The sequence below is a fragment of the Stenella coeruleoalba genome, assembly GCF_951394435.1.
Source record: "Stenella coeruleoalba genome assembly, chromosome: 8".
NCBI classification, from domain to species: Eukaryota; Metazoa; Chordata; class Mammalia; order Artiodactyla; family Delphinidae; genus Stenella; species Stenella coeruleoalba.
The window spans coordinates 29,929,638-30,001,726 of record NC_137154.1 but is presented as its reverse complement, the minus strand read 5'-3'; the positions used below and the strand labels follow the sequence as shown (position 1 = coordinate 30,001,726).

At 43.3% G+C, this 72,089-nt stretch overlaps 2 long non-coding RNA genes across 2 annotated transcripts; both read right to left on the bottom strand.

The window, feature by feature from the left end:
• Positions 1-32,709: 32,709 nt before the first annotated feature.
• On the bottom strand, positions 32,710-38,008 carry LOC307190510. The gene is made up of 3 exons (XR_013829479.1): positions 37,950-38,008; positions 34,173-34,285; positions 32,710-32,864 (listed from the first exon to the last, which is right to left on the bottom strand). It is a non-coding gene; the product is annotated as an uncharacterized lncRNA (long non-coding RNA).
• Positions 38,004-64,867, bottom strand: LOC307190509. Its single transcript, XR_013829478.1, has 4 exons — positions 64,546-64,867; positions 57,146-57,321; positions 53,517-53,749; positions 38,004-38,063 (listed from the first exon to the last, which is right to left on the bottom strand). It is a non-coding gene; the product is annotated as an uncharacterized lncRNA (long non-coding RNA).
• Positions 64,868-72,089: the final 7,222 nt, after the last annotated feature.

Below are 72,089 nucleotides of genomic sequence, written 5' to 3'. Positions count from 1 at the left end.
TAGCCTCAAGCCACTAACAAGTTACAAGCTCCTAGACAAAGGCCTGCCTTGGTTCTGGGAATTGTGATAATGAGGCTGCAGAGGGCCTTTGGGCTAAGCCAGCTGCTAAGGACACAGGCCCTGCCCAGCTCCAACATCGCGTGGACTGGAAACAGGGATGTGGAAGCTCATTAGGGAGAAATGGTTTTAAAAAATAGCATCATCATCTCTAATCAGGCAGTGGGCTAGGGGTCAGATCCTTCTTAACAGGATGTGGGCTGGGAGGGCAGGGCTGGGGCAGACATGATAGGGTGCGGAGGGGCAGCTGCAGTCAGCTGCCCAGAGTGACCCTTCTGGTCACCCTCGCCCACCTCCGAGGGCACTGTGCTTGAAGGTCTTAATTAGGCCCCTCTACAGTGCAACTGGGTCCTTGGGAAGCACTGCCAGCCAGTCCCCGCAGCCTTACAGGAAAACGCAGATGTGCTCGGGCCTGGGCCTTGGTAGGGAAAGGCGAGGCTGGCCTGGCCCGGGGTGAGCGGTACAGAGAAGGCCAGCTCACCCACAAAAGCCTGGCCCTGCCAGCAGCTCTGGGCTTGCTCTTCCGGGACTTCTGACGGGAGTGCTGAGAATGGATGAGAGGAAGGCCCAGACTTCCTCCCCACGCAGACACCGCTTATTGGAAGGATGTTGGCACCAACCGCACTGCCGGCTGTCCCCCGCTTCCCCTCAGCTCAATTAAGGCAGTAAGCGGCACTTCCTAATTGCTGCTCCTGCATCATCTCCCGCCCACCCCCCTCCTCTCCTGAGCCGCTGAAGTGAAGTACAGGACACCAGCCTGTCCTCTGGGGCTGGCCTGAGAAGAGAAGGAAAGTGGCCTGAGCTGGTAGGGAAAAGCCTCGCAGAAATAGTTCTGTAGCTGGAACCCACCCGACAGGGCTCAGATCCAAATGTGAGGCCACTCTCCAGCACCCAGGGTGACACTCGGTCCAGCATTTGGATTTATCTCTACCTGGCCTTGCTTTTCTATTGCTAGTTTCTCTAAACTTGATTCTCATTTTATAGGTATGTTATTTCATTATAGGTGTCATTGTCTGTGGTAAACCTTCTCAGATCTTTGTGGAATGACCTGAGGTATAAATATAAAAAACGAAATTGCCGTTATTTGTGTGACAGTAAAAACAAGTGGGTAATGTGATGGTGAGGGACTGGTGGGAGTGTGTAGGGCAGCTTTAAAAGAGGGATTGTTGATGCTATCAAACCCAACTTAGATGATGCCCTCTGAGGAGCAACTCCTGAAGTTAGATGGTTAATTCCTGTTGAGGAGCTCAGGGAGCCTGGGGGAGCCTGGGAGACTCTTCAGAGCTCTCAGATTAAGACTTTTTAACTTGCTGTACTTCTTTTTTTTTTTTTTTTTTGTGGTACACGGGCCTGTCACCGCTGTGGCCTCTCCTGTTGCGGAGCACAGGCTCCGGACGTGCAGGCTCAGCGGCCATGGCTCACGGGCCTAGCCGCTCCGTGGCATGTGGGATCTTCCCGGACCGGGGCACGAACCCGTGTCCCCTGCATCGGCAGGCAGACTCTCAACCACTGCGCCACCAGGGAAGCCCTTGCTGTGCTTCTTGATCCTCCTTTCCTTCCTTCCCTCCCTCCCTCCCTCCCTCCCTTCCTTCCTTCCTTTCTTTCTTTTTGCCTATTGAGCATTCGAGTTCAAGGTTCTGTATCAGATGATAACATAAAGATAAATCAGATGTGACTCCTCATCAGAAACTTGGAGCTATGTTCTAATAAGGAAAATCAGGTATCTTTACATAGAACCATCATATAGGGTAGACAGTGAGGTGTGTCTCTAAACAGACACAGTCAAAGCACTAGGGACTATTCCCATATCACCCACCATGTTTACTGCCCAGGGATGATATTCAGGTATTCATTACACCTTTAAGCCTGCCCCTCTTGGATAGGTTGACAGTCGTGGATCTCAAGACTCTTTGTCTCAAGGCAAATACATATTTGAAGCTCTTGAGGCCAAAGATCTGTTTAACTCACCTCTGGAGAAGGCCTGAGAAAGCGCCCAGTTGATGCAGACACCCTTAATTGGTGATTAAGCTGGCAGCGTGGGTCTGTCTGTGAGAGGCTGACAGAGTATGGGGTTGTTATGAAATCAAAGTCCAGACCATAATAATGGACTCCAGACCGAATAATGCTTTCTCCCAACTCAACTTTGAAATCTCTCTCAATTAGGCATAACTTATTCATCTTCTTAAGCTAATTCATTAACTCTTTCCAAGCCCACATCCTGGAAATTCAGCCTGATTGCCAGGCCCTCAGAGGACTGCTCAGGCAGCCTGGGAAGTGGTCAGTGGTTCTGCGTGGTGTCAGACAATGAGGCCAGTGGTATGAACAAGGTTAGGGGGCGGAAGGGCTCTGAGACTCCTTCAACCACTTGGACCATAAAAAACATAATATGAACCACAAGCACGAGCCACTATATGATTTAAAATTGCACAGTAGTGGACTTATTTTCAAAAATAAAAGGATTTTGAAAAGTAAAAGCAAACAGGTAAAATTCAATTTAATAATATGTTTCATTTAATTCATTAAATATAAATATCCCTTCAACATGTAATTAATGGAAAAATGGAAATAGTTTCTCTTTTCTTGTGTGCTGGGTCTTCACAATTTGGCACAGAGTTTTCCTTTACAGCTTAGACACATTTTATTTGCTTAAAAGCCACACATGGCTAGTACAGTACAGTACAAATTTGGACAGCTGGGAGACTCCTGTGACCACCAAAGCCCACTGGCAAGAAATACCTACATTAATTTTTATCTTCATCCTATACGTATACTACATATACACATCACTTTTCCTTCCAAAACATAGTTTATCCATGTAACAAATCAGGAGGTATATATTTTATCCTCAGAGAAATGAGGATGAGATGAACAGAAGCTCAGAGAAATGTAGTAATTTGCCTTACAAATTACCATGACAGGTAGCAAGTCATAGAGCTGGAACTTGACTCTTCTACGTCTGTTTGATTCTAAATCCTACCAAGGTAGCATTTCCCGAGGTGCTCTAAGCTCCACAAGACAGGTTTGGGGTCAAAGATGTTTGAGGAGAGTTCTTGGGTATTGACAGCATCAATTAGCATGTGAGAGGCTCTGTGAAGTCCTCTGATTAAAGGAAACTGCCTACCTTTGTTTAACAAAAAAGTTCCCAAATATGGAACATGGAACTGCTTTTTTTCATGCAACATCTACTAACATTCTAAGGAACCAGTGTTTCACATAACGTGCTTTGGAAAATGCACTGTGCCAGTGGAATTCTGCTTATTGAAATAAGACTCCCAGCCAAGTAAGAGGTCACCTCACAAGTAATGACAGGGTTTTTGAATGTCAGCCTCAGGTATGACAAAGGAAGCACCATCTGGTGACTTCAGTTTAGCAATAATAGTGTTCCTGTTTAGCCCCTTCAACTTCAGATTAAAATCACGGAGTGTGACCCACAAGGAACATCTTAGGCAGCCAGAATCCACATAATACAAGAGCTCAAACAACCAATTCTTTCCCCACCTCACACAGTGATGATTTATGCTCATCATGTTCATTGGGTCCCTTTAAGACCTTAGAACAACTTCAGAACCAAAACAGAGAGACTCATACTCATACAGTACAGTTTTAGCATAAAGTAAAAGTGATTCCATTTCCATATTTTTGGAAAATCACTAGTTTGTGAATAGGAAAATTGGTACTTAGGTGTACTACACATGGTCTGAAGACGTCACAACAACTCAGTGGAAGTAGGAGCTATCATCATCATCGTCGTTGCCATTTTAAACTGAGGAAACCAAGACACAGAGAGGTTAAGCAACACGCCAGAGGTCACTCAGCTAGAAAGCAGCAGAACTGTGCTTTCAGGGAGTCTGGCACCTTGCTATATGTTTAACCATCACCATTTAATCCTGAATCGATGAATCCTCCAGAACAACCCGTTTTAGAACCCAATTGGGCAAATGGGATAGTTAAGCATGTGTGCATATGTGCAGAGAAACAGAGAAAGAAAGAGACACAACAAAAGCAGGCAAATTAGAAATATTAGAGACTGGGAGAGAAGTTGTGACGGATCCTTGCAGTCACATAGTACTTTATTCAGAGCTTTTATATACATGATCTCATTTGATCCTCATAGTAATTGATTTGAGTTAGATCCTAGTGCTGCTAACAAAGTGGCCGAGTGGGAGGGGAGCTCTGGGCATCTGAGGGCAGTCAGTTCACACCCTTTTCTACCACTGCTTGAGGGAATTAGCCACAAGTTCCCTCCAGCCTCCTCTCCTTGCCTTAAATCTTCTAGGCACATTTTACGATGATGACTTTGTGTCCATGCCCCTAGTGTCTACCACAGCCCCTCCTTCAAATTTTGAGTCCAGATGCCACCCGGGCTTCACTCTACGTTTCTAAGGCCCCAACGAGACTGACCAACACAGTGTGGCAAGGAGCCAGCATTCTTATTTCCTGAGGTTGGATGGCTGGGAGGCCTCCGGGTGTCTGGGCCCATTTCCCGGCACACAGCTGCCGTGGCCGAGCCTGTATAAATGTTTCAGCGTTAGACTGGAAAACCGCTTGAGGGACCACGTGGAGGATGGAAACACTCTCCTTGTGTCAATGTCAAGAAAGAAGGAAGCAAACCAAGGCCTACAGGGGAGGCTGGTTGGATACCTGTCTGGCAGGTGCCCTGGAGAACGCCAACCCAGGTAACAGCTGAAAACTCCAAACCCCTCCGGTTCTCAGCTGCCCTCAGACAGCCCGAAGGACTGGCTGGGGATCAGTGTAGGAAATTCACACTGGGGACAGGGCGGTTTTGGGGCGGGTTGTTGTTAGTATTCCTCGACTCAGCCTATTCCTTCTGCCGGAGGGTCACATGGAGAAGTGGTTCCCTTGAGGGACCTGGGCATCATCCTGGCAAAGCTTGGGCCTCTCTTTGTTTCCCCTGCTGCTTCCTTCCAGATGTAAGAAGCAGGGGCCTGTTTTATATTTCTGTTGAATAAATTAGTTACACCTTTTGGGTTTTCTCACACAGGCCAGCACATCAAAACATGCCTTCGAGTTCTGGAGAATGTCCCAGGGGTCCCAGACCCTCTGGAAAAACACTCATTTGGACAGCTGCAGGACCAAGAACTTGCCTTTGAAGCCCCTCAGTTAGAGAAAACTTGCCAAAAGGGATGGGGAGGGAATCTATGGTGAACTTAGTCCTGGGATCAAAACAGATTCTTTTATTAGATGCTAATGATGATGATGTTAATAGCTACCATTTATTGAGTATAGCTTGCCAGGCACTTAACACATTCATTCATTCATTCAATAAAGATGGCTTCTCATTATCTTATTTAATTCTCACAATAACCCTTTATGAGCTAAGTATTATTTTCTCCAGTAGAGCACTTATGAAATGTGTCTAGTTTTCCTCAGCTGGTTTTGATAGTGGAGGTGAGACTTGATGTACGGATTTTTTTTCTGATTCTAAAGCTCATATTCTTAACTATTCATTCATTCATCCATTCATTCATTTATTAAACAAATATTTATTTTGTGCTCACTATGGGCTAGGCATTCTTCTAGGGATGTAGGAGTGAACAAAACAGATACAGCTTTCATTTTAATAGAGAGACAGACAAAACCCAGTAAATTAGTGAAATTACAGTATGTTAGATGTTGATGTGTAGGAAGAAACGATGCAGATGTTAGATGTTAAGTTCGGGCAGAAAATTTAAGCAAGGTAAGGAGTATAGGGAATACTGGAGTGGAGAGAGGAGAATTTATTATTTTATATTGGGTGGTAGGGAGTATCAGTCACATAAGGAGACACCTTAACAAAGATCTAATTGAAGGGAGGGAGCCACTTACACGAGGAGAGCTCCAGTTGGGGGAATCTGTGCAAAGGCCCTGCAGTGAGAATATGCTTTGCACTGGAGGAACAGCAAAGAAACCGGTGTAGCTAGAGTGAGATAAAATAGAAGGAAATCAGGTCAGAGAGGAAGTGGAAATCAAGTAGGGTCTTGTAAGCCGTTGTGTGGGGTGAGTGAAATGAGAAGTCAAAGGAAGGTTTTGAGCAGAGGAATGACTCGAGCTGACATGTTCTAAAGCCTGCTGTGTGTGGGTTAGTGTCCATACATATGATTAGTTCTGTCTAATGGGGCCCAGGAGAAAAGATACTCCCATACCGACAGGTACATCTAGCACCCAGATGTTGGCTTCTAAATGCCTTTTTCCCAACGGAAGAAACCAGGGCTCCTTAGAGAAGTTGTTATTTTCACGATTAGGGCAGGAAAAATGCAAGATGGGATGTCTTCTGGTGAGAAATAAAGGGAGTGCCTGAAGAAAGACTGGGGGCATGTTGAAAGAGGACAGGACTCAACTTGAAGGTCAAATCTAGGGCAATTTGAACAGCAGAACAAATACTAGTAGAGTTAGATTAAATCCATAGGATAAAATAAAAATAATATAAACACATACTCGAATAAATTTAGTGTGGGGGAGAAGGGATAGAAGTAGTCAAATTAATAAGTGTAGAAGGAATGAAGGAAACACAAAATCACCATTAGAATTCCACAGTAATACTTTTTGCAGGCAAGTTCCACCAACAAATGCTAAAATGGGAGGGTGAAAATTTGAACAGAATAGAATATTAGCACAGTTGTAAAGTATCTCCTCCAAAATATCGACCAGTTACAAAGGAAACCACGGTAACTTTGTAGTGGAGAAACCCAGTACGGGGCACTTTGAAATCAGGCAGTTAAGGCTAACGTCACTAACAAGGTGCTGACATTATGGAGCCTGAGGATGAGGCATGGAGAAGAACACACCATCACTTCTGGGGTGTGCTTGCTGCAAATGCGTAATCTCAACCTTGTCATGAGAACACACCAGACAAACCCAAGCTGACAGGCATTCCACAGAACGACTGACCAGCACTCATCCAAAGATCGTTAAGGTCAAGGAAAAACAGAAATTGTCACAGATGGGAGGAGACTAAGAAATAACAACTTTAAGCAATGTGGATCCTGGACTACATCTGGAAAGGGGAAAAATTTTTTTAAAACGGGGGCGGGGGGGAAATGGTGAAATTTGAATACAAACCGTAGTTAATAGTGTTAACATCCTGGTTTTGTCATTGTATGTTAGTCGTCAACATTAGGGGACGTTGGGTAAAGGATATACGTGAACTCTCTGCACTAGTTTTGGAATTCTTCTGAAAGTCACTATTTCAAAATAAAATTTTTTTAAAAAACTATAGAAGTTAACCAGACATTGTGCTGAATATGTACACATATAGAATCATTATGTCGTATGTCTAAAACTAACATATGTTATATATCAGTTTTATCTCAATTTAAAAAAACTAGATAAAAGACCATGAAAAACCTTAGACTAGATGTTGCTGGATTGAGAATATACTGTATGGGGGCAAGGACACAAGTCAAAAGACTAGCTGGAGGGCTGCAATGGAAATAATCCTGGTGAGAATAACAGTGGTTTGGACTCGGAGGGAGCCGGCAAGGTGGTATTTGCAGTCTGGAAACTTTTGACAGTAGAGCTGACAATATTTGCTGGTAGAATGATTTTAGCAGGAGAAAAAAGGAATTCAGGATGACTTTAAGGTGTTTGATCCAAGCAAATGAACTTCCAACAGCATACATTTTTTAAGTGTTTTATGTATATTATTTCAATTAATCCTCAAAAATATGAATTAAATATTCTAATCGTGCCATTTTTAAAAATACCTTTATTGGAGTATAATTGCTTTCCTATGTTGTTAGTCATCCCATTTTAATAGTAACAAAACGACTAATATTTTCCAAGTATTATATATACACTGGCACTTCGCATGTCATATCTCGTCTCATCCTCACTTGTGTCATTATTCCTATTTAATATAGGAGCAAATGGAGACCCAGGAGGCTACGTAGCTTTCCCACAGTCACCCAGCTGGTTAGTAATGGAGTTAGGCTTCTCCCGCATTGAGCCTCATTCTGGTGGCCACATACCGCACTGTCACAGCACTCCACTGCCTCATTTTATAATCGAGGAAACGGAAATTTAGCAGGTGGCATAATCTGCCAGAATTCATGCAGTTTGAATGTGGCAAAGCCAGAATTCGACCCCAGCTCTGATTTCAAAGCGCAAGCCTCAGGCTCCGCTGTTGGATCCTGTACGTCTGAGTGTGGATGGCATTAGAGATGGAGCTCCCTGGCACAGCCTGCAAAGGGCTGGCTGGGGGCTGCTGGTGGCAAGAGGCCACTAAGGCTATATCTGTGACTATGGGTACCATCTCCAGGCCAGAGATTCAGGTGGCTTCCTTGCCCCTGGGTCTCCCGCCAGCCAGGACTGTTCTATGCCCTGAGCGATGAGGGGGAGATGTCATCACAGGCTGGGGCAGCACTGAAGTTCCATATGCTGGAACCACATGTGCCCAAGAATCCTGCTATGCCCATCAGCCTCCTTGGTCAGCCGCCAGTTGGAAAGGATGGATAAATCATGCACTCATTTTAATGGGCCAAAAGGTCCCTGCCTTCCCTTTCTACTCGTTCAAAGGCCTGCCCTTCCTACCCCTGCCCCTAAATCATGGGGAAATATTGCTAGTGCCTGAAAAACAGATATGAAAACTTGTCAGAAGAAGAGAATATGTCCAAATAATCAGTCCTGAGTGTCTTGGGTAATAAATTAACCCTGAGTACTAAGAGAAGGTGATTGTGATTTTTGTTTTCTGTTTCTTTATATATTTTTCTTTTTTTCCCATTTTTTATAATGATCATGCAAATTTGAATATTTAAATGATTGATACTTTGATAATTATTTAAAAGAAAAATCTAAGTGTGGACTCTGATTTAAGGTTCCTTACATTTGAATACTAGGTCCACTACTTACTAGTTGTGGAATTGTGAGCAAGTTAACTAGTGAAGTCAAAGTTTTCCTATCTGTGAAAAGAGGTTAATACGAGATCCTATCACGGAGTTTTTACAAGGATTAAATGAGATAATATATGCAATTAATTTAGTAATAACTTCTAGCTATATTATTATTACAAATATTAACTTTTCAATTTTACTGGGGTTTCTTTCCTCCATGATATCTCCTGTCCCTTGTCCCCATCTGAGTGCTAAACTCACCTTTTTGGCAAACAGAAAGACTCCTGGGAAAATAGGGAGCCCCTCCAATGGATGGTTTGAGAGAGTGTTGATGGAGGGAGATTCCTCTGAAAAAAGTAGCCATTTCACTATTATGAGTCTTAGCAAGGCAGTGAAACAAAGGCTGATGGTTTTCATTATTCCCATTCTCCAGGGAGCACGTCCGCAGTGTCTCCAGTAAATTGGACTTTCAAAGGTAAATGTAAATTCCAGTGTTAATTTATTTAAAGTAAATAATTCAGAGAGTCATATGGCAGCAAACCTCATTCTGTGGCACTATATTAATGTCTTCCTTAAATACAGCTCGCCCTTTCTAAAAGCTGTTTTATGGGTCCAGGAAATCTGTCTATTACAAAGAAGTGCTTATTGTAAAGGATGTTTTAGTCTTCGGGTTCAATTAGGGAGAGAGCCAGGGTCAATGGGAGCCCTGTGTGTGAAACGGCCTTAATAGCCGAGATGTAGTAGGGAAGTGGGAAGCTCGCTAAGGCACCTGGGTTTATACCCGGCAGGAAGGGATGTGAAGAAAGAGAAATGAAGGGCTTGATTCAAATTTCCCCAGCCTTCAAGGAGCCCAGTGACAGCGACTGACCAATCCATTGTAGTGGAAAGAAGGCAAGTTCAGTGTGGGAGGTTCTAGGCCCTGGTGTCTTCTCAGGCACAGTTAATCTCTCCAGGTCTGGATTTCCTTCTCTTTACACTGGGGAGAGGAATGTCTCCCCAAGGAGCTGCTTGTTATCAGTATCAAATAAAAGAACTGTGAAACAGTTTGAAAGATTCAAAGAGTCATAGAAATACAAAGCATTATATTGATGGTTATGAATTACTATTTTTTTTGAATTACTATTTTTATTATCATGAGATCTCAGTTGCACAGGATTGAGTTACTGTTACTCCTCAATTCTTGACATATTATCATCACCATTTTCTTTATGCTCTTTGATCCTGGTTCTTCACCCTTATTCCCTGCCACCCCGCACCCCCCAGAACCGCTCTTATGTGTTTGATACGTTCTTTAGAAAATACACACCACTCATTCATACACATACGGATGATTTCTGTGCATGGACTTGTAATTTACGTAAAAATGGCATTGTTTGGTAGATCTCATTTTGTTTCTTTTATCACCCATCTCTGTGCTTTTAAGAATCGTCTGTGCTGCTACCTATACATCTAGTTATTCCCTTAGAATTGCCACCTAGTATATCAGGATAAGCTTATCCCACCTTCAACTATGAAGCCTCCCAGTGAAGGCCTTCACACCGCCTCTGACTTGTGGCCACTGCAAAGAACAGCAATGACTACTCTTGTGCATTGCTGTCTATGGTCATGTTTGAGAATCTATTTGGAATAGATATTCAGGAGCAGAACCAGGCAAAAGACAAGAACAGGCAATTTCCAGAAGAGAAAACCCAAAGGACTAGCAAGCCTTTGAAGTTTTGTTCAAATGTATTAGTAATCAGAAAAATGGGAATCAAAACCAATGAGTTATCACTTTACACATTTTAGACTCACAGTGATTAGAAAGCTGGATAGTGCCAAGTATGGGTGGAGATGAGGGATACAGGCCCTCGTCCACGGCTGGTGGGGAGGGATGCGGAGCGATTACCTGGCACAGTGGTTCTGGAGAACCATCTGGCAGTATTTAGCTAAATTCAGACATGCATAGTTTTCTGATAGGTATTGTTTTTATTATTGCATTAAAAATCATTATTAAACACCTACTTTTCTCATTAAAAAATAATTATTCAATACCTACTATCTTAGCTCTACCTAGCTCTATCGGGTGCTAGAGCTCAGATGTGGTCCTTGCCCTCATGGAACTTAAGATACACCTGGAAATGTTTGGTCATCTCTGTACCACCAGGACCTAGCAGGGTGCCTGGCTAACTCTAGCTCAGTAAATGTCTGCTGAAGAAATGAACAAGGAGAAGCAGATATTAACCCCACCACTGCTTTCTAATCTTACCATAAGTTGACCAACTCTCAGCCTCTAACACTGTCCCCCAGGCAAGGATGGTACTTTTTGTTCTGCAACCTATCCTTGGCCTCCAGGACAAGCCTTAAACTCCCCTCTCCTACCCCTTGCCCATCCCCCCCCCAAAGTTCTTTGTAACTAACATTAATTATCTTCCAAGCACTTGGCTAAGTCCCTTTACTGCCTAATATGCATTCAGTGATGTAAGTACTATTACTATCCTCATTTTACAGATGAGGAAACTGAAGCTCAGAGCAGTGATGGAACTTGTCTGAGATCACACAGCTGCTGAGAGGCAGGCTGAGCTCCACCCAAGATCATTTTTGCTCCATGGTCTGAGTCCTCTCTATGACGTCAGTTGGGTAGGGTATACGGTTAGTTTGGGCTGCTATAACAAAACATCACAGACTACACAGCTTATAAACAACAGAAGTCTATTTCTCACCATTCTAGAGCCTGGAAGTCCAAGATCAGAGTTCCAGCATGGTCAGGTGAGGGCCCTCTGGGGACCACAGGTTTCTCACATGTGTCCTCACCTGGGGGGAGGGGCAGGGAGCTCTCCCAGGTTTCTTTTATAAGGGCATTAACCTAATAACCTCCCCCAAATCAGCCTATCACCTCCCCAAATCCCACCTCCTAATACTATTCCATTGGGCATTAGGACTTCAACCTAGGAATTTGGGGGACACAACTATTCGGACTGTAGCACGGAGCATTTACCTTTACCGTCTTACCTAGTGCCTTAACACATGCACGTTATGTTCAGGCAGATACCTGCTGAACAAAAAGGGCATTTTTATAACTGTCTGTTAAGGCATTGGTTTTCACCTCACGGTCTGAATAATCACCAACAGCAGCTCCCCGCCCTCACCCTCCAATGGCACAGTTTTAAGCAGCAGAAGTGCTCATTAGAATGGAACCCCAAAGCTTTGCCTTAGCTCCTCCCAGGAGTCTCAGGCAGTCTGCTCCCAAATGGTTCTGTTCAGGGTTGAAAAGATTTATAGCATCCTCTAGCTGCTGACGATCTTTCCCTATCGATCCTGCTTCCGGAGCTCTGCTCAGGGGACAGGGAGTGACCGAAATGCTAAATTTTTACCAAGCTCACTGCAAAGTCAGCCAGACAGCCCAGGCCTCCTTTGGGACCTGGGGCTGAAGGCGGAGGGATAACCACTGAGTCACACAAACTTCCTCTTGAGCCACAGTGGCCAAAACGTCCCCTCCCTTCAGTCAGTGCCCCGACAGCCACTTTCCAGGGTTCATCCAAGGTCTTTGCTTGCAGGTTTCAGTCTTCCCTTTCTCCACAGACGTTTACTCCACCAAGGCCCCACTACACCTTCATACCCCTGCACTCTAGCCCCTTTCACTCTGCTGAACTAGACCGCTCTTTGAGGGCAGGGACTGTACAGCCGGCTGGCCACAGCACTGAGAACAGAGTCAGCTGGGGGAAATGTTGAATGAAGGTGGGGGGAGAGAGAGGGAAAGACTGGGGGTTTGGGGTTAGCAGATGCAAATCATTACATTTAGAATGGATAAACAACAAGGCCTTACTGTATAGCACAGGGAACTCTATCCAATCTCCCAGGATAAACCATAATGGAAAAGAATATGAAAAAGAATGGATATATGTGTATAACTGAGTCACATTGCTGTAGAGCAGAAATCAGCACAACACTGTAAATCAGCTATACTTCAATGACAAAAATAAAATTAAAAAAAAAAAGAATGTCACACACACTGGTCAATTTTCACAGCAGGAACTGAGAATATGAGAAGCCAGTAGTACCATGGATGAGTTACAGATGCCAAATTTCAGTTCTCGGATTTTGGAGGGCAGGAGCATCGTTTGTTTCATGTTTAGATGAAAGAGATCTTATCTATGGGACAAAATCTGGGTCAGGGATGGCAAAGTATCTGTCTATATATCACCCCTTTTAACTGTCACATCTATGACAGACACCATTAATTGTTCAAGGTGTCCTATTTCACTGAATAACCAGGCAGGCTTTCCTAATTATGAGAGGTGAGACCCCTATGCCATCCCTCGGCTAGGAACAGTGCACCATATTGTGCTTTGCACCACAGATGCTACAAAGGTGTGGTTTCTCACAGTCTGATTGGAAAGAAAATGCATTCACATATAAAAAGAGTAAATAACACTATAATGTTCTATGATAATTTATTCATTCATTTAACAAAAATGTATGGAGCACCTGTTATATATATATGCCAGGTACCATATGAAATACTGGAGATATACGAGGATGAATAAGGTGTGAGTTCCTGCTTTCAAGGAGTTTGTAGTCCAATGGAGGACACGGAAACATTGCATTTAATATACAATGTGGTAAGCTGGTTTGGTATAGAAAATGTAGGGTGCTATGGGAACCCACAGGAATGGCCTTGGGAAGTCTAACATGGAACCAGAGAAAGTGTACTGTATTAGTTTCTTGACGCTACTGTAACAAATTACCACTAATTGTTGGCTTAAAACAACAGAAATCTATTCTTTCATAGTTCTGGTGGCCGAAAGTCCAAAATGAGGGCCATACGCCCTCCAGAGTCTCTAGGGGAGGGTCCGTTCCTCGCCTCTTCCAGCTTCCGGTGGCTGCCAGCCTTCCTTGGCGTGTGGCTGTATCACTCCAGTCTTCAAGGCCATGATCTTCAACTCTCTCTCTCTCTGCTCTATTTTCCCATCTTCCACTGTCTCCCTCTTACAAGGATACATGTGATTGCGTCTCAAAATTCTTAATTTAATCACATGTGTAGTCTTCTTTTTGTTATATAAAGTAACCATCATAAATTCTGGGAGTTAAGATGGGGATATCTCTGCGGGGGCAGGGAGCATTTTTCAGCCTCCCACAGGTACCCAGCATTTGTACTGCACCTGGAACATTACAGACACTCTATATGAGTGAAGTTGCATGAGTATGAGTATGTAGAGAATGGTATACTCTTGTCCAGAGAGTACCTGAGATAAGAATCTAGGAAAGGATCACAAGCTGGGGAAGGAAGCGGGAAGACCAAAAGTTGGAGAAATTGATTCAGTTGGACACCAAGTAGAGCAGACAGGAGGTAAGGGGTGAGGCTTCGGACAGTGGGGAGCAACAGTGAAATACTGAGAAGGAAAGTCAAGGCTAGTTTAGGATTAACCTCTTAAAACAGAAAGTTCACCAACAGCCCATTTTAGGGGTGCCTTTGGCCCCTTTGCTGGGCTAGGACAATGATGAAGAGAGTGGTAAGGGTGCTGAGATGTTGATGGGCTCATGGTTTCTGTCTGTTTCCGGTGCTTGCGGTGCCCTCCCCCCACTGCCTTTTTGCCAACTCCTACTCCCCTTTCTGGTCTCAGCCATGTGTCTGTTCTGACTCTGGCTCTCTTCTCACTGACCTTTTCCCACAGAGCCCAGGGCAGCCAGTTGGAGAGGAGAGCGGTTACAGTAGAGCGCAGTGGGTAAGAGCGAGGATGGTAGAACGGAGCTCCAGGGGGCAGGGAGGGCAGAGATTTTTGTGTCTTTTGTTCACTGCAGTATCCTAGTGCCTAAAACAGTGCCTGGCACCCAGTAGACACTCAATAAATATTTGTTAAAAGAATGAATGAATGGAGCCAGATGTGGCGTTCTAGTCATGGTTCTACAACTTACCAGCTGTAAGTGAGTAAATTGTTTAACCTCTCTGTGCCTCAGTGTCCTTATCTATAAAATCATGATGCTAGTATCTGCCTCCTGAGGTTGTTCTGGAGAGCGGAAGGGTTGATACGGGCAAAACATTTAGAACTGTGCTGGGTGCGGACATGTTTTTCAAATCCACACTCAGAGGTTTCCACAAAGTTGGATATATATTTAATTTCAAAGTACATTCTAACCTATTTAAAAAACTGAAAATTTCAAAGGATGTACTTTCAAAAGTATCCTGTATCAACATCAACACACAGCAAAACACCAATATTCCACTTGCCTTTCTCTCATTGACTTTAAAAAGTCAGTAAAATCATCTAATCTAAATTTTTAATATAAAGATATACTAGCAAAATAGTATCTGTCCACTCTGTTGGGATTCTGAGGAAAGATTCCACTTGAACCCAGGGTACATATTCTGGGGCTGATACTGGTGACCACTCTTGCCTAACTCTGTTTCATACAATGATAGGATTTGATTTCATCTGTGTCCAAACATAGGCAAAGAAGACAGTCAAGTTTGCCTTATTTGAAGGGATGGCCTTGTTCCAGCGTGAAGGAAGAGAGAACGCTGAGATTTGTTAAAATCACCAGTGTCTTTGGCCTCAGCTCCCACTGTGGCTATAAACGGTGAGGCACCAATCTGGTGTCCGTCTTTCTCTCTACTCACACAGTGGAAAGGGAGTTGTACCAGAAATGGCAAATTGATAGGATGTTCTTTCAAAATACCGGTCCCCTCAAGTTGTTTTAATTTATACATTTATCTCAGAAATGAGAATTAATAACATACCATGTCTAGGGTATCGTGCCGGGTGCTGAGGTTGTAGAGGTGATGAAAGCAACAAGATCCTGCCAGGATTGAGCATAGAGCTCTCAGTAAAGAAGAAACTCCAACAGTAAGACGAAGTGTGGATCCTATGGTCAAGGAAGTACTCCCCCATGACATCTGGAGTCACTCACTTAGGTGGAGAAGAGACTTCCCCGGACCTTCAGAGGAAGAGAGACTGAAGCTGAGATCTGAAGAGTAAGTAGGAAGACTTGGTTTAGTAAAAAGAGAATGCCGGAGGTCAGGTACAGAACAATATTCCAGCAGAGAGAAGGACGTTCATGAAGGCATAGCGGCTAGAGAGAGCACACCATGCTCGCAGAACTGAAAGAAATTTAATATGGCTAGACCATAGAGCTAGGACCTTCACTGTCACAGCCCTTATTTTTCAAACATGTTCACTGGAATATCACTCAATCTATTTCTTGGCCTTTAATTTCTTTTAAAATTTCAGTTCCCTTTTTTGATGGTTGCCTGCCCCATTACAATATCCACTTTTCCAGATGGTCACCACCTTTTGCCATATGTCCAATGTACTTTCACCTTTTTTATTTTCTCCAGCATCCCTGACTCTGCTTTCCTCTCTTGGCATAAATGACACCTTCCTGTCTGGTGGCTGCCCCCCCAAGCTCTTCTCATCTGCCTTTCTTGGGACTCAGATTTCACACCCACAGACAGCAATCCTCAAAGGGAGACAGACCCAGCATAATAAACACTCCAGCTTGGCAAAATGAAGTAAAGTCTTTGATCCCTCTCGGGTCGCCCCTTGGAATGAAATGAACTCTTTGAAACTTGGCACACCTAGAAATGACAAGACAGCATGAGAAGAGTTACAAGGTTAAGGACGAGAAGAGTTATAAGGTTAAGGACAAGATGGTGCCGCATGTAGGTTATTTTGTTAGAGGATGGATTTGAGGAGATTTTTCAAAAACTTAGCTTAGGTTTAGGCTGTCAAAATTAGCATCAGAAACTAGATGATAATTCAAGCTGAAAGATCTTCCCCCACTCTCCTGGCTCTATACATCAGGGTGGCAATCCCACACCATTACACATTCTGCCCCTAAGAACTTTCCAGAATGTATTCCAGATGCCATACAAGTCAATATTCAGATTCATTTCGCACAGTCCACAAACACAGACTATCTGCCTTCTAGAATTACACCTAGAAACGTACCAGCCTTGCCACTAAAGGTTAGGCAACAGGGGCAAACAACAGCACCATCTGAGCACCAACTCACCAATCCTGAAGCCATGCGATTCAAGCCACAAGGGAAGGGAATCCGAAAATGCCCAGTTTACTTTGTAATCAGGCCTACCAGGCAGGGATGGTTACGGGGTGCTCTGGGACCTGGAAGCGAGCTCCCAAATAACTCAATCCACCCTGTTTTCTCACTAACTCAGCGACATGTACTGGAGATCAGTTAAAGTATGTGCTCATTAAATATGCTCCAGATGAAGACCATAACCGGCCTCCAACAGGAAGTGTTGTTACCCTGCATTCAGTTCTAGCACTTTGAGTTGCCAGTAGGTGGCAGAAATTCAAAAAAATTTTATAATTCTGCTTTCTTTGAAAGTAAGGTCGAAGTGTGTTGAAACCAACCTTCGATAGTCATGCCACATCTGTATGAGATTAGAAGCGGTGAAAGAAATGTTTGAGAAGGTGATGGATAACCAACTTGGATTTACCACATTTTTAAATCATTTGGGCAATTTCCCTGGAGGGTGTGAAAAAAACCTGCGGTACAAAGCATTTGATCCATTGTGTTATTTTTATGACTCTTCATAAGGAATTGCTCTGTATTGCATAGCCAACTCTGGTCTTGCATCTTTTTAATGTCTGTCCACACTCACCACCCATGAATTTTGAAATATTGTAGTTCAAACTTTTCCAAAGAGGATGAAGTTGGCAGCTTCTCATGAACAGTCAGTCACTCTTTTCTTAGTCTACAGTGAATAGTCTGATAGAGGTGGGTTCTTTTTTAACCCCTAAAAATAGCTTTAAAAAAGAAAACACATATGCATTTTCAGTATGCATTCAGTAGGCAGAGTTATGTAGAAATAAGAACCAGAAATGTGAAGGAATAAAATTTCAAGCCATGGAGAGGAAAAATACCTGACATAAATATTTCAAATTAAGATCTGCAAGATAGGATTTATAGGCTTTCAAGCGGGACCATATGAAAGCAACAGGAAACACAAAACATATGAAACATGATGAAAAGTTTTCTTTCTTGAAGAACCTAGGAGAAAAACCAAGCTCCAAAATGCTTTGTTTTTTGAAAGACCAATCAAGCAACACCCAGAAGCCTCTTAGAGGTTTTGGAAGTTTAACGTTTGGGGTCCTGCCAGTAACTTTGAAATTTTTCAGGAGAGACTGCCATAGAAATACAAAGAATTAAGGATGACTTCCTGGTGAAACCAAGGAATCAACTCACCATTCCAAAAAAATACATATTTTTTCCATATTTTTTTTGGTTAGCTGTTTTCCTCCCTCCTGATACACAGAGAGGCAAGAAGCAACCTAATTTCACTTCAAACGGATATTGAATTTCCCTCCATCAGCTATGATGCAATCCTCTCTAAGCCAGCTTCTCCACTTGGTGGTTCTATCCCTGGGTGATCTGCCAATAACCGCACCAGTTTGTCACTATGGTTGTACTTTAGGTTTGGAAGCAAAGAACCGGGTGAGTAGAGACCCATCTCAGATTGCCCCGTGCTGCTATTACTTATACCTTAGGCTAGTGGTTTTCAAAATGTGGTCCCCTGATCTCCAGAAGCAGCATCACTTGAGAAGCTGGTTGAAATACAAAGTCTTGGACCCCCTCTTTAGACCTACTGAACCAGAAACTCCAAAGGTGGAACCCAATCACCAGAAGCCCTCCAGGTGCTTCTGATTCACACGCAAGTTTAAATCTTCAACAGAGCAGAGGCTCTCTGTATTCAAGAATTAGGGTCTTCTCCTGGGGACTATGAAGTGCACCCCTGAGTACCAAGCGTGGGGACAAGGAAGGCAGACCTTGGAACCTCTTTGGTCATTCTCAGTATAAGAAAGGGATTTCTTTTGTTTGGGGAGTGGAGTTATTTTTCCACAAACTGATTTTACTTCTGAAAATCAGTATGGTGTAGCATAAGAGAATGGTCTCTGACTCTACCACTTTTTAGCTGTGTAACTTTGAGCAAATTACTTAATTTATCTGTGCCTCAATTTCCACATCTGTAAAGTACAGGTAATACCAGTTTTACTTTTCTTGGATTGCAAGCATTAAATGAGGCAGTGCATGAAAAGCGTGAAAAACAGTGCCTGATGTGTGACAACCATACAATGTGTTAGGTGTTAGCATTTTCATGGTCCTTCAAAATCAAACTCACACACACACACAAAGAAATGCTATTATTAAAACATTAAACAAGTTTCTGATATTGTAAAAAAAAAAAAATCAAACTCACTTGTCACACTGAGTCAAGGACTTTCTGCCTCCACTATCCTGGGTTGGTTAGTCCTTTTTCTGTGCTATGACTATATTTTGTCCTTAGCATTTACACATTAGCCTTGGTCATGTATCACCCACCTTAATGGAAGAGGAGTGGCTCTCCAACTGAAAATCAGGGTGTTATTCCTAGAAGAAAGGGAAGAGATTTCAGGTAGGGAAAAACAACGAATGTCTATAATAGGTATTATACTCAGTCTTTGCAAGTCCTTGCTTATTCTGCAAAACCAAATTAAACTAACAAACAGTCGTGGAGCCCAATACATGTAGCTATAAGTAGACATACAGTCACATCACAAGTTTTTGCTACGTGACTATCCAATTGTTACCTATATATTGCTCAAAAGTGACCCATGTGGTATGTTTTATTTCTTTTCTTGTATGACAGGTGTCAGAAAAATTATGAACGACTTTAGAATTGGCCAAACAAGATTAGTGGATCTAGTTCATTCATCCAGGTTGTCTTTGCCTTTCATGGTCTTTGACCTATTTTATAATTCTATACACTGCAGAAAACTAATAATGATGCATGTTACTTTTAAAAAATATCTTTATTGGAGTATAATTGCTTAACAATGTTTTGTTAGTTGCTGCTGTATAACCTAGTGAATCAGCTATACGTATACATATATACCCGTATCCCCTCCCTCTTGCGTCTCCCTCCCAACTTCCCTATCCCACCCCTCTACGTGGACACAAAGCACTGAGCTGATCTCCCTGTGCTATGAGGTTGCTTCCCACTAGCTATTTTACGTTTGGTAGTGTATATATGTGCATGCCACTCTCTCACTTCGTCTCAGCTTACCTTTCCCCCTCCCAGTGACCTCAAGTCAATTCTCTACGCCTGCGTCTTTATTCCTGTCCAGCCCCTAGGTTCTTCAGAACCATTTTTTTTTAAATTCCATATATATGTGTTAGCATACAGTATTTTTCTTTCTCTTTCTGATTTACTTCACTCTGTATGACAGACTCTAGGCCCATCCACCTCACTACAAAATAACTCAATTTCATTTCTTTTTGTGGCTGAGTAATATTCCATTGTATATATGTGCCACATCTTCTTATCCATTCATCTGTCGATGGACACTTAGGTTGCTTCCAAGTCCTGGCTATTGTAAATAGTGCTGCAGTGAACATTGTGGTACATGAGTCTTTTTGAATTATGGTTTTCTCAGGGTATATGCCCAGTGGTGGGATTGCTGGGTCATATGGTAGTTCTAGTTTTAGTTTTTTAAGGAACCCCCATACTGTTCTCCATAGTGGCAGTATCAATTTACATTCCCACCAACAGTGCAAGAGGGTTCCCTTTTCTCCACACCCTCTCCAGCATTTATTGTTTCTAGATTTTCTGATGATGGCCATTGTGACTGGTGTGAGATGATATCTCATTGTAGTTTTGATTTGCATTTCTCTAATGATTAGTGATGTTGAGCATTCTTTCAAGAGGGTTCCCTTTTCTCCACATCCTCTCCAGCATTCATTGTTTGTAGATTTCGCCCCCATGTCATTGTTATCCATAGAAATGCAAATAATTGTGTATGGTGGGGTGCTGTGGCAGGCAGATTCTAAGATAACCTTCCAGTGACCCAGGCCCTAGGATAATCTCCTCCCCTGGAGTGTGGGCAGAACATGTGAATGAGATATCATTCCTGTGATTATGTTATGTTATATGGCAAAGGGGAGATTATTCGAGTGGAACTAAAATAATCACATGAGTCCTAATTTCACTGGCTCTTTAAAGTAGAGGGTTTTCTCCAGCTGGTGGCAGAATGGGAAGTCAGAGAGATTCAAAGCACCAGAAGGATTTGATGTGCAGTTGCTGGCTTTGAAGAGGAAGGGGGCCAACTGCAAGAACCAGAGAAGGGTTTCTAGTTGTCGACAGCAATCCCAGTTGACAGCCAGCAAGGAAATGGCATCTTCAGTTCTGTAGCCACATGGAACTGAATCCAGCCAGTAATCTAAATGAGCCTGGAAGCAGATTCTTCCTTAGAGCCTCCAGATAAGAGCCCAACCCAGCGGACAACTTGATCTTGGCTTTTTAAGACTCTAAACAGAGAACTCAGCTGAGCCCACCAGACTTCTCACCTACAGAGCTGCGTGAGATGGTAAATGTGTGGTTTTTTCTTCTTCTTTTTTTAACACCTTTATTGGAGTATAATTGCTTTACAATGGTGTTTCTGCTTTACAACAAAATGAATAAGTTATATATATATATACATATGTTCCCATATCTCTTCCCTCTTGCATCTCCCTCCCTCCCACCCTCCCTATCCCACCCCTCCAGGCAGTCACAAAGCACCGAGCTGATCTCCCTGTGCTATGCGGCTGCTTCCCACTAGTGATCTACCTTACGTTTGGTAGTGTATATATGTCCATGCCCCTCTCTCGCTTTGTCAAAGCTTACCCTTCCCCCTCCCCATATCCTCAAGTCCATTCCCTAGTAGGTCTGTGTCTTTATTCCTGTTTTACCCCTAGGTTCTTCATGACATTTTTTTCCTTAAATTCCATAGATATGTGTTAGCATATGGTATTTGTCTCTCTCTTTCTGACTTACTTCACTCTGTATGACAGACTCTAGGTCTATCCACCTCATTACAAATAGCTCAATTTCGTTTCTTTTTATGGCTGAGTAATATTCCATTGTATATATGTGCCAGATCTTCTTTATCCACTCATCCAATGATGGACACCTAGGTTGTTTCCATCTCTGGGATATTGTAAATAGAGCTGCAATGAACATTTTGGTACATGACTCTTTTTGAATTACGGTTTTCTCAGGGTATATGCCCAGTAGTGGGATTGCTGGGTCATATGGTAGTTCTATTTGTAGTTTTTTAAGGAACCTCCATACTGTTCTCCACAGTGGCTGTATCAATTTACATTCCCACCAACAGTGCAAGAGGGTTCCCTTTTCTCCACACCCTCTCCAGCATTTATTGTTTCTAGATTTTTTGATGATGGCCATTGTGACTGGTGTGAGATGATACCTCATTGTAGTTTTGATTTGCATTTCTCTAATGATTACTGATGTTGAGCATTCTTTCATGTGTTTGTTGGCAGTCTGTATATCTTCTTTGGAGAAATGTCTATTTAGGTCTTCTGCCCATTTTTGGATTGGGTTGTTTGTTTTTTGGTTATTAAGCTGCATGAGCTGCCTATAAATTTTGGAGATTAATCCTTTGTCAGTTGCTTCATTTGCAAATATTTTCTCCCATTCTGAGGGTTGTCTTTTGGTCTTGTTTATGGTTCCCTTTGCTGTGCGAAAGCTTTGAAGTTTCATTAGGTCCCATTTGTTTATTTTTGTTTCCATTTCTCTAGGAGGTGGGTCAAAAAGAATCTTGCTGTGATTTATGTCATAGAGTGTTCTATGTTTTCCTCTAAGAGTTTGATAGTTTCTGGCCTTACATTTAGGTCTTTAATCCATTTTGAGCTTATTTTTGTGTATGGTGTTAGGGAGTGATCTAATCTCATACTTTTACATGTACCTGTCCAGTTTTCCCAGCACCACTTATTGAAGAGGCTGTCCTTTCTCCACTGTACATTCCTGCCTCCTTTATCAAAGATAAGGTGACCATATGTGCATGGGTTTATCTCTGGGCTTTCTATCCTGTTCCATTGATCTATCTTTCTGTTTTTGTGCCAGTACCATACTGTCTTGATTACTGTAGCTTTGTAGTATAGTCTGAAGTCAGGGAGCCTGATTCCTCCAGCTCCGTTTTTCGTTCTCAAGATTGCTTTGGCTATTCAGGGTCTTTTGTGTTTCCATACAAATTGTGAAATTTTTTGTTCTAGTTCTGTGAAAAATGCCAGTAGTAGTTTGATAGGGATTGCATTGAATCTGTAGATTGCTTTGGGTAGTAGAGTCATTTTCACAATGTTGATTCTTCCAATCCAGGAACATGGTATATCTCTCCATCTATTTGTATCATCTTTAATTTCTTTCGTCAGTGTCTTATAATTTTCTGCATACAGGTCTTTTGTCTCCTTAGGTAGGTTTATTCCTAGATATTTCGTTCTTTTTGTTGCAATGGTAAATGAGAGTGTTTTCTTGATTTCACTTTCAGATTTTTCATCGTAAGTGTACAGGAATGCCAGACATTTCTGTGCATTAATTTTGTATCCTGCTACTTTACCAAATTCATTAATTAGCTCTAGTAGTTTTCTGGTAGCATCTTTAGGATTCTCTATGTATAGTATCATGTCATCTGCAAACAGTGACAGCTTTACTTCTTCTTTTCCGATTTGGATTCCTTTTATTTCCTTTTCTTCTCTGATTGCTGTGGCTAAAACTTCCAAAACTATGTTGAATAACAGTGGTGAGAGTGGGCAACCTTGTCTTGTTCCTGATCTTAGTGGAAATGCTTTCAGTTTTTCACCATTGAGGACGATGTTGGCTTTGGGTTTGTCATATATGGCCTTTATTATGTTGAGGAAAGTTCCCTCTATGCCTACTTTCTGCAGGGTTTTTAACATAAATGGGTGTTGAATTTTGTTGAAAGCATTCTCTGTATCTATTGAGATGATCATATGTTTTTTTCTCCTTCAATTTGTTTATATGGTGTATCACATTGATTGATTTGCATATATTGAAGAATCCTTGCATTCCTGGAATAAGCCCCACTTGATCATGGTGTATGATCTGTTTAATGTGCTGTTGGATTCTGTTTGCTAGTATTTTGTTGAGGATTTTTGCATCTATGTTCATCAGTGATATTGGCCTGTAGTTTTCTTTCTTTGTGACATCCTTATCTGATTTTGGTATCAGGGCGACGGTGGCCTCGTAGAATGACTTTGGGAGTGTTCCTCCCTTTGCTATATTTTGGAAGAGTTTGAGAAGCATAGGTATTAGCTCTTCTCTAAATGTTTGAAAGAATTCGCCTGTGAAGCCATCTGGTCCTGGGCTTTTGTTTGTTGGAAGATTTTTAATCACAGTTTCAATTTCAGTGCTTGTGATTGGTCTGTTCATATTTTCTATTTCTTCCTGATTCAATCTTGGCACGTTGTGCATTTCTAAGAATTTGTCCATTTCTTCCAGGTTGTCCATTTTATTGGCATAGAGTTGCTTGTAGTAATCTCTCATGATCTTTTGTATTTCTGCAGCGTCAGTTGTTACTTCTTTTTCTTTTCTAATTCTATTGATTTGAGTCTTCTCCCTTTTTTTTTTAACATCTTTATTGGGGTATAATTGTTTTACAATGGTGTGTTAGTTTCTGCTTTATAACAAAGTGAATCAGTTATACATATACATATGTTCCCATATCTCTTCCCTCTTGCGTCTCCGAGTCTTCTCCCTTTTTTTCTTGATGAGTCTGGCTAATGGTTTATCAATTTTGTTTTTCTTCTCAAAGAACCAGCTTTTAGTTTTATTGATCTTTGCTATTGTTTCCTTCATTTCTTTTTCATTTATTTCTGATCTGATTTTTATGATTTCTTTCCTTCTGCTAACTTTGGGGTTTTTTTGTTCTTCTTTCTCTAATTGCTTTAGGTGTAAGGTTAAGTTGTTTATTCGAGATGTTTCCTGTTTCTTAAGGTAGGACTGTATTGCTATAAACTTCCCTCTTAGAACTGCTCTTGCTGCATCCCATAGATTTTGGGTTGTCGTGTCTCCATTGTCATTTGTTTCTGGGTATTTTTAAATTTCCTCTTTGATTTCTTCAGTGGTCACCTCGATATTAAGTAGTGTATTGTTTAGCCTCCATGTGTTTGTAGTTTTTACAGATCTTTTCCTGTAATTAATATCTAGTCTCATAGCATTGTGGTTGGAAAAAATACTTGATACAATTTCAGTTTTCTTAAATTTACCAAGGCTTGATTTGTGACCCAAGATATGATCTATCCTGGAGAATGTTCCATGAGCACTAGAGAAAAATGTGTATTCTGTTCTTTTTGGATGGAATGTCCTATAAATATCAATTAAGTCCATTTGTTTAATGTATCATTTAAAGCTTGTGTTTCCTTATTTATTTTCATTTTGGATGATCTGTCCATTGGTGAATGTGGGGTGTTAAAGTCCCCTACTATGAATGTGTTACTGTCGATTTCCCCTTTTATGGCTGTTAGTATCTGCCTTATGTATTGAGGTGCTCCTATGTTGGGTGTATAAATATTTACAATTGTTATATCTTCTTCTTGGATCGATCCCTTGATCATTATGTAGTGTCCTTCTTTTTCTCTTCTAATAGTCTTTATTTTAAAGTCTATTTTGTCTGATATGAGAATTGCTACTCCAGCTTTCTTTTGGTTTCCATTTGCATGAAATATCTTTTTCCATCCCCTTACTTTCAGTCTGTATGTGTCTCTAGGTCTGAAGTGGGCCTCTTGTAGACAGCAAATATATGGGTCTTGTTTTTGTATCCAGTCAGCCAGTCTATGTCTTTTGGTGGGAGCATTTAGTCCATTTACATTTAAGGTAATTATCGATATGTATGTTCCTATTCCCATTTTCTTAATTGTTTTGGGCTTGTTAGTGTAGGTCTTTTCCTTCTCTTGTGTTTCTTGCTTAGAGAAGTTCCTTTAGCAGTTGTTGTAGAGCTGGTTTGGTGGTGCTGAACTCTCTCAGCTTTTGCTTGTCTGGAAAGGTTTTAATTTCTCCATCAAATCCAAATGAGATCCTTGCTGGGTAGAGTAATCTTGGTTGCAGGTTTTTCTCCTTCATCACTTTAAATATGTCCTGCCAGTCCCTTCTGGCTTGCAGGGTTTCTGCTGAAAGATCAGCTGTTAACCTTATGGGGATTCCCTTGTGTGTTATTTGTTGTTTTTCCCTTGCTGCTTTTAATATGTTTTCTTTGTATTTAATTTTTGACAGTTTGACTAATATGTGTCTTGGCGTATTTCTCCTTGGATTTATCCTGTATGGGACTCTCTGTGCTTCCTGGACTTGATTAACTATTTCCTTTCCCATATTAGGGAAGTTTTCATCTATAATCTCTTCAAATATTTTCTCATTCCCTTTCTTTTTCTCTTCTTTTTCTGGAACCCCTATAATTCAAATGTTGGTGTGTTTAATGTTGTCCCAGAGGTTTCTGAGACTGTCCTCAGTTCTTTTCATTCTTTATTTATTTTGCTCTGCAGTAGTTATTTCCACTATTTTATCTTCCAGGTCACTTCTCCGTTCTTCTGTCTCAGTTATTCTGCTATTGATCCCATCTAGAGTCCTTTTCATTTCATTTATTGTGTTGTTCATCATTGTTCGTTTCATCTTTAGTTCTTCTAGGTCCTTGTTAAATGTTTCTTGCATTTTGTCTATTCTATTTCCAAGATTTTGGATCATCTTTACTATCATTATTCTGAATTCTTTTGCAGGTAGACTGCCTATTTCCTCTTCATTTGTTAGGTCTGGTGGGTTTTTATCTTGCTCCTTCATCTGCTGTGTGTTTTTCTGTCTTCTCATTTTGCTTATCTTACTGTGTTTGGGGTCTCCGTTGTGCAGGCTGCAGGTTCGTAGTTCCCGTTGTGTTTGGTGTCTGTCCCCAGTGGCTAAGGTTGGTTCAGTGGGTTGTGTAGGCTTCCTGGTGGAGGGTACTAGTGCCTGTGTTCTGGTGGATGAGGCTGCATCTTGTCTTTCTGGTGGGCAGGTCCACGTCTGGTGGTGTGCTTTGGGGTGTCTTGGATTTATTATGATTTTGGGCAACTTCTCTGCTAATGGGTGGGGTTGTGCTCCTGTCTTGCTAGTTGTTTGGCATAGGATGTCCAGCACTGTGTCTTGCTGGTCGTTAAGTGAAGCTGGGTGCTGGTGTTGAGATGGAGATCTCTGGGAGATTTTCGCCGTTTGATATTATGTGGAGCTGGGAGGTCTCTTGTGGACCAGTGTCCTGAAGTTGGCTCTCCCACTTCAGAGGCACAGCACTGACTCCTGGCTGCAGCACCAAGAGCCTTTCATCCACACGGCTCCTTAATTTGGGATGATTCGTTGTCTATTCATGTATTCCACAGATGCAGAGTACATCAAGTTGATTGTGGAGCTTTAATCAGCTGCTTCTGAGGCTGCTGGGAGAGACTTCCCTTTCTCTTCTTTGTTTGCACAGCCCCCAGGGGCTCAGCTTTGGATTTGGCCCCGCCTCTGCTTGTAGGTCGCCTGAGGGCGTCTGTTCTTCGCTCAGACAGGACGGGGTTAAAGGAGCCGCTGATGCGGGAGCTCTGCTCACTCAGGCCGGGCGCGGGGCGGGGGGCGGGGCAGGGAGTGCGGGGCGAGCCTGCGGCGGCAGAGGCCTGCGTGACGTTGCACCAGCCTGAGGCGCGCCGTGCGTTCTCCCCGGGGAGTTGTCCCTGGATCCCGGGACCCTGGCAGTGGCGGGCTGCACAGGCTCCCCAGAAGGGGGGTGTTGATAGTGACCTGTGCTCGCACACAGGCTTCCTGGTGGCAGCACCAGCAGCCTTAGTGTCTCATGCCCGTCTCTGGGGTCCGCGCTTTTAGCGGCGGCTCGCGCCCGTCTCTGGAGCTCCTTTAAGCAGCGCTCTTAATCCCCTCTCCTCGCGCACCAGGAAACAAAGAGGGAAGAAAAAGTCTCTTGCCTCTTCCGCAGGTCCGGACTTTTCCCCGGACTCCCTCCCGGCCAGCCGTGGCGCACTAACCCCCTGCAGGCTGTGTTCACGCCACCAACCCCAAGCCCGAGCCTCAGCTCGCAGCCCCGCCCGCCCCGGCGAGTGAGCAGACAAGTCTCTCGGCTGGTGAGTGCCGGTCGGCACCGATCCTCTGTGCAGGAATCTCTCCGCTTTGCCCCCCGCACCCCTGTTGCTATGCTCTCCTCCCCAGCTCCGAAGCTTTCCCCTCCGCCACCCACAGTCTCTGTCCGTGAAGGCGCTTCCTAGTGTGTGGAACGCTTCCCTCCTTCACAGCTCCCTCCCACTGGTGCAGGTCCCGTCCCTATCCGTTTGTCTCTGTTTATTCTTTTTCCCTACCCAGGTACGTGGGGGGGTTTCTTGCCTTTTGGGAGGTCTGAGGTCTTCTGCCAGCGTTCAGTAGGTGTTCTGTAGGAGTTGCTCCAAGTGTGGATGTATTTCTAGTGTATCTGTGGGGAGGAAGGTGATCTCCGCGTCTTACTCTTCCGCCATCTTCCCGGAAGTCCTGTGTTTTTTTAACCTGTGAAATTTGTGATGATTTGTTACATAGCAATAGAAAACTATTATGAATGAAATTGATTATTGCCCTATCAATCTTGCCCTATTTTATAATCATTTATTATAAAAGTGATTATAGATCATTTTTGCTTCTCTTTGTAAATTCATTTCAGAATTACTTGTTTCTTATATATGATTCTGATCTTTGAATTCACCCTTTGTACTAGCTGTACTGTTTTACTGGTTCCCTCCTAAAGTGATGAGTTAAATAAAAATCTTTGACACATGCTCATTTTATTTTTATATTATAGTCATGATTTTATCTTTTTTATTTGAAAATTACACTTTAACACTGGGATGAACAATTGTTTTGTTTTCAATTTTGTTTTTTCATTTGTTATTTTCTGCATACCTATTACTCATTCAAGTGTAATTTTTTTTTCTCTCTACAACTTCATTCAACATGGTAAGTCACACCACATAGTTTATCAATTGCATTCTGCCCCCAGCTGCCAACATCACTTCTGGAGCTCTTAGTCGTGGCGCTCACACTGCTTGGGGTGGTTACCCTCTAAGCCTGCTGCAGAGTGGTCATCTTGGAACTTCCCTTTATCACCACTCTGTGAATCTCCCTCACCTCTCTCTTTCTTCTTATCCCGTTTCTTGGGATTTCTTTCTTTGATTATGCTCTCATTTTGTGGGACAGCATCCTTCAGTAGTTTCCTGGAAAAAGATGTATGAGAGAGAAACTTTTAAAAATCTTTCATGTTTACACAGATTTTTCTTTTTCTTGACTATGAATATAATTCTGTGTTGGAAATCATTTTCCCTTGGAATTTTGAAGGCATTATCCATTTGTATTTTAGCTTTTAGTGCTACTCTAGAGGGGTTTCATGCTATTCTGAATCCAACTCTTTGTATGTAGCTTGTTCTTATTGTCCCTCTCTTACCACTTCTGAAGATTTTAGAATCTTCTTTTTGGTCTGGGATATAATGGAACTTCATAATGATGTGCCTTGGTGTGGGTCATTTAAATTCAAAGTAATGGCCAATGGATGGGTTCTTTCAATACATAAATTCAGGCTCCATCATACTTGATCCTCAACAGCAAGAAGCATAACTGGCCACTCTCTTGTTACTGAAGCTCTCCTGTATTTGACTTGGCTACTGTCTCCCTCTTCCAGCTTTCTTCCTACCTTCCTGATGGCTTCATTTTAATCTCCTCTGTATTTTGTATTCTGGGTTCTCTGTTTTCCCATATATTCAATATTTTCCTTCTCATGGTTTTAAATACCATCAATATGTCATCAATATGCCAACTATATCCAAATATACATCTCCAGGAAACTTCTCAGCTCTGGATCATATGTGAAATAGCCTACTTGACATCTTACATCTCAAATTTAATATGTTTCAAGTCGAAACTTTATATTCTTACATTTGACCCTGGTCAGTGGCTTCCCTCTTTTTTTTTTTTTTTCCACATCTTTATTGGAGTATAATTGCTTTACAGTGTTGTGTTAGTTTCTGCTGTATAACAAAATGAATCAGCTATATATATACATATATCCCCATATCCTTTCCCTCTTGCGTCTCCCTCCCACCCTCCCTAGCCCACCCCTCTAGGTGGTCACAAAGCACCAAGCTGATCTCCCTGTGCGATGCAGCTGCCTCCCTCAGTGGCTTCACTCTTTAGCACCAGTCGTGAGAACCAGAAACTGGGAATCATCTTCAGTTTCTCCCTCCCCCTAATCATTGTATTCAATCCCGTCCAACTTCGGTCACTTCCACCTATAGAATATCTCTTGAATTTCCATCCTCTTATCTCCAGCTCTGTGGCCACCTACCATCACTGCTTTCCTGGTGGCTGCAATGGCCTCCCAAATGATCTCTTTATGTTTGTTCTTTCTCCAACTCAGCCATTCTCCAAACAGTAGTTTCAGTGATCAAGCTTTAAGGTCAAATCTAATCCCATTTGTTTTCTGCTTAGAACTCCTCGATAGTTTCAGAACGCACCTAGAGCAAAATTCAATATTCTTAAGGGACCTATGAGGCCCAAATGACCTGACCCCTGCCTACCTCTCTAGAACCTATGCAATTCTCTCCTTTCTCATTTTGCTCCAGTCACACCGATTTTGTTCATGTGTTGAAAGTGTCAAACTTTTTCCACCTCAGGGCTTTTTCCTAGAATTTGTCCTTCCTCCCTTCACATGGCTCCTACTCACAGCTCATATTCAGCATAAAGTCCACCTTCCAGAAGGCTGTTTATCATCACAGTATAAATAAGGGCCCCCTTTCATTCCTCTTCCTTTATAATACCCACTAAAATTTTGTAGAATTTGTATAATCTATTTGTTTCTATTTTTCTTTTTCATTAGATGGCAGATTCCAGAAAGGCAAGAACTATGTTTGCTTTTACTATTCCCAGCACCTAGCATGGAGACTCATCTGTTACATGAATGGTTATTCATCTGGAATTTTAGTAATCTGACTCAAGTCCTGGCCCCTCCACTAATTGTGCAAAATGGGCAAGTTACTTAAACTTTCCTGGCCTTAGTTTACTATAAAATGAAGATAAACAGTACCTACTTCACAAGGCTGTTGTGAAAAATTAAAGGACAGAATTCACGGGAAATGGTTTGCACAGTTCCTGGCACATACTAAGTGCTCAGTACTTTTAGATGAAAATAATAATGATGATGAGAGGCTATAATTTCAGATCCAAGAGTGAGAGAAATAGAATGAAAAGTCAAATAAAAGGTTTTGATTGTTCTACATGTTTTAGTCCATTTGTGCTGCTATAACAAAAATACCATAGACTGGGTGACTTAAACAATAAACATTTATCTCTCACAGTTCTGAAATCTGGGAAGTCCAATACCAAGGCTCTGGCTTTCTGGTTCACCCATGGCTGTCTTCTAACTGTGTTCTTATGTGGTGGAAGGGGTGACAGAGTTCTCTGGGGTCTTTTTCATGAGGGTATTAATCCCATTCATGAAGATTCCACCCTCATGACATAATCACCTCTCAAAGGCCCCACCTCCTAATAGCAACACACTGGGGGTTAGGGTTTCAACATATGGATTTGGTGGGCTGTACACAAACATTCAGTTCATAACACCGTGTAAAGCTCCATAAACTATTTATATCTACTGTATATAATGAAGTATTGGGTTGGCCAAAAAGTTCATTCAGGTTTTTCTGTTACATCTCATGGAAAAACTCGAAAGAACTTTTTGGCCAATCCAATATTATGTACTCGGCTCTCCCACTATCTGTGTTCTACAACTGGATGAATATAAAAGACACTGTTGTTGTCGAAACAAATTAATTTCTTCTCTTCTTTCTTACTAATAGAACATTCTTTCTGTTCCCTCCAGAGAGTCCTCCTCTCCAGACAACAATATGCCTCAGTCAAGCCAATCACGGGTGTCCCACTCCCCTTGGCAGTGAGTGATTTTGGAGTGGGCATGTACTTAGTTCTTGTCAATGAGATGAGGAGGGAGCTCTGCTTGGGGTTGAGAGGGGCCTGGGAAAACTTCCCCCTTTAAGAAGTTGAGCAAGGAGCTTCCCTGGTGGCGCAGTGGTTGAGACTCCGCCTGCCGATGCAGGGGATGCAGGTTCGAGCCCCGGTCCAGGAAGATCCCACATGCCGCGGAGCGGCTGGGCCCGTGAGCCATGGCCGCTGAGCCTGCGCGTCTGGAGCCTGTGCTCCGCAACGGGAGAGGCCACAACAGTGAGAGGCCCGCATATCGCAAAAAAAAAAAAAAGAAGAAGAAGGTGAGCAAGAAGAAATGGTCCCTTTGCTGCCTCTGGACCCTGGCTGTGGCATCTGTAAGTGCTGCAGCCATTTTGTGACTATTAAGGGAATTGGTCTTAGAAAGAAGCTGCTGCAGAGCAGAAAAATGGAAGGAAGATGGGTCTACGATGACATCATTGAACTGCTGTGATACCATGCCTGAGGCCCACCCTCTTTCTCCTTTGAGTGTCTGGCCATAGGAGACAATTTTCCCAAGCATTTAGGTCTGAGTCAGGGTATAATGTTACATGGAGCCCAAAGCATCTCAACAAGGACCAAGCAGCTAGCTCTTCATCAGAGGCTGTATCGCTGAAGGCCATGGACCTCTGACCCCCTCTCCAACTTTTAGATAACATAATGACATTTAGTCATTTATTAGACAAAAATGACTCGGGGGTGAGGGGGTGAGGAGGAGACAGTTTGAAAATACTTTTGCCAGTAAACAGAACTGCACATTTGAGTGTTTGTAAGTGGGTGGAGTGATGCAAACTTGCCACTCCCAGCTCCAGGACTGTGCCACAATGGCTCCAGTGAATAGACTCTTGTTTCTACAACATTATTCTTCCATAGCCTTGCCAGATGGAAAACATCATGTGTTGTTCCTCTAGAGATAGGGGATCAATTCATTTTCCAAGTGTATCAAAAGAACATTCATTGTTCTGGCTCTTTTTGGCCCTGTTCTGGATGATTTTTATTACTTACCCCAGACTTCAGAGGTCTTAGAAGATACTAAAATGCAAGGAGGCTTCCCAGGCCCAACTGAAAGGCACCAAGTTAAGGTCTGATCAACCCATGAGGCCAGAGGGCACTGGCATCAGAGGGGGCTTGAAGATTTTGTTGTAAAACAGGCATCTCTCCTGCAGTGTCCTCCTCTGTATCTAGGCCTGAGGAATATTGGACAGAAGTTTAGCAGCATTACATTTTATGTCAAGCTAGGTTCTAAAGTTAACACCTAAGGCAAAATTGCATGTGGTCAAAGTGGTCTTGAAAGAGTCCTTAAATAATTGATGTAGAATAGGGCACATTATTTGCCGTATACAACCCTGCGTATATATGTCTGTGTGTCTACATATGTAAACAACCCTGCATATATACGTATGTATATGTCTGTATAAATGTATAATGTATTTGGTTATCTGTAGTAGTTCTTGATAAAGAAGACAACAATGTATGCAAAATATAGATCTTGGTTAGAATAATACTCAGCAAGGTAAGATGCTCACATCATGAAAGGCCAGAGGAACTGAGAATATGAAGGAAACAGCAGTTTCACATCCCTTATCCTTTCTTAAATGATGCCCTTTCTTAACTGTACGTATAGTCTCTACACTGGAAGGTTGTGGTTTAGAAAGTCATTTCTTTTAAGAAATGTCATTTAAGAAAGTCATTTCTTAAGTGCCTTCTTTCTTTTTTTCTTTCTCTGCCTGTTTCATGGAGTTGTTGCAAAAAAAAATCTTGGCAAATGTTCTCTGTGGATTTCAAAGAGTGATAAATTTATATTGTTTTTAAGAGGCACAGAGATCCCAGTCCATAGGCCCTACTTTATGGAATTGTCCAAGTGAGTGGTGAAGATTTGTGAGTGGAGGTGTTGCATATGTCCTCTGAAAACCTGGAGATTGCCTGGGTTTGGGGATGGAAGGTAGCTGAGATTCTGCCATAGTGAGAAGCCCTGAACACTTGTGGATCAGGGTATGAACACTGGGACACTTAGAGGGGGCACTGTTGGAAGAGCAGGGGAGACTAAATTTGATGGAGCATATAGTCCTGTTAAGGAATTTACTTTGGATGGGCCCAATCCAGGTGAAGAATGGGACTAAGGCCTCTAATTTCTGGGAACTAACTAACGATCCCTGGAATGTATTAAGTTCTAGGTAAGGTGACTACACCCTTTCCTCCCCTTATTCCGCTGAAATTCTCATAGGATTGGGAGAGAGAAGAAACTTTGAGTCTATTTTCTTTCATAAAGCTCCGACATTCAAAACAGAACAAAATCCTATGCAGTTTAGTACTGTTTCGCAATGTTTCATGTATGTTTCTTTTCTGTCTCCAATTCATTCAAGAAAGATTGGAGGGCAAGGGGCTATTGAATAGACTTCTCTTAGGCTCCCTCCAACCTTTTCCTTCGCCAAGCACTGGATGGGCTGCTGCAGGACCCTTCCAGCTGGTCTTCCCACCCATTTACTCTTGCTTACCACAATCCATTCGCCAGTAGCCTGTGCAATCTTTTCCAGACATACATCACACGCTGTCCAATAGAAACATGATATGAGCCATATATGTAAGTTTAAATGCTCTAGCAGTCACACTGGAAAAAGTAAAAAATATGTGAGATTAATTTTAATGATATATGTAAAGTTTATTACTTAGCTAGCCAAAAATATTACCATTGCAACATGGAATCAATGTAAAAAATTATTAATGATATATCTCACATCCTGTACTTTGTACTAAGTCTCCAAAATCCAATATTTACACTTACAGCACACTTCAGTTAGGACTGGCCACATGGCAAGTGCTCAATAGCTACGCGCATCTAGTGGTTATTGTAATGAACAGTGTAGACCTGGCAGATCATGTCACCTTGATTCCCACTGCTGGGTCTGCCCTGTCTAGTGGCTATATTTTATGTATGTAAGTTCTAGGAAGGCAGGGATTTGGGCTATGTCTCTAGTACCTAGAATAGTGCTTAGCATGTAGTAATGACACAATAAATACTTGCTGAAAGAGCTAATTATTGAATGGTCATGTATTTTATCTGATTGAAAGGGCATAGAAAATGGTCTGGAAGGAGATATACCAACTTGTCAACAATGGTTACTTGGGGAAAGGGCAGGTTGGAGACAGTGATCATGAGGAACTTCATCTGTATGTGTTGTTTTCATTTTGTATATATGTTTTTATTTTTATGTGTATTGGGGTATTACTTGTGTAATAAAAAATAAATAAAAATAATTTTAAAGATATGAAAGAAGATAGTGGCTCTTTATAATCAGAGAAACTGAAGCTAAAAATCAAGAAGAATTAACAAAGAAAAGAACTAAGTTATGATGTTAGCTTCCTATGGCTGCTGTAACAACTTACCACAAACTTAGTGGCTTAAGGCAAGAACCTTTATTTTCTCAAGATCAGAAGTCCAAAGTGGATCTCGCTGGGCTAAAATCAAGGTAGCAACAAGGCTATGGTCCTTCTGGAAGCTGGTCCTTCCAGCTTCCAGAGATTTGCCCATATTCCTTGGCTCGTGGCTGCTTTTCATCTTCAAAGCCAGCAGTCACATCACTCCAACCTCTGCTTCTGTCATCATGTCTCCTCTTCTGTCTCTCTGGCCTTCCTCTTTCACTCAAAAGGACCCCTGTGGTTACCTTGGGCTCACCTGGGTAATTCAAGATAATTGCCCCTTACCAAGACCCTGAGTTTAATCTCACGTACAAAGTCTCTTTTGCCATGTCAGGTAACATGTTCTCAGGTTCCGGAGATGATGATGCAGACATCTTTGGGAGCCATTACTCTGCCTACTACAGTTACCTCGTCAGACTCAGCTGCCTGCCTGCCTGGGATATGGAACTGACTGTGTGCTCAGGAATTCCCTCATCAGTGGGCTCTGTGGTCACTGAAATGAAGCCTGGCTGCTACTGCTGGATGTTGGTCCCAGGCTGTCTCTCCAAACTGATATTTTGAGAAATCAGGAGAGGCTGATCTTGAAGTTCCTACTATGTTTACCTGTCATTTCCCCTTTTGGTGAAAGCTGGTTCTATTTCCTGAACTTGTGTGGCCAGCCTCTGAGATGGCCCGACAATTGCCACCCCTTGGTATGCATGCCCAGAATAACGCTCTCCCTTGACTGTGGCCTGGACTTACTGACTTGCTTCTGATGAATAGTATATGGCAGAAGCAATGGATGTTACTCCCAGGATTTGGTTCCAAAAGACTGCGGCTTCTGTCTTGAGTGCCCTCTCCCATTCTTTTTCTGGCTCCAAGGAAATACAAGCCGGCTGCTAAGTTGTGAGCTGCCCTGTGAAGAGGCCCCTGTGGCAAGGAACTGGTGTCTGTGACTCACAGCTGGAGAGGACCCAAGGCCTGCCAACAGGGGCATGCATACGCTTGGAAGTGGTCCTCTCCCCGTGCAGCCTGGAGACGGCCGTAGCCCTGGCTGACACACCGATGGTAGCCTTGTGAGACCTGGAGCCAGGGATGCTGTCTTAGTCCGCTCAGGCTGCTATAATAGAGTGATTTATAAACAACAGACATTTAATTCTCACAGTTCTGGAGACTAGAAGTCTGAGGTCAGGGTGCCAGCATGGTCGGGGTCTTGTGAGAGCCCTCTTCGAGGTTCCAGACCTCTTATCTTCTCGTTGTATCCTTTCACGGTGAACAGCAGACTGTGGAAAGCTCTCCTGTGACTCTCACAAGGGCACTTTATTCCATTCCTCTAATTCTAATTTCATCTGTTCTGAATTACCTCTTAAGGGCCCCACTTCCTAATACCACCATATTGTGGGGTAGGGTTTCAACATACGAATTTGGGGAACATTCAGACCATAATATACTGAATGTAATAAAACATTCAGTCCATAACAGACACTCAGCTAAGCTATGCCTGGGTTCCTGACCCACAGGAATGGTGAGATAATAAATGTGTGTTTTTTCATTCCTTAGGTTTTGGGGTGATTTGTTACACAGCAATACATAGCCAATATGGATCACTCCCTCCTTGCCTCCTTCCCTTTCTTCCCCTTCTTTCCTTCCTTCCTTCTTTCCTTCCTTCCTTTCCTCTCTCTCTCTCTCTCTCTCACACACACTCGTCTGGCCTGATCTAGTTCCCTAAGATAACTTATCCTGAGGAAGGCCAGATAATAAATATTTCAGGCAGTGCAGGACACATATAGTATCTATCTTGTATTTTTTTTTCTATATATGGTTTGTTAACCCCAGGAACCCGTGTGTTCTGGGTCAGGAGCAGTTTCTTCCAGTCTGTCTCCTCCAGTAACTTTTCTGCTCAAACCTTTCCATGGCTTCCCAGATCTCTAGGAATAAAAGCCAAAGTCCTGATGATGCCCTGCAGAGTACTGCACATGTATTGTGCTCATCTCCCTACCACCCTGTTCCAGCCACACTGGCCCCCTTAATGGTCCTCATATGAGCACCCGGCTCCTGTCTCAGGACATGTGGCTCCTGTCCCCTTGCCTGCAATGCTTCCCCCCAGGGATCCACATGGCTTCCTCTTTCATCTCCTGCCCATCTTGACCATCCTATTTAAAACTGCGCTCTCACCTCCTTCCCCCAAATGCTTACCTTGTCTCTGCTTTATATCTTCCCTTCTTACATACTAGATATATTTACTTATTTATGTTGTTTATTATGTCTTCCCTATTAAAATTTAAGCTCCGTGAAGCCGTTAGTCTGTTTTTCTCACAGCTGTATGTCCAGTATTTATAAAAGTGCATGGACCTTAGCAGATACTCAATAAATATGTGTTGAATGAATGATGTTTTACAAAGAGCACTGATCTGGATTTGAGGAGCCCTAGTTCTCAATTAACTATGCCTAGACTACCAGTGTGGCTTTAGGCAAGTATATAATACTAAGCAAAAATTATAATAAGTAGGTGCTATCACTGGGCACTAATTTCATATCATGTACTGTGCTAAGTGGTTTATAAACATTACCTTATTTAATCCTCACAGCAAGTGCTATTACTAGCATTCTTTTATGGATGAGGTTCACTGAAGCTGAATTTCCTCATCTTTAAAATGAAAAGATTGTGGCCAGATAATCCCTAAGGTCTCTTTTCCCCTCAAAAGTATGTCTTTTTATTTGAAAATTTATCTATGTCTTTCTATTTGAAAAGATGCATTTATTTATCCATGACTCAGAGGAAGAAAGTAAAGTCTCAAAGCTCCATCATAAATTTGAACCTCAACACAACTTTCAGATAAACCATCTTTTGCTTCTTTTTATTCTAAAATACTCACCCCAGTTTGCTGGATCCTGGGTAAGGTCCCTGGAAAGGAATGATCACCATGGTATACTCCTTCCACATGCAAATAACTTCCAACATGAATATCCAAAGTGTGAAGTTCAAAACCCTTGCATTTTGAAAGAAAATCCATGACAAATTATTTTTAGGGCACCTGAAGACAGTTCAATGTTCATTACTGGGTTTCTATTAGTAATGGAATTTAGGGCTGTTGTCACTGAACATTCTTTGCCTCTAGCCTAATAGTCGTTCTTTAGCGACTTATCCTAAGAAAATTGGATTAAGGAAAAGCTTTATGACACTCTGTATTTACACCTCGAATCACACACTTGAAGGCTGAAAAGGACCAGAGTGATAACCTGAGGCAACCCTCTCATTTTGCAGAACAGGGGAAGGAAGGCTCAGAGAAGATAAGCCACTTACCCAAACACACACAGCTAACAAGTGGCAGAATTGGAAATTTGGACAATAATTTACCCAGTGCCAAAGCCCATGCCTTTTCCACTTAATCCTGCTTCCTTATTGTGACCCTGAAAGGCAGGTTCCTTTCTGAGATTTTGTTTGGAGCAGAAGTTGTTTTTTTTCCTCCCTTAACACAACAAATGTGACAGAAGACACTCATGAATGCAATACGTTTCCATGGTGTATTCAGAGTTTGATGGAAATCAAATAGTATACTGCATGAAAGTAAGCAAATAGTACCACAGGGCACTCGCATGCCTTACCATAATTTATAATGGGTGCAATTATGCAAAAGAATAAAATAAGCAACAGATTAAATGAGTTATAAGCACTTTCCAGAGTTTGAAATATAATAATGAAGATGAGACTGAGAATAATAGCTTTGACTAAATGCTTATTATGTGCCAGGTGTTGTGCTAAGTGTTTTAAGTCCAAACCCAGATGTAACAAAGAACAGTGGTTGCCTGGATTCAAATCCTGGCTCTGCCATTTGCTAAGTGTTGAACTTGGGCAAGTTGTTCAAACCGTTATTCATCATTTAGGTATATCCACAAAGTAGGGCTACTATAGCACCTACTTCACAAGATTATTTTAAGGATTAAGCCCGTAGAACAGCCACTGAGTTTCACCACTTGCCAGGCTCTGTTCTGGACCCTCAATGAGTGTTAGCTCTCATGACTTCACTTCTTCCTCACTGTCAGCCCAGAGATGTTTGTTCTGTTCTGACAAAATCATGCATGAGGATGTAAGCAGAAGTGCCTGGAACATAGTAGAAACTCAAACAATATTTTTTCAATGAATAAATCCATGAGTTGTGTGCCCTTTTTACCTTCATTTTGCAGTTGAAGAAACTGAGCCTTAGTTCTTTTTTAAAGGATCACATGGCAGCTTTATGATATGATGACATATTAAAATATGTGATAGGCAGACATAGAGAACAAGACTTGTGGTCGCCAAGGAGGAAGGGAAGATGGGGGAGGAATGGATTGGGAGTTTGGGATTAGCAGTTGCAAATTATTATATATAGAATGGACAAACAAAAAGGTCCTACTGTATAGCACAGGGAAGTATATTCAATATCCTGTAATGAACCATAATGGAAAGGAATATGAAAAAGAATATATGTATGTATAATTGAATCACTTTGCTGTACACCAGAAACTAACACAACATTGTAAATCAACTACATTTCAATAAAATAAATTTTAAAAAACGTGTGATAGGGAACATATCAAAATGCAATTACAAGAGCATGAGAGAGGATGAACCTAAATCTGTTCTAACTAGCTTTAATAATCTGATTATTTTCCAATATGACTACTCATTATTTTAAGGCATAAGTTACTAGAGGCATACCTGATACTAACTGGGATAGACCAGTGTACTGAGGTGAACCTGTAGGCAAGGCAGAGCCACAAGGCATTAGATGTGGAGTGATGTATGCAAAGGTATTTAAGGAAGATGAGTGTAGCATACGTGTGCACAAAAGATTGGAGGGCCAAGGGCTGGGTGCAGGGAGGGTTGTATAGCAATATGATGGGGGGGGGGGGAACATAATCCAGCCTAGCAAATTCCAAGTGGCCTCCAAGTACCCTCAGCCCAGGTAAGGAAGGCTAGATGGTGAATCTTCCTGACCCCAGGGATATTGATAGGGTCCTTTTCAGGGGAAGAGGAAAATTCGATCTGGGATTTACCTGCGACTGTCAGAGGGGATGGTGTGCACTCATGAATAATCCAGGGGGAATGCAGAACCCCGGAGTGTCCACTGCCCTGCTTGGCTGGGCTGACCGTGGAGTCAGGCTGGCAGTTGTGACCGTGTTTCTACCCCTCCTTTGCAGCGCAGCTCCACCACAGCAACCTCGTTGGGAAAGACATGGGGTGGGGGGAGTTTGAGGAGAGAGGAAGAGCTAAGTAGGTACATGCTGGACACGAGGTCCTGCCTGGTCTGAGGGACCAGTCATCTCAACCTGTCTCACTGGGGGCAGTAAAAACTGTGTGGCCTCCATGCACACCCAGCACTTCCACTGGGAGCCAGATGCCAGTCTGGAAGGTAGGGCGTGAAGAAAGACAGGGGCTGCAAGAGACAAGGGTGCAGCTGTCTTGTGACAATGTTGGGAAAGACTCAGGACCCCTTGACCATTATTAGCTGCTGTATTTACAGCTGTATCCAAGAGGCTATGACTGCATTTGGAGATGTGCACCGTGAATGAATGGAAAAAGGGAAAGATTCCTGAATCAGCAGGGGATGAGCCTGAAGGAGGCAACACTGTGCTGCAAAAATTGCAGACCGTAGGGTCCAAGACACTTGGGTTCAAATCCCATCTCAGCCAGTTTCTGGTTGGGGGACTTTGCACAAGTTTTGTCACTGATCTGGGCCTCAGTTGCATTGTCTGTAAAGTAAGGAGAACCATGATTCTAATAAAATACAACAACTCATGTTTGGGGCACTAAGCTATGCCAGAATTATAATATATTCTACAGTATAATGTGTAGAAATTACAAGCATAGATTCAAACTATGTGGGTTTGAGTCCTACCTCTGTAACTAATTAAGTAAACCTGGAAAATTAACTTCTCCAAGTTCTAGTTTTCTCATCTGTTCGATGGAGATGGTAACAGTCCCTGACTTCCACAGAAAATGCCAATAAATATCTGTTGAATGAATGAGTGTGGTTGACAGGGTTCCATATGCATATGTGTATAAAACGTTAAGCCTAATGCTTGGCACATAATCATTCAAAAAATATTGGTGTTATCATCAGTTAACAGGAGTGAGTAAACGGAGTAGCATGTGTATGAACAGTCCCGTGGTTGTTGCTTACTCAGGGTTAGTCTCTCTCACCTTCTTTCCTTTTCCAGCTCCATGAATGACTCTTCAAAACTCTCTCTCACCTAGCCTTGACCTCCACCCAGACATCTCTACAGCTCCGAGCTAGTCAAGGATTTGTAAGTTAAGGTAAAATCAATCTGTCCAGTAGATCTGAGAAAAAGGGCACTGAGGCTGGCACAGAGCCCTGGGTAGTAGTGGATTCTTTCCAGAATCTGCAGGCTTTTCCTCTGCGACACCATGCTGCTCAGAGCACCTGGACGTCTTGCTGTAGCAGTGCTCGTGGGAAACCCCACCCCATCTGTGGTGACCTTGGCCTCTTCTAAGAAGATGAGTAGCAGACCCCTGAGTGAGCTGCCGAAGTGAGTCCATGAAAAGATGGCCCATCCCATTCGAAGCCAGAATTTTATCCCAGACAACCCACGGATTCCCTCCATTACATCCATTCAGCCAAAGTACTGGAAATCCGTTTCCCTCCTTTCGGCCTAATTAGATCCTATCCGGCCATGTCAGTGAGACTGTATTCACCGCTTTCCTCACAGGCAGATGCAGCAGGTTAATTAATAGAACACAGGAGTATAGCCGCTCATGTTAAATCAATGATCTGCCCTTTCACATGCACTGAACTTCCTAGAATGCAGGCTGCCTGAGGGAAGGGAGTTTTGCTTACTTTGTTTATTCTCTAACTCTGGCTCCAAGTAGGGGGCCAGGCAGGTGGTAGGCACTGAGCACGCGCTTGCTGAGTGGAGGAGTGTGTCACGTGATTCTCACTGCGACTCTGTTTTGTAGTGCAGGTGTTACTCTGATCCTTCACATCCAGGACAACGCAAAGGGAGTCTCTGAGGCATAAACACCCCGAGGCAGGGGGCTGATGGACTGCAGAGCTGAGACACAGACCTGGATCTTAGCCTCTGAGCCATCCTCTTTCCAGTAAGCCATTTTCCCTCCATGGTTATCTCCCCAACTATGTTTGGAGTTCCTCTGAAGCCCTGTTCGAGCAGCCCCTCGTGGAGACAGTTCCTCCAAGTGGAGTTCTCACTGTGATATTCTTCACGGTGGCTTCCTGACTTGCTTTGTGGGTTTTGCTTATTTTCGGGCTCCAGGCCTACCTTGGCTTCAGATACCTACTTGGCCTTTAGTTTGCCAATATTGAAACACGTGGAGTTCTGCTCCTACCTTCCAGTTCCAGCAATTCTCTTACTAATGCCTGGCTGTGCTACAATTCCCAACCCTCTGGTCAGTGTTATTTCTTCATAAAGCTTTTGACGTTCGGCCCACTTGAAAACACTTATTTGTATATATTGTAAGTGTGTGTGCTTTGACGATCATTGTCCAAAGCTGGGGTAGGAGAGAATTTTACTTTCTACTTCATGTATTTGTGAATTGAAAGAAAAAGCAACCTTTTTGCAAAGAATATTGCCTCTGTAATTAGCATAAACAAAGATAGTTTCAATAATTTTTTTTTTCTTTTTTTTTTTTTTTGCAGTACACGGGCCTCTCACTATTGTGGCCTCTCCCATTGCGGAGCACAGGCTCTGGACGCGCAGGCTCAGCGGCCATGGCTCACGGGCCCAGCCGCTCCGCGGCATGTGGGATCTTCCCGGACCGGGGCACGAACCCGCATCCCCTGCATCGGCAGGCGAACTCTCAACCACTGCGCCACCAGGGAAGCCCTCAATAAAATTTTTTATAAAAGATTTTTAGCATCAGCTTAGTGAGACACCCTGGAAATGCTCCAGCAGACATCTAAGATACACAATCTTAGTCTTGAATTGTCCCATCTCGTTCACTTGTACCTTGGTCCATTCTGTCCATTACTTGCTTTGTTCACTCAGTGGTCCCTTCAAGCCAGAATTCAAGCTCTAGTTCTGTTCTCTCAGCTTATTTATTTTAGTTCTCTTTTTGCTCATACCTCCCTGAGACCCTACAACTCCGTTTCTGGTGGATGAGCCAATGGTCTGTGAAGGAGAACTTCATCAAATGGAGAAGGTACCAAAGGAAAGATGGTTGGAGTATAAAGCTTCCTTCTCTGACTCCAAACCATCAGGCACTATGTTACATATCCAATGGTTTTCTCATTGGTTCCCGATATTTGCCTTGTTTTTCCAACTATCTTTTAAATGACTCAAAGGCAGGTATCTTAAATATAGTTCTCTTTATCCCACCTAGAAGGAGCTCTGAATCCAGATTCTTTCCCCAGCGATGGGTGTTTTTCTACAGTATTCTGCAAAAGAGATTTCCTAGGGTGCTCACTTGCTGAGAATCTCTCTTCAGGTTTATTTGATAAACGATTAAGCTCAAACTATCTCTTATCGTTTACAAAGTCCTTCACAATTGGGTACCAAACTCTGTCATAGACTTGTGCTGCCTCCCTCTTCCACACAGGCAGCCCTATTTCCAGGAACAATTTCCTCACCATCCCACAATACATCATTACCATCATTATTAATTATCATCAATGCTCTTACATTTTGATGCCTTTGCCCAGTGTGTACAGAATGCTCTCCCTCCACCCAATCTGATAAGACCTTCTGTTCCTTCTAAGACCCATTTTGATGACTTCTCTTCCAGAATAACCTTCCATAGTTCCCGAGGCAGAGCTATTCATTCTCTCTTCTATATTTTCCCACAAAACTGTTTAATACTTGTCACCTTACTTGTATGATGCTTTCTCTCTGATTTTCTCAAGATAAGACTTGGGTCTTGTTTTTGTGTTTGTGGGTCCCTAGCAGCACCTTTTATAATATCTGACAGAGTTGGCATTCAATAAATATATGTTGAATGAATGCGTGAGCAGAAGACAGAAATGTTCTCCACGTAGCCACCATGATGGATTTGAATGCAGAGGGATGGTGAACAATGAAAGAAAGGAAGCGGGGGGGCTCATTTTACTGGAAGTCAAAGGGATTAGTTCTTGCATCACGCAGTGCAGCTGACCGCTCCCAGAAGGGAGACATCCAAATGTAAGATGCAGAACATTAAATATTGAAAGCAAAAGTTAAATATTAAATTTTAATATGAAATATTAATGCCAATAAACAAAGCCAGCCAGAGGGGGACAAAATTAGGACCAGGGCATAGAAGAGTCATGGCTCAGGCTGAAAGCTGAGCTTGGCCTGGGCTTTCCCAGCAGGGCTCATCAGTAATGGTCACACCCATCAAATTTCCTGGGAGAAGCAGTGGGGGGAGGGGAGGAAACCTTTTATAACCCACAGCCATAAAACCCAAGTGTTTCCTACAAAACAAAACACAGTAAAGTGTTTCAGGGCTGACAAGGCTTCAGAACTCATGGTACACTGGAACAAAAATAGAGGCAGCAGAGAGGAAAATATGAGGTTGCTAAACCCTTGGGGCAGGAATCCTATCTTTTTTTGCACTGTGTGGGACTGGACTTGTGTGCAGCCAACTTGGGCAGAAAGAAATAACAAGAGTCATAAAAGAAGCAAAAATAATGGGCTTGCCCCTGTTGACACCAACGGGCATTTTGCCCGAATGAGAAACAACCCTGGGAGCAGAAAATTGAAACTAGTTCACAAAATTTTAAATTATTAGGACCCCAAACTTATCCCACGGGGGACGCAGGAGCAGTTTTGTCTGCCATGACTGTTCTGGGTCAAGGGCCTACCAGCCTTACGGGACTCAAGCTAACCCTGAAAATCTTATAAACTGTGGGTTTTCCATCAGAAAGCCAATGGAGTCTGTTGGTGAAACTCAGTAATTAGGTAAGATGTTGGGTTAGATGTCAAAAGGATCTGGATAACTTACTCCAACACCTATATTCAAATCTTGCTTGGTACCTTTAATTTATGAAAAGCTCTTATGCTAAACATGAAGGCTGGGACAGTGGGGCCAGATCAGATTCTTCTGGGGCAACTGCAGTGAGGTGTTGAGAATGGAAATCCATGACCATGGAAAGGAAATAACTTCACCGCGTTGGCCTTCAGGGCCAGGAGGACACAGAAGACTTTTTGTCTTGCTTTAAACCTCAGAGTTGAGGGGAGAAGTGGAGAATTCTGAGAACAAGACCCCCCTGTCCCAGCAAAGGTCTCACATAACCAGTCCCTAGGCTACAGGAAATTTCAGAGGTCACTGAATGCAGAGCCCCTACCCCCAGCCACGCTCTTTCCTAATTTGGGAAAGACACAAAAGTGTGCAAGACGTCAAGACAGAGGAAGTGCTCCAACAAGTCTCCCAATCCCCAGAACCCTTACAGTCTCCTGGGGAAATATGGATGCGATAATAAAGGAGTGAGGGTAATTTAGCTGGAAGGATAATCTTCACAAGAAATTAGCAAGCATAAGGGGGAAAATGAGCATGGATTGGTAGTTTAATTTTAACCATATGTAAGGATTAACTGATCGGTGCTATCGAGTGACCATATCAAGTGAAAGTCAATCAGGAGACAGCTTGGGGGAAAATTAGGTTTTCTGAAAGGAAACAAGGTATGAAAATGGAAGCTGGAGCCAAGAAACACAGAATCCATATTATGTGATATTTTTTTTCCTTAAGGTCTCTTTCTTTCTTATGATATATTTTGGTTATCTTCTCTTCTTTCAAATCTATTTGAGCCTGTGTATCTCCCTACTTTTGTAATCACAGGAGGCTGAAAAAGGTTAGTCCTAGAAGCTAGGGTAGCCTGCTGAGTTTCAGAAGAGAACGGGGAGTTTTAATGTGAGTAAGTTGTGCTATTCTTGGTGTATACAACCTCACTTATGTCTACACCTGGGGTGAATATAGTCAGATCCCCTGGTAAAAATGTTGCCTCTCGTGCAAATTTATCCTGAGCATGTTTTATAGGAGAAAAAGAGAAGTTATAGTTTGTATAACATCAGTAACACCAAATTATTCTTAATGCCTCACCAAATGCAGAGAAAAGACTGAGCCAGACAGTCAGGAGTAGAGCCCAGCTTTCATACTGAGTCACTGGGTGACTCTGAGGTGAGTTACTCAAGAGTATGGGCTATAGCTTCCATGCCTGAAATATGAGAGGATTAGACCACTAAGTGGTTCTCAGACTGTCACCCAGGGATCCCTAATGGTTCATAGAGAGTTGATGCAGGGTCCACCATAAAGGCAAAGGGATTGGAACAATGTGAGCTTCTTCAACCAGAGTAGGTCCATTTCAATCAACTTACTTGTATACTGGACTTTTGCATAACAGTTTATGTTTAAAAATGGATTCATGCTTAAAAAAATTAAAAAAACTCATTGGGCTATAATAGCTGATCACTCAACAATGTTGCCCTTTTCTGTTCCTTTTACATACATATAGAACCTCCATTTCTGAGCATGAAGGAATGGCAGGGACCATGTAGGTGAATTCCTTCCTTTGACATGTGAGGAAACTGTGAACCAGAGCAGAAGTGATCTGCCCAAGACCGCATGGCAAGTTGGTGACTCAGCAGATTTAGTCTTTCCACTATCCCAGGTCTATTCCTTCCTCCACTAGATCAGTGATGGTGAAACTCCATGTACTAGTGCGCTAGGGCTGCGATAACAGATGTCACAAACTGGTCGCTTAACAATAGAAATTTATTTCCTCACAGCTCTGGAAGCTAGAAGTTCAAGTTCAAGATGCCAGCAGGGCTGATTTCATTCTGAGGCTCCTTTTCCCTGTGTCTTCACATGATCTTCCCTCTGTGCATGTCTGTGTCCTAATCTCTTCTAATAAGGACACTGATCATATTGGATTAGAGCCCACCCATATGACCTCATTTAACCTTAATTACCTCTTGAAAGACTCTATCTCCAAATACAGTCTCATGCTGAGGTACTGGGGGTTGGAACTTCAACAATTTGGAGGACAAATAATTCAGCCCATAACACTAGGTGATTATAAGAATGGCTCTAAGAGTTCTTCTTTTTTTAAAAAATTGTTTTAATGCTTTTGGAAATGTAACGTATGCACTTGTTCAAAAAATGCAAGCAATTCAGAATGGTGTATAGTGAATAATCACCTCAGTCCCCCAGTTTCCCTTCCCAGAAGTAACTACTGCTACTTTTTCTTCTGTATCTTTACAGAAATAATTGATGTATATTCAAACCTATAGCATGGGTGTGTCTCCCTAGTATATACCGGGGAGATTTAAAACAAACCAAAACTCTCCTCGGCTCAATCCCAGACTAATTAAATCAGAATCTTGGAGCCAGTGATAGGATAGATTTGGGAAACTGCTCTAGATCCTTGCTACTCAGAGAGTGGTCCAAAGTCCGGTAGTATCAGCATCAGCAGACAGTGACAGTGAACAGACCCAGCCAGAGCAGAGAAGGATGGGCTGATGCCTCCAGGGGCAGGAGGTAGGCCCCCGTGGTGGCCTGTCACTTGGGCCAGCAAGTCCTCTGACAACATGTCCCCCAAGAAGAAGAGAAAGGAACAACCTCAAGAGCTGCCTTTCCATGCTTTTTCCCTGCAAATGCTCAGTGCCCACTTTGGTACCAGTTACTGAAAAGCCTGCTTCAGATGATGCCAGTTCTGCCACCAGACCATCTTTTGCTAGGGAACGAATGTGCCCACGGAGAGCTGGAGCATGGCTCCCGTAAACCACAGCGAGCACACTGCAGAATTGGCAGCCTGGCAGTCCCTCTGGGCTGCTGCAATAAATTGCTGAGGCCATCATCCGTGGCAAATAACCCATCTTGGCTGCCCGGAGGACCCGGGAGGGAGGGACCCAGGGAAGGAGGTGTCAGCCAGTCAATTAGTCACGGAAACAGCATTCCTTCCTCCGGGGTGGATTTTCCTCTTTTCAGCACCACTAACTCAAATGTCAAACAAGTTGTAACTGCCATGGAGAGCAGGCCCTAGTTACAGGATTTGCTTTCTGGAAGAATGAGAAAACACCTCGCCTATTTCGGTCTTACCTTTGGCATTCCAGGGTTCTGGAGGGGACAGTGGGCTACCGGTTACCCCCTTCTCTACTCCCACCGGCTCTTTCTACTCCTACTGCTGCTAAAGGGACAAACTCCCGAGGCCCCTTCTGGCTGGTGCAAACCCAGAGCTGGGGGAGGAGGGGAGCTATTGCGCAAAGAGCTGCTCTTCTGGGGCAGCTGTGGCTAGATGGCAGCCCCAGTCAAATCAGAGCATGTTTCAGCATCTTGAAACCCACTAGAAAAGAGTTAATGAGGTCTTGGATTCCACCCAATCCTGGAATGAACTGAGATGCCCTTCACAATCCTGTGATGCCAGGTGTTCGCCTCAAAGAGGCATTTATGGGAGCCACCGGTTTTGGCAATTCCCACTGGCAACAGCAACAGAGGCATGGGAGCTGACCACCTGGAGGAATGTTACATGCCAAGAGCCCCTGTGACTTGCCCAAGACCACTGGGTGTGGAGACCCCTAGGATCACAACTTCCCTGAGCCTGAGCTCCTAGAAGGCAGGCACCACAGTTAATGAACTGAATGCAGTAGCTGGGGGTTCTTTGGAGTGGGAGGCATGTAGGACGGTTGAATGTGAGGCAATGGTGATGATGTCTGGGAGTGGGTTGCACCCAACCCTGGAGCCACTAGGGTACCGCTGGCCCTGCCTAAGATCACAAGGCATGAGGGCATCTCAGTCAGGGAGAGGACAACTTCCCAGAGTGGTTCTCATTTTCCTCCTCTGCCTGGAATGAGGGTGAGGAAGGTGGCAGTGGACCCTTGAACTCTACTTAGGGGGACTGTGTAGACCTAAGCAAATTTCGATGCTCAGGGGTTAAGAGGGCATGTTAATAAGGCAGCCGGGAGTAGGAGGAAACGTCAAGTGAGCAAAGTTGATTGTTTTGAGCAGGTCTGAATGGTGGAGGCTGAATTCTAAGAGGGAAAAGCAGGGCTGGAAACAGACTGGAAAGACAAGCAGTCAAAAGTTGGGTAGAATATGAACAGAAGGTGGAGTGAGACAATAGAAACAGACCGTGGGGCCTCCTAACTGCTTTTTCTTGGCTACCAGCTCACTAGGGTATGGGTGTACTACTTGACTTAAGGAAAGGAAGTAGGGGTAAACATGGTCTTGGGCACAAAATGTAGAAGGCTCCCTCCCTCCGCCATTAGCATAGCTATGCTGTGCACATAAAGTTGTGGTTATGCAGGTCCCTCTCCACAGCTCTGGTCAATAGGTACCATAATATTTTAATTGCATCCTTGGGTATATGGACAATGGTTTGCCAAACCCTGGTCTAAACCACTCCCTTTACTTCTTAGAGGTCAGCAGGATATTCATTAACTGTGACCTCCAGTAAGAGCTTATCTCATGGTTTCCTATCCTTGACAATTAAATTAACAACCAACACTAATACAGTGCTTACTGTGTTCCAGGCAATGTTCTGAGTACCACAGAAATACTTACTCGTTTAACCAACACAGCAACAGTGTGAGGTAGGTACTAATATTATTCCCATTTTACAGAGGAGGAAACTGAGGTACAGAGAGATTAAGGAACTTTCCCGAGGTCATGTTTAGTGAGCAGCAGAGAATGGACAGAAACCCCAACAATCTATCTCCAGAACTGTGTTTTTAGCCTCTACACTGAGTTGCAACTTGAGCTCATTCTTGTACTGTTATAGCTAAATTCATGTTATTTTCCTCTGGATTGGCCTGGGGGATTGGCAAAAATGCAGTAGATGCTTAATGAAAATCCTTCATATGTTGGGAGGAAGTATTTGAGCTAAGCTGGGGCCTTCTCTGCCAGGGCCCCTGTGGAGCTCATGGATCGCTTTAGGACGTGCTTTATCCAAGAAGCTCAAAGCAGAGATCTCTAGTAGATCCGCAGCCAAACGAGGAATATGTGGCAGATGCTCCCAGGAAGCATAATATAGCCTTAATATAGCTGAAGGCCCATGTGGTCCAGTCATATACAAAGAAGTACAGTCCAAAGCCAAAAATAATTATAAATGCATTTTGAATTTTTAGTTGTTCCTCTCCAAAAAAATTAAACGGGATCCATTTCTTAACTCACACAGACTTTAACAAATTCTCTTGTCTCTCTTCCCTAATTTATTTATGCCTCAAAAGTGTGCTGCTTCCTCTCTCTTTCCCAGTTTACACTTTTCATTCTCTCCTCCAAAACTCTCCTCCCAGAAGTGGCATTTGGAGATCCCTTTCCACGACCCTTGAGGGACTTGGCGGCTCTGGGGCCTCTGTTCTTTGCTGACACCCCAAGGAAGACACATACTCATCCAGGAAGTTCATTTTTCTTGTTTTGACTATTTCTTAATGAGGCACTCTCTTGGAGAATGTCTGGAAAACAAAATTCCTACTTGTTACATTAATAAATACCATTTTTGAGGGCCTCCAACATGCCAGCCCTGTGCTAAGTCCTTCTAGTTTGTTATTGCATTTTATCTTCACAACTATCCTTCTAGAAATGTATTTCTCATCACAGATGAGAAATTTTAGGCTCACAGAGATTGAATAACCATGCCTAAGGTCATACAGCTAATAAGTAGCAGAGTCAGACCTTGTGTTTCTTAAAGCGTGTTCTGCAGAACACGGTGATCAGAATTAACTAGGGTGCTGGATACAAATGCAGATTCTTTGTCCCATCCTAGATCAAGTTATTACGGGGAGTGGTCCTGAGGAATCTTAATGAATATTGAAATGTAGGAACCGATTATATACTTTCTTGCCTTATTGACTGCAGCTTTCCCCTCCTCCACATCTCCCCTCCCCAGTCAGCTCTCTGTCAGATCCAGCACCTGCCAGGCATCTAAGTAGCTCTTTCTTGCAGGTGCAGCCCAGGCCTTTTACTCTCCTGCCCTTTCCCCACAGAACAAGGACTAACAGCATGCACTTGCTTCCTGCTGGGCCTGGATGGGTATTTTCCATTTGCAAAACATTCTCTCTCCTCCCTAACCTCCCTGAGGTCTGTGAGTAGGGTGTCCAGTCTACTCAAAATCAGAAAACAAACAAGGCTCCCCGTTGGAAAGATCCAGGGAGGGAGGGACTTCGGCTGTCTGGGGCTACTGAATGGAGGAATCCAGGCCCCAATCCAGCTCTCTGGAGCAGATGACAAATGGCCTGGAAGGAAGGCTGCTGGGCTTTCTAGAAGGGCTTGGATGGGAGTGAGCAATCCTGGTTCTAGTCCTTGCTCTTGTCATTGATTTCCCACAAGTCACTGGCCTCTCTGAGCTCCATCTGTATGATAAGTGGTTAAACAACAGCTCCAAGGATACTGCTCCCTTCCAAGTACCTGTGCTTCTAGAAAAGCAGGATCTCAGGCCATCTGGAAGGCATCTCAGAGAAGCTGTGATTAGGACACTGGGACACATTTTGTCATCCTGGCCAGTTTCATTCTCTTCTCTGACATCAAACTGCAGCATGATTAGCACTTCTGCTTAAGCAGGGCTGAAGCTGGATGCGGTCAACGGTGAAGAATTAACTCAGACATTCATGAAACGAAGTTTACTAAGTGCCTCCTATTTGCCAGCTATGGTACTAGAAACTTATGATAAAGCAGAGATGACACTTGTGGAGTATTTATGGTATGCCTACCACTGAGCGTTTCCCATGCATTGCTTCATTTAATCTTTACAACAATCCTACAAGTAGGTAAGATTATTATCCCATATTACAGGTAAAGAAGTTAACACTCAGAGAAGGCGGCCTAGGGTTTGAATCCAGGCAGTCTGACCTCAGAACTCCTGCTCTTTGGCATCACACTACATAGTTCGCTCTGGTCCAAGGCATCAGCTACCAGGAGGGATGTCTTTTCCAAGGTCTCTGGCTGGGCACCTGGTACTCCTGCCTCTTTCCCATATAGACATCTACATCTGATTGCTGCCCACTTGCTTCCATCTCCACCCTACCTCCTAGCTGAATCCTCTCCCAGGCCTGTAGACCATAGTCCAGACCCTCACCTCTTCCCTCTAGAGGAGGGTCACAGCACGCTCACCAGCTTTCTGGCACCCACCCTGCTCCGTCCAGTGTGCTCTACCAGATTCATCCTCCACCAGCTCCATGGCAACTAGATCAGCTCGGGAGCAGCCCTACCACCACCTCTGCGGCTCCCATAGCTCAGGTTACACCAAGTGCAAACCTGATATTCCAGATCCACCGCACCCTGGACCCTGAGTACCCACCTCGGCCTGGCCTCACTCTTCGCACACCCCTGAAGAGACAGCGAATCTACTGCCGGCTTGATGTGCCTTATGCAATCTGGGTCTCACAATAATCCTGCTATTGTTCTCATTTTACAGAAGCAGAGATAGAGGTTAGACTTTCCCGATATCAGGCATCTGGTAAACAGTTGGAATTTGAACACAACTCTTGTGGTCCAAATTCCATGCCCTGCAGCAGCATTTTCCTAACTTCATTTTTTTTTTCTATTTTCATGATTTTGTTTTTGCCATATCCTCATACATTGAATTTATGATTTAATTTTTTTTTCAAATAACCCCTTTTCTTTTCCACTTTAATACATCTTGCCCCATCCTAAACCAAAAATCTAAAATTATCATAGGTTTGATGTACTCGTTACTTTTTCTAGTATATGTTCAAATAAATGTTTCATACATTTATCTGCGTGCCCCTGCTGCCCTTAACTTTCTTCACTGTTCTCCACAGATGTGATTCTAATGACAGGGATGATGGCAAGCAGCCTGGGGTGTTGGAAAGACCCTGAACCTGACAGTGCAGCCACAAAGCTGTCTGACTTTGGGCGAGGTGACTCCCAGACACCACTGTAAGATGAGGTCACTGGACCAAAGTGATCTCTAGGGTCTCTTTCAACTCTGCCACCTTGAGCCTGGCTCCAGAGCACGCAGTGACAACCAGGTGGCTGGAAAATGCCCTCATTTTCCAGGGCTGCTTGGGAATTTGGTGTATCACACATGCCCAGCACTCTGCACGAGGCCTGGCACAGGGCAGGTGCAGGGGGAGTGCGAACTGACTCTCCTGCTGGTGCTGCTGCGAGATTCCTTCCTCTTTTCCTACCGCTGCATCCTAACCCCCCTCAGCTTCCAGGAACAGGGAGGGAAAAGAAACCAGAGAGGAGAGGCTGGTGCAGCTGCACCCAGGGAGGGAGGGCTGTAAAATAATCGCAGGGCAGCCGGCAGGTATTGCTTTGCGACAATTGCTCTGGAAGGTTGTGTCAAAGTGAGAGGCTGAGTCGCAATCGTGAAACATTAGCACGTTGACACACGTGGCCCCGGCAGAGCAGGGCTCTCTGATTACAAGAGGGCATGACCTCCGCCCTGGCCCCTCAAAGCCGGGCAACCGAGAGGATCCTCCAGCCACCAGGTCTAGGGGCTCACCTATGTGGGGAGGCCCCACTGCCCTGGAGGAAGTCTAAACCCCCCGCTTACCTAATGACCCGTGGCCCTGGAGAGACTTCTGGTGGACCTCCCTGCTGGGCAGACATCAGAGCTCCTGTCAGATGCTGGGTGGGTGGTCTGTCGATGGTGAGGCAGCTGAAAGCCTTGTCTGGACCTCCTCTTCTCTTCCTGGGGCTTGCAGTCAAGCTGCCTATAGTTCTGCCTCCAAAAGGCTGTGTGACTTTGTAAGGTTACTTAGTCTCTCTGAGCCTCAATTTCCTTGTCTGTAAACGAGGATAAAGATATCAAGCTGTCAAGTTAATATGACAAATCATGCTACATGACAAATCAAATATTGTGCGTAAGGGCCCCAGGGCAAAATCTCTAGATAAGACCAGGGGAGAGCAAAAGATTCTCAGGATAGCGGGGGCAACAGAGGCAGTGTTTGGTTTCCTTCTCTGTAAAGATAGCTGGGTCGGTATCTCAGGTTCATTGTTGATGCCTACAGCTTTTAAGGAGTCTGTAGAATGAACTTCTCAGAATGACCTTTTAACAAGGGCTGTGTTTGCAGACAGGAGGCCCTGCCCTCTTGGATGTGTATGGAGAGTCAAAGGCTGATAAACACAGGTTAGGAACTTGTGTGCTATCCCTGAAGCAGCCCTGTGACAGATGTGGGGATGTTCAGAGCTTAGGGAGCAGCATGGGTAAGTTGCCCCAGTACCACCTTTTTAATGCCACTAATGCATTGATGTTCACATGTCTCCTACCTAAGGCCTTGTTTTCACAAAACTTCTTCGCCATGAAGTCCCCACTGACAGCCACCAGTGATCCTCAGGGTATTCACACTCTTGTGTAGTCTCCTCCTACACTGAACCAGAGATGATCTGTATGGCTAATGAATTGTTGCAGAGGTATAAGGTGTGACTTCCAAATCTAGGTTATAAAAAGCATCATGGCTTCCCCCTTGGTCTCTTGGATCACTTGCTCTTGAGGAAGTCAGTTACCATATTGTAAGAACACTCAAGCAGCCCCGGAGAGGCCTATACAGAGAGGAACTAAGGTTTTCTCTCAACAGTCAGCACTAAGATGCCAGCTCTGTGAGTGAGCCATCTTGGAAGTGAATCCTCTAGCCCTAGTCAAGCCTCCAGATGACTGTAGCCCACATACTGGCTGCAACTTCATAACAGCTCTTGAGCCAGCACTGCCCACCCACCCAAGCCACTCCTGAATCCCTACCCACAGAAACTGTGAGACTATAACCTTAATAAATAGTTATTGTAGTTTTAAACCACTAAGTTTAGGGATAATCTTTATACAGCAATAAAAAACTAATATAGAGCATCTCTAGAAAACTCCATACCTATGCTCCCATGCTAGTGGAAAGCATTCGACATTGAGGGGGCTGCATTTAGAATCAGACAGGCAGCTGAAAAGAGGTGTTACAAACATTTAATCCTGTTTTGCCAAACCCCTGGCTCACAGATCTGTATCACAATCTCTCTGGAGACTTGTGAAAATACAAATTCTTGTGTCCTACCTGGGAAATTTGGATTCATGAGGTCTGGTGTCCACAGATCTATATTTTACTTAATGCTATATGTTCCCCAGTAGTTTTTGATAAACAGACATTTTAGATCTAGACCGATGTCCTCATTTTAGAGACTAGGCAGAGCTGAGATGGGAAATGGCCCATCAAAGCCACAAAGCCAGGCAGGGACAGAGGAAAGAATAGAGCTCAAGGTCCTAGAATTGAGGCTTGAGGCTCTTGCCCCAAATCCACAGATTTATCAGTGGAATTCAGATGTCAAAACAGGAAGGCAGCTAGGGAGAATTCACCTCAGGTGTGGAGACACAGCGCCGCCAGTTTCCTCCAAGGAAGTGTTGGGTGAGTCAGGGCAGGCAGTTGGACAGGCTCTACCGCCTCTGTGGCTCGGCTAATCACACCCATCTCTGCACAAACGCCAGGGAATAGCACTGTAACGAGTCCGCTGTGCTTTTAAAGTTGCACTGAACCCAGCATTTGAGTGAACATGGCCGCTGGGTTTAGGATGGACTTCCAGCTGCCAGCCCCAGCCAACCGCCACAGGAACAATCGGGATCGCTGCGTACGTGTGCGCATGCGATTGTGTGCGTCGGAAATAATGGGCACGTGAGTGCAAAGGTCTACGTGTGGGCCCCGATACATCGTGTGTGCACGTAAAATACATGAACACACACGTCTGTTTGTGTGTTCTGTGCTGCCATCACATCCTGTACTCCAGCGAACACGCATGATTTGCAGACGCAGGAAATGTCTTTGATGTAATGCATGATTCTTGTCCATTCTTGGCGCTACGCATGGTGATTTACAAAGCCAACATCCCATATTTGATCCGAGTGAGACCTGCCGCGGAGCCATCAACCCTTTGGCTTTGTAAATATTTTCAGGGCTCCAGTCACAATGGGCACTGAGAGCTCTGTGAAGATCAAAGGCATCCCCTCTGCCGTGGTATTTGTAAGAGGAAGGGATGCAGCCAAGTAGGTGTGAGGGTGTTTGTAGAAACATTATTTGAGAAGGGCTGGCGGCCAGAGGATCACCTACCAAGACTACCCCCCCACCCCAGCTTCCCCCGCATCACTCTCACCCCGCAGTTTAGGGCTTCGGCTCCTCTCCCTGTGGGCCAATTTCCAGCTGAAGCAGGGAGGGGCGATTTTAAGGAGCTCGATGCAGTGTTTGGCAACTTAGCTACTCCTCAGTCTCAGGCTTTAGTGTCCTCCTAGTTCTAACAACTAATTGCTGGTGATTCCAGCAACTGCTCCTCTCTCGTTCTTCCTGAGGCTTTTGATGTATATGCTTCTGTGAGAGTTATTCATCATGTTGTATTACAGAAATTTGTTAATGTGCCTGACTCTCCTGCCTCCTAGTCCTGGAGCTCTTTAGGGTCAGGAACTCTAGCTTGTCTACTGCTGTATCCTCAGGCCTTAGCCCAGTACCTGGAACCCAGGTGATGGCCAGATTCTGAGTTAGGGCCTTGGTGCTGTAACCAATCCTTTCCTTGAACCCTAGAGCCTTAATACCAAGATTCCCGTCTTATGGCCTCACTCTAGACCCTTGCTGGAGTGACTTGTCTGCGACCCCAGGTTTTCCTGCCGGGCACCAGGCAGTGTCCTCCATGACTTCCACCAGTTCTTGCAGAAGCTGAACCACTGCCCCGGCCTCCCAGCTTATGCTGGATGGCAAACACGGATAACTTAAATTGAGTGCCAAGGAGGCTTTGCAGATGCAAGGGGCCTGGGGCACTCAGACTGCTGCCTGGCTGAGCCCACCACTCTTGAGATGCCTGCACGATGTCTCAGTGTCAGATTGCTACTTCCTAGTGCTTCAGGAGCCTATGGAGTGGCAAGGTCCTGTCCTGATAAAGGATCATCATAACGATGATTATCGTTTGAATGATAAAGCTGTTGGGTATCTAGTACCAAGTGTTTTATGTACTTTAATTCTCACCGAGAAGGTTCTTTCATCCTCCACTTTACAGATAAAGAATCTGAAGCTCTGAGGGCTTAAGTAACTTGCTTGAGATGACACAGCCTCTGAAGTCAAGACCAAGGGAAGTGGCACAATGGGGTTGAGGGGATATAGGTTATGGGCTTGGTCACTAATCTGCTGATTCACCCAGGACAACACACTCTTGGAGCCTTACCTGAAGAATAAGGAACACGAGAGCTACCTCCGTGGGTTATTATGACAATCCAATGAGCTGTGGCTACAAAGCATCTAGTTCAGAGTTTGACGCTTTGTAGGTACTTGCTCGATCAGAGTTTGTTCCCATCTCTCCTCTTCTTGGCCTCTTCTAGTTCTATCTTGAATTCAGGGACCCTGACAAAGAGGCAGCACACTGATGTAATTTCTGATCAAAACTGTCAGAGCTAGACTTTCCTCTTGTCACCTATTTCGTCGTCTCTAATGGGACATGAGAAAGCTGGCATTCACCAGTCTTTAAAAAATTTCCCTCATGACAGTAAATGTCCCCCCACCCCCTTACTGTTACATCATTGTGAATGTGACAAGAGAGAGTCTTATTGAGAAGGAATTATCCTGAGCAAATGAATTCCACACAAATTCAAAGGCAAAGATTACAATGAGAACAGAGACATACATTATTAGGTAATTAAAGTGGAAATCAAACAAGGATTAGGAACCCTGAGTCTCAAATATTTAGTTGTCATAACTGCCTAATTAAAATGTTTTTTTAAGCACTCCTCCCCCCTCGCCATGAGTGCTAGAAGGGTTCTATTGCCCAGAAGACAATTGCAGCACTTATACTTATTATAACTTGAAGGCTGACCCCTGGCAAACCTTTACCCTGAAAGAAAAAGTATGCTGCCTCTTCATTCATGCCTTCATTTAGCAACTACAAAGTGAATGTCTTTTATTACACATTGTTTCATAGGCAGCCTTGGGGCCCACACCCTGGAGGTAAATGGGAGGGGGAGGCCTTCAGAGCCAAGCTGAACTGACTTGCATTACCCAAAAGGCTGCTCATAATTTGCCAAACCAAGAGGGAGCCAGGGCCAGTTGCCTGCACATGGAGCTGGGCCATGGCCAGAAGGTAGGTCAGACTGGAAGGAATAAGGAGAGCAGGAACTGAGATGAATCGCACAGCAGAGCAAGTCGCAAGAATGGACCAGGTAATGGACAGTGGGATTTAGTCTGTAAATACAGAGGTTCCCTAGGATACCTGTTGCTCATTCAGCATCTGTCTTGCTAGACTGAATGCCTTTTAAGGACAAGAAACATGGCTGTATCCCCAGTGCCTGGCAGACAGTAGGGGCTTTAAAAATGTGTTGTTTAGTTGAATTAAATTAAAATGACATTCCTTTGATGTAGACCCTGATGTACTTTAAGAGGAGAGAGGCTTTGGAAAAGTTAAGCTAAGATGGACACCTACTAAGCCTGGCCTATAGTAGCTGCTCATTAAGAATGTGTTGAGTGAAATGAATACATGAATGAATGAATGTCAAGGACTGTTCTACACACTAGAATAGAAAGATGATTAATGCATGACTCTTGCCCTTGAATAGCTTCTAGATGAATGAGGGACACGGATTTGTGAACAGTTAATGAGAACACTACCTAATCTGAGATGAGTCACACCATTTATCAAGCACAAGAGCTGGCATTTCATTTTCATTAATCTAGAGCTGCTGCCAGGATCATTTTTGTGGATCTAGAGACTTTATCTCCTCAACTTGAGTGTGAACTTTTTGAGATCAGAGACCTGTATAGTAGAAGGCTATCACTGGATGAAGGCCTGAATGAAAAGGCAATGTAACTTCCCTTCAGTGTAAGCATTTGCCTGAGATTGTTTTCATATTGTGACAAGTGCTGGGACTGTCTCCCGGAGTAAATCCTAGGCATTGCCTACAAGTTTTCCTCCTTGCTTAACAAGTACTTTTTCCTCTGACATTCTAGGTATCTCTAAAAATTGGGTTGGAGTGCTCTTAATAAATATCTGCAAACACTATGACAGATACTAACGAGAGAAGGACAGAGGCATATGACTTGACCTCTGCTCTCAAAGGCTCATCCTCTAGTTGAAGGGATGAAGCCTCGATCCACCAAAAAGATCACGGTAGCAGCACCCAAGCAGAGAAAATGAGATGCTAGGTCTCATTGTTGATAAATAGTAACCAGCCTATTCTCTCCCCCCGCACCAAGCTTTTGCCAGATCCACCATTCCAGTTCTTTAGTACCATTGCCCTGCTAAATGAGTTGGTTAGGCTAGGAACATTGATTTATTAGACTGGACCTAAGTTTCCATCACTCTGGGTTAAAAATAAAAAGTATTGAGGGCCTAGGGCTGTCACAAATCACCCCAGGGCAGAATAGGTGACAAGCCACATGAGATGTGTAGGTAACTGATGAGATGTCAGAGGTGGGTCAGGGAACAATTCACTTGAGAGGTGGTATTTGAACTGTGCCTTGAAGGATGTATTCTCTATGGGGAAAAGTGAGGAACTACACTATGATTTGACATGTGTACCTTATCTTAGTTCATCCTCCCAAGAGTCTAATCAGGTAAGTCCTGCTAATATCCGCCTTTGCATTTGAGGAAACTGAGTTCAGTGGGGTTGAGTTCCCTGCCTACATGACATCCAGAACCAAAGTGGTCAAGCCAGGCCCAGAACCTGCTTGTGGAACTTTGAAAGCCACTCTCCTGCCCTGCAGAGTTCTATGCCGGGGGGCTGGGTTTGATAGAATTGGAAAGTAAACTTTAATTCATTGAAATCAATAAGCTAGAGCATTTATAAAAGTAGAATTGGAGCCCTTTTCTAATTTCCTAGCCCTTTCATTGGCTTTCATTTGACTGAGTCGTGTAGTTATTTTTGCCTTCACTTTGAAAGTGAAATCTCTGCAGGTTGGGGAAGCAATAATATGACTGACAACTCCCGTTGCATTCAAAGTCCAGGTCAGCTATTTCCAATGTCTGACTTCTGAAAGAAAACAATCTTCTTTGAGGAGAGATTAAGAAACTGTGGCAGGAAAATGGGGGAACTGGGAGGAAGGGGCCCCAGGAAAATCATAGGATAAATATTACTTTGATTTTCAACATTCACATCAACCAGACACAGAGAATTCCGGTATTAGAGTTCCTGCAAAAACTGGGAGTGGGGGGGTCACTGGTATTTTCTTAAGAGGAGCTCAAATGATAAATAGAAAGAATTGCTCCAAGTATCCTCAAAAGAAGGACTTAGAGGAGAAATAGAAAGAAATAAATAGAAAGAAAACTCAAAAGAAGGAGCCATGATATTTTTCAGTGTAGATACAGAGATGCTTAATAATTTACTTCATTGCAGGATCCAACATAACACCTGAAAGCTTCAATAAATAAGAATAAGGCGTTCCCTTAAAAAATGTATTGGTTGACAATTTATTTACTCCTGTATATGTACCTTATGGTATGTGACATGTTGCCCTTCCTCTCTTCGAGGAAAAGTGTTCTATAGGAGGCTTTAATTAGTGCTGGCAGCTAAGGCCAGAAACTCTATCCTTTTCATACTTAATTTCTCTTGTTCTGCATAGTGTCCTAGGTCTATCTTTCTTTCTTTTCATCTATGTTTTCTTTTCTTTTTTTATCTCCTCTCTCTCTTTATGTTTCTATCTCTCACTTTTTTCAGTTACCTCTTTTCTTTCCTTCCTCTTTCTCTCTTTTATCTGTTTCCGTCTCTCCTTTCTTTCCTCTTCCTTCCTCCACCTCTCCCCCCTCCCTTCCCTCCTTCTTTCTTTCTTCTTCTTTCTTTCATTTGTTCCTTCTCACTCATTCATTCACATCTCAATGAACTTCAAAAAATCTGACCCCAAGAGATCCCAACTGCATGGGGGAAAATATATAGGAAAACTATGCTACAGTATTATTAGTATTATAAATGATGTATGTAGGAGGTACATATATTAGGGTTAGGTAAAATTCTAGGCACATGAGTGATATATAAGTGAAAATTAATATAAACATTTTAGAAAGCAATTTGAAACTATATAGCCAAAGCTTTAAAAGTGGACATACAGGGCTTCCCTGGTGGCGCAGTGGTTGAGAGTCCGCCTGCCAATGCAGGGGACACGGGTTCGTGCCCCAGTCCCGGAAGATCCCACATGCCACGGAGCGGCTGGGCCCGTGAGCCATGGCCGCTGAGCCTGCGCGTCCGGAGCCTGTGCTCCGCAACGGGAGAGGCCACAACAGTGAGAGGCCTGTGTACCACAAAAAAAAAAAAAAAAAAAGTGGACATACACATTGACCCAATAATTCTACTTTGGGAAATCTATCCTAAATGATGGAGGAAAAAATAAATCCCTGAATATGGAAAAAGCTGTTTCCATAAGATATTTAACATTCAAAAGATGTTTATTATAACATTATTTATTACAAAAAGTAAACAAAAGTAATTCAAATTTGTTTTTAAAAAAAAACCCTAAGTTGTTTAAAAAATAATGCTGTATCTAATCAATTAGGTCAGTTCTACCTGAGGTAGGGATTGGAGGTGGATTCTAGAAATGCTTCCTGGAAGAGTTGACACGTAAGCAAAATTTTGGGTCAATAAACAAATAATTACTCCAGAAACAGCGTTAATAAATAATCTTGAGCAACTGCCCAGGGATCTGCAATATGTAGGTGTTTTAACATACTTGTATTTACTATTCTTTATTGAACACCTACTATGTGGCATTTTGCTAGATTTTCAATTTCTGCTTTGACATATCTAATCTTATTTAAGTCTCCCAAGAATTCTGAAAGGTTAGTATAAGAATCATTATTTTAAATGTCAGGAAAATGAAGCTCAGAGAAAAGAAACAACTTGCCCAAGGTCAAACAAATAAGCCATAGTCGTGGGACTGAAGCCTAGGTCTCCTTATTCACAGCCTGTGCTTGTTCCAGTGTCTTGGCTGACCTGATGGCGATTTCTATATTGGCACACAATGCAGTATGCAAAACTGATAAGCATCAAATACACCTGGAGGTGGAGAGGGTGGCCTTGTTCCTAGGCCATTGTGTTAGTTTTTTTCCCATTTGGAAAAAGGCTCCACACCATGCTTATTAAGTGAGCAGTGCTCGTCTTTGGAAAGCCCAAATTAAGACAGTAGTTATGAAATGTAGTTATTAAGTAGTTATTAGGACAGCAGTTTCCAGTCATGAAATCATGGCAACGGTTGCTTACTGTGGTTAGTCCAAAAGGCTGGTCAGGGCCGCAACGTACCGTACCCTTAATTGAATTAGATGTGTCAGCAGTTTGCACCACAAGTAGTCTCAGACGCCCAGAGGAAGGTCATGTTTAAAACACCATCCCTCCCTCCTGATGCCACTTGGCCTAGTCAGACACTGTCACCAAAGAGAAATGACTACAGTGATATATCTCGTGGTGGTTTCCAAAGCATGCCTACATATATTTGGATTCTGACAATAATTGTGTAAGGTAAGACCAAGCAAGCTTCAGTACCCTTGCTTGACAGATGAGGAAATTGATGTCTGGTAAATGCAAATGCTACGGCAGTGCTGTAAATTGATGCATTCATTTTGGAAAGTAATTTGAGCACACATATACAGCAACTTAAAACTATGCCTATTCTTTCACCCTAGAAATTCCACTTTGGAGAAACTGTCCTAAAGAGAGAACACAAAAATAAACAAAAAGCTGTGTGCCCAAAGACAATTATAACAATATTATTTGAAATAACTGTTAGGGAACTGTTGACCAAACCACAGCCTGGGCAAGGCCCACTTGCCTGGTGCTGCAGAAAACTAACCAGAAGAATTCGGGAGGGGCCAAAAGCAGGAGGAGACGACCAGCCTCCCAGAATCCTTCTTGCTGGAATTCATCTTGGTTGAGAGATGCATACGCCACCAGGAAGGACACTGAATCAGACCAAATATGGGCCAAGCAAGATAACTGGCCAGAGACAACCTGGAAACTAACCCCATGACCATAAAACCTGAGGCTGTGAGTCACGTGGCAGAGCAGTTCTCCTGGGCTCCCTTACCCTGCTGCTCTCCGCCCAGGCCTCCCTTCCCAATAAAGTCTCCTGCTTTGTCAGCACGTGTGTCTCCTCAGACAATTCATTTCTGAGTGTTAGACAAGAGCCCGCTCTCAGGCCCTGGAAGGGGCTCCCCCTTCCTGCAACATGACAGCAACTGGAAACCACCAACATGTCAAAGCCTTCAGGAGGAAATCAGATCATGAGAGTGGAGCCCCCATGAATGAGATTAGTGCCCTTATAAAAGAGATCCCAGAGAACTCTTCAGACCTCTTTCTGCCACGTTAGGACACAATGGGAAGTCAGCAGTCTGCAACCTGAAAGAACCTGACCATGCTGGTACCCTGATCTTGGACTTCCAGCCTCTAGAACCATGAGAAATAGATTTCTGTGGTTTACAAACCACCTAGTCGATGGTATAGTTGTTACAGTAGCTTGAACTGACTAGGACAATATCTCTATAAGACAGACCTATTATTACAGCTGAAGCTGAGGCATAGTAACTTCCCTCGGTCTCAGTTCGTAAGTGGCAGGGCTGGGCTGCAAACCCAGACATTCTGGTTTCCGAGCCCACACTCACGCACACTGCTCTGCTGGCCTCTCTCTGACAGCTGAGAACCACAGAGTGCTTACTAGGTTTCCAGTTCTTACCTAGATCATCTCATTTCATTCTCCCATTAGCACTATGAGGAATATACTACAATTATTCCTACTTTTACAGATAAAGAAGCTGGTGTCTGAAGAAATTAAGTTCTTTGCTTAAGGTCCCACAACCCTGATGCAGGCAGGCTGACTCCAGGGTCCTTGCATTTGATGACTACAATAAACTACCTGCTTCTTCTTGGTATTCATTTCTATCTTCCCTAAACTTTCTGCAATGAAGATGCTTTTTATTGTGATTTCAATTAAATTTCAATTAAATGTTCATCCTGCTGCCTCTTCTTGTAAGTAGAGTTTTATTGGAATTTACATGTAAATGTAAAATTCATTTACATATTATCGATGGCTGCTTATGCTACAACAGCAGAGTTGAGAAACTGAGAGACAGACCATATGACCCACAAACCCTAAAAAGTTCACTATCTGACCCTTTATAGAAAAAGCTTGCTGACTCTTGATTTTAATCCTCAGTGAGCTTGTAAGGGTAACAAGGGAACTAGAATGCCAGTCTTCCAACCGTCAATTTCTTGAAGGCAGTAGGTAGGAAGGGAAATGAGGAAGCGTGGCCTCTAAGTACATTTGTAGGTGTGATACAGTCATGCCTCAAATCTGCAGCTGGCCCCCTCTCTTTTCAGACTAGATCAGACTAGCAAAATCTAGAACAAATGGTATGACTAGCACATTGTTTTCTTCTCTAAACCATTCCATGAAAGCCTGGACAAGCATAAAAGGGGTAATGAGTGACTCTGGCGTCTTTTGTAAATTGCCAACATTAAAACCACTTTGAAAGACATGGGTGTGTCCACAAGATAAAAAATTTGTGCAGACAAGTGAGAACTGAAAGTTTTAAAGAACATTTCAGTCATTTCAGAAGTTTTCCATCTAAACAGAAACTCAATAAGTAGAAAGACTCACCTTTTAGAACTTTAGAGTCCTTCTGCCAGTGGGCCTCGGGGGCATTCCTGCTTGGGAGAGGAGTGGAGTAACACTTAGCACCCCCTGAAATTGAAACAAAGTGTTCAGGGGCTAAAGAATAGGCAAGACAACCTCAGGACAGTGAAGCGAAATTACAAGCACCTGAAAAACTGGAGCCAATCAGGATTTACGCTAGATCAGTCTCTGCCTCCTTAGGCGGAGGCTGTTCTTGTAAACACAGGAAGAAGTTTAAGGAGATCTAAAGAAGTGAGAAGAAAAACATCTTTTGCATACTTCTGTATGTTTTACCTACTGTGTTAGACTGTCCTCATGCCTTATCTTATGACATCTATTGGTGCTATACCCAACTTACAGATGAGGAAACTGAGGCTCAGAAAGACCAAAGAACTTGCTTAAGATTACACACCTAATAATAACAATAAGAAAGACTCACTTAAGGTTACATGGTATAGTAGTTTAGAGGATGGACTCCAGAGCCAAGAGCTCTGGGGTTTGTATCTCAACTCTGCCTCTTACCTTGACTAAACCACTTAACTTCTCTAGGGTTCATTTTCTTCACCTGTAAAGTAGGGCTAATATTTGCACTCACCTTGAGTGGACATAAGAAGTAAATAAGTTAATTTGTACAGTGCTTAGAAGACTTTCTGGCACATAATAAGTGTTTAAATTAAAACTATGTACTAGGCAGTGTCCTAAGTACTCCTTATACATTATTCATGTAATCCTAACAACAACCCTATAAGATAGGTACTCCCCCATTTTATAAGGGAAAAATTTAAAGCCCCAAACAAATAAGCAATTTTCTCAAATGGTAAAGCCAAGGGGCAAATGCAAATAGCCTAATCCAGAGCTGACACTTTTAACCATGTCACTCTGCTGCCTTTACCTGGTGAGCAGTAGAGGTCTCTCTGTTTCCCGTGCTCGTGATCTAGATGTTTTATGACTTGGCATCCTCCTTGGTGCTGCAGCTCTGTTTGAGCATGTGTTCCGTCACGGGAGACCCAAATGGCCCCAGGCCTCAGACTCTGGCTCACCTGCTAGGTCACCTACTATCTCCTGTCTGGGTTTGCCCTGCGTCTGGACCCGAATCCAAGGGCTCTCTCTTTATCAAGCCTCAGAGGCTGTGTGTTATTTTTGTATTAGCGGAGAGACACTTTGCTCAGGATAGTTTCCAGCTGGGCCCTCTTAATGCCTTCAGTATGTTCTACAAAGAAGATTGTCTAGGAAGGAAATCTGGGCAAGAGACTGTATAGTAAAGTAGAGAAGCCATGGCAGTTGGAATATAAGGATGAAGCTCAAGGCCTGCGTATTAGTTTGCTCGGGCTGCCTTAACTACGTACCACAGACTGGGTGACTTAGAAAACTATTCCTCTAAGTTCTGGAGGCTAGAAATCCAAGATCAAGGTGTTGACAGGGTTGGTCTCTTCTGAGGCTTCTCTGCTTGCAGATGACCGTCTTCTCCCTGTGTCTTCACATGGTTTTCTCTTTGTGTGTCTGTGTCCTAATCTTCTCTTCTTATGAGGACACTAGTCATATTGCATTAGGGCTTATCCATATGACCTCATTTTACCTTAAGTACCTCTTTAAAGAGGCCCTATCTTGGGATACAGTCACATTCCAAGGTACTGAGTATTAGGACTTCAACATTTGGACTTTGGAGAGACACAATTTAGCTCGTAACAACCAAGCTCCAGCACTTTTTAGCTGTATGTCTTTGGGTAAGGCATATAACTGCTCCAGTCTTTAATTTTTTTCTGTCTGTAAGATGGAACAAGAGAAAGACCCACCTCACTGGAGGACTGTTGTGTAAGGTAACTGTGCCAACATTTGGACCTGAAAATTTATTTTGCCTCCCAAGACTGTAAAAAACAGAGATAATGGTAATATGTGCAGAATCCTTGTCTGATTTTGGACATTGTACTTTAACAGGAACATTGGGAAATTGGAGTAGCCAGTTTGAGAGGGACCAGAATCATGAAGGATCTGGAGTAGACGACATGGAAGGAACCGTTGAGTAAACCTAGACATTTAACTCAAAAAAGACGAGATGGGGAGGGAGGATGCAGAGAGCCATCTTAAAATACTGTACACTATTATGGTGAAAAGGGGATGGAATTAGTCTGTTTGGTTTCAGAGAGGAGATCCAATGATAAAAATGTATAGGGAGGAAGATCTGGGCCCAACAACGAGAGGAGTTTCTAATAGTCAGAGCATCCAAAGTTGAGGTACTGAGTTTTCTTTCTCAGAATGTGTAAGACCCAGGTGCTTTTCTGAGCATCTGCTCTGTCATATATGATGTTAATCAATTTCACAGAGTGGAGTAGAGAGAATCAATCTTGCACTGGGTGGGAGGTTGGAATAGCTAGCCTCTGAAGTCTCTCTAATTTTGAGGTTCTGTCTCCTGTAAACTACATTGCCTATGAGGAAGGAAAACTTACGTAAGCAAATTTTAGTTAATGGAGTTCTCCTAGAAGGAAACAGATGCTCATGAAACTTACTGAAAACAGTATAAATTTCTCATAAGGAACTGGGACTGGAAACTAAAATGTGTTCAGGGATAGAAGCAATTTCTCTCTCTTCCTTATTGTGCCTGACTCTCCAATGCCCTAGATTCCAGGTCACATTTCAGGCCCAGCACACTCAGCTACTCAGCTAGAACTTCTGACTTTCAAGTCCCAAGGAACTAAGCTTGAGTAGAATGCTCATCCTTGGTTCACTGAGCTGGTAAGGGCAGGCTTGGATGGAGGGATTCCATGTTTCAGGAAGCTGTCATGACCCATCCTTATAAGGGTGGGTCAAAGCTTTCTGAACACGGGGCTGGGTGGCTGCCCTAAATCATGTTTACATGAGGATTTCTCAAACACCTGGATAGAGACTTTGGACTTGCTTTTCCCTCAGAGATTCTGATTCCACAGGTATTGGGTAGGACTTGGAAATTTATATTTTTGAATTACTCTCCTGGGTGATTCTAACGCGAACCACCATACTACACTATGATTCCATCCTTCATGGTGCAAACTTCCCCATTTCCCAATCAAAACACACCCTTACCTGTGGGGAAAAGGGAGCCCTCCTACACTGTTGGTAGGAATGTACATTAGTGTAGCCACCATTGAGAACAGTATGGAGGATCCTTAAAAAACCAAAAATAGAGTTACCATATGATTCAGCAATCTCACTCCTGGGCATATATCTGGAAAAGATGAAAACTCTAATTTGAAAAGATACATGCACCCAAATGTTCATAGCAGCACTTTTTACAATAGCGAAAACATGGAAGCAAGCTAAATGTCCATCAACAGGTGAATGAATAAAGAAGACGTGGTTATATATACACAGTAGAACATTACTCTGCCACAAGAAGAATGAAATAATGCCATTTGCAGCAACATGTGTGGACCTAGAGATTATCATACTAAGTGAAGTAAATCAGACAGAGAAAGACAAAAAGTGATGAGTGATATCACTTATATGTGGAATCTAAAAAAGTGATACAGATGAACTTATTTACAAAACAGAAACAGGCTCACAGACATAGAAAACAAACTTACGGTTACCAAAGAGGAAAAGCAGGGAAGGGATAAATTAGAAATTTGGGATTAACAGATACACACTTCTATGTATAAAACAGATAAACAACAAGGACCTACTGTACAGCACAGGGAACTATATTCAATATCTTATGATAACTTATAATGGAAAAGAATCTGAAAAAGAGTATATACATAACTGAATCACTTCACTGTACACCTGAAACACTGTAAATCAGCAATCAACTATAATTGAATTTAAGGAAACCATACACGCCCTTACGTCATAGGAATGTATCTGTACCTCTCATAAAACGTCTATCATATTATCCTTACTCTAGTTTTGCCTTTTTAAAAAAAATTAATTAATTAATTTATTTTTGGCTGTGTTGGGTCTTTGTTGCTGCGTGCAGGCTTTCTCTAGTTGCAGTGAAGAGGAGCTACTCTCTGTTGCAGTGCACGGGCTTCTCATTGTGGTGGCTTCTCTTGTTGTGGAGCACAGGCTCTAGGCACGCGGGCTTCAGTAGTTGCAGCACAGGGGCTCAGTAGCTGTGGCTCACGGGCTCTAGAGTGCTGGTTCAGTAGTTGCGGCTCGCAGGCTTAGTTGCTAGTTTTGTCTTATATCTCTAATTTAGTTATGTGTTCCTGGACGGCACAGATTATTTCTTCCAGATCTTGCCAATTCCTACAGCATTTACCACGGTGCCAGCACAGTGCTGATTTCCCATAGAATAAATATGGTTCTGAGAACCTACAATAAGCTACATTAATAAAATGTTTTCTACCTCCCCAACCCAGGCAGGGAAACCCACTCGAAAATGCCTAATTGTTCTGTGATTCGGCATAGCTGGGCAGTCAGGCTGGGATGAGGATGATTAATTACAAGCGGCCCGCTGTGCTGCCCCAGAGGCTGGTAGCCTATGTTACACAGTCAATTAGCTACCAGACACAATCATCTAGGTTGTTATTTATTACTGGGTATGTCTGAGCAGTGAATCCTGTGAGGCAGAAAACAAATGAGGGGATCTGTCACCGTGGGCCTCCAGGCAGAAAAAACAGAGCACATGGTGGGGGGACCAGGGACCCCTGAGCAGGGGCCATTCTCTCCAAGTCAGGCAGCTGGAAAGGTTCCAGGTCCTCCCACCCACAGCTCTCAATACACAAGATGAGGAGGAGCTAAACAAATTGAGTTCGACCAGGGTGTGCCAGACAGCAGCAAGGCTCCAGGGTGGAGAGCACAGAAAATAAGAAGATCCATGCATGAGAAGTCTACGAGCTGCTGGCTGAGGAAGAGGCATGCACTGGAGAAAGAAAAGATGACAATGAACGCTTTAAGGAGCTTTCCCTGGCCTCAGTAGATGGGTTGTAGGTGAGAAATCAAAAGACAGCTCATGGGACTTCCCTGGTGGCGCAGTGGTTGAGAGTCTGCCTGCCGATGCAGCGGATGCGGGTTCGTGCCCCGGTCCGGGAAGATCCCACATGCAGCGGAGTGGCTGGGCCCGTGAGCCATGGCTGCTGAGCCTGCGCGTCCGGAGCCTGTGCTCCGCAACGGGAGAGGCCATAGCGGTGAGAAGCCCGCGTACCGCAAACAAACAAAAGACAGCTCATGAATGCTGTGGTTCGTCATTACTGGAAGGCGGAAGAACATCACTTGACAAAGATGATCTGGAAGGAGGTGGAAAGCCAGCCAGATCTGGAGAATAAAAGGAAGAGCACTGCAGGAAAGAAGGGGAAAAAGAAAGCTTACGCTTTGTAGACGCCTCCTCTCAGACATTGTACTTGATGTTGTTGAAAGACAGTGTTACGTAGTGGAAACACCATGCATACTGGGGCCAGATTCAACCTGACTTTGAAAATCCTGGTTTCTGCCACTTACCTTGGGCTAATTTCTTAACTCATGTGGGGCTGTTTCCTAATCTGTGAAGAGGGAAAAAGATATTTATCTCAATGTGTGGTTATGAAGATAGAATGAGATAATCACGTACGTGGAACACCTGGCTGGTTCTCAAAAAGTGATAATTCATGTTATTATTACTGCAGTTCAAAACAGGCCCACAAAGCTGGCTTATCCATTCCACAGATGAAAATGAGGGAAAAGATGTAATTTATCCAAGATTACAAACTGGTAAACGGCAGAGTCGAAATTTAAACTCATATCTGTTTGACTCCAAAGTACATACCTTTCCCAGTACATCTTAAAGAGAATGGGGCAACACAGCATATTTAAGTGAAAATGGGTACAAAATTTTGTGTAGAAGTGAAAGTTCATAGAAAGAGGTGTGTTTGCGCATGCTAAAAAGTTAGTCCAGGATGAAACTCACCATTGGCTTCAATTGCTTTGAACTCCCTGCCCACCTCTGCCCACTTCTCCTATACCTCTTCCTGTCACTTCCTCTGGCCTTGCTTCCACTGGCTTCTGTTTCTCCCTGTCATCATTATGCCTGAGGATCCAGGGCAGCTTGGCAATACATTGGAGAATTTTTTCCCTTCTTAATAAACTGAGCAGATCCCCCAGTAGAATTTTCCAGACCTCAGAGACTAAAGACACACAGCTCTGTAATGTCACACTTAGCCCTTTTTCTCCACGAGGGGATCCCACACCAACAAAGAAGCGGGGAGAATAGAGTTAAGAACCAGTTTCTGAGAGGGCTGGGGACCAACAGCTCTCCTTTGATCCTGGAGCCCAGCGACAACGTCCAGTTCCTTAGGCTAGACTCCTGCTATTGTGATGAATTATCTTTCTGGTGTCTACTTATGACCATTTACAATTTTGCTCCAAATAAGTCCCACCCATCCACACTTCCACATGAAACTTGTGTACACTGGTGTTTGACCCTAGGAACTGAGAGTCAATTTCTCTCTAGGAGGCTCTTCAACTTCCAAGTAACTTCTCATGGTACAGCTACTGTGATGAGGTAGTTACATACGTCCACTTTCTAGTCACCCCTGAATATCTGTTCCAGGGTAGCTGTTTCTCCTGTTGCAATATTATTACTGTTGTGACTCTTTTAAGTACCAGCTCTACAAGCCAATTTTCTTAGCCAGGAAGCCCAGATTCTTCTTTTTCTTCTTCCTCTTCTCCTCTTCATCTGTACCCTCCGCCTCATCCTTCTGCCTCTTTTAAAATAGAAGTAATTGTATCTCTGGGTCTTCTGGAAAGAAATCCCTGCCATTTCCTCCAAAATTATAATGGCTAACATGGGGCTAAACACTAAATCCCTAAACCAGGACTTAAAAGAAACTTAGAACTAAATTCCCAGGAAGCATTTCTTGGACCTTGAACACTCTTACACGGGGATGATGACTGGGGGCTCTTCTGCTAGAGCAACGGTTCTCAGAGTCTAGCTTGCATTAGAATTACTCAGTTTCTACAATGTCTACCATGTTCCCTGGTGATGTTGATGCTGCTGGTCTGGGGACCACTTTGAGAACCACTTTATTAGAAGACCTCTTTACTTCTGCATTGCTGAAGTTTAGCTGCTATATTAGGATTCTGGGAAGCTCTCCACTCTCCCTTCTGCTGACCTTCTGCTCTTAATTAGGTCCAGGAATGGTCTCTAGTTGGCTTTTCCTGACATTGACTTTTCCAAATGGTGAAAACAATCTCCCTTTGAGAGTCAACACAAATGGCACCAAAGAATGACTCTATTTAGGCACGCTCCAAAATAAGTTGACTTCTCAACCTGAAAAGCTCATTTAAGCCCAATTCCAAGGGGAATGTCAAGTGTGAAAATTATATGGAAATCTTGCACAGCAGGGAAAGTAAATATGGAAATACTATTAGAAGTGTCATGTTTCTTTTTCCTTTGGGTTATAGCGTGAAAAAGAGGACGTTCACTTACTTGGCCACTTTATGTTTGTTGTTTAACAATCCTCTCCCCTGATGCCTTATTTATGCACACATAAACTCACATAGCCAAAGGCTATATGTGCATTCTCCTTATCAAATAATCTGGTACATTTGATTTTTTTTTAAAAAAACACAGCTGAAAA